A 71,746-nucleotide genomic window follows, 5' to 3' on the forward strand; every position below is an offset into this window, starting at 1 on the left:
AGTCCCTGTGGATGAAGGATGTCTGCTGTATGCGTTCTTACTATGGATGCAGTTTCTACACGTTTCCTTGGTTTCTGAGTGCCAGTTGTTACCCCACTCTTGTGTCCCTCCCAGAGGCAGTTCTTCTGGCCCTTCCAGGACAATGGTTCCAATAGTCGGGAGCTCACTTCGGCTTCTGGCTTTGTCTCTGCTTTGAGATGGCTGCAGTTTTCCAGATTTTTCCGCTTTGTGCCTTGTCTCCATTTTGAGATGGTTGGAGTTTTTCATTTTTTTCTGCTTTCAGCATTGTCTCAGCTTTGAGATTGGTGGAGTTTTCCAGTTTTGCCTCGACGGCTCTCTGCACCCGTTAAATGCCTTTCTCAGGTATCTGAGCCTCAACTGTCCTTTAAGGTTTTACAAGCTGCCCTTAAAGGCTTTGGATACTCAGCATGTGTGTTTGTTACCATTCCTGTGAGCTGGCACCAGCTTAATCTACTTAATCTTTGACTCTGTGGCCCAGGGTTAGTAGCATGCAAGCCTTGCTCCCTTGTATGTTAACAGTGATGGAGTTGACAGTTCTAGAGCCCAGGACCAAGGCAGATACTCTCGAGAACTGAGACTGCATTCAGTGACCTTGAGGATGGCTGAGCTGCTGCCAGCTTGGTGTCCCTTGTGGTTTCCTGTGGTTCCAGCCACCTCAGAATCTCATACAGTAGCTTTGAGTGTTACGCAGGACAATGCATTGAAGGTGCATTGTACTGAACCACTACACAGTAAATGCTGCAAAACCAACAGCCCTCACAACGTGATAAGACATGTATGCAGCACTCACTAATGTGAACATGATAAGACGTGTATGGAACACTCACCAATGTGAATCACAACATGATAAGACGGGCATGAAACAGTCACTAATGTGACATTGCCTCACTGTGGCAAGGAACCTGGCACTCTAGGAAGTAAAAGGATAAGGAAGGGGGGAAACAGAGAGGGAAGAAAACCTGTGCAATGAAACAATAATAAAGAAAACCATCAAAAAACCTATGAAACACTAAGCCAAGAGGCAAAGACAGGAGCAACTTGAAGGATCTGGTGGTAAAAAGGACCCTTCATTAGGACAGTGAGGACATGGCTGGAGAGGTGGCAAGCAGGTTACAGGCAGCCTGGATTCAGGTCCCAGCAGTCGCATGGTTCACAAACACCTGAAACTCCAGTTCCAGGGGACCCAACACCCCCTTCCGGTCTTCGCAGGTGCTTGCAGTCATGTGGCATACACTAACACAGACATGCATGCATTACATGGATGTACGCACACATGCACATTAAAAAAACTTAAAAGTACAGTAAGAAAATCTGCACCATCTTTCTCTCTTAGAAAAATCAGCTTTGGTTGGTTATCTGAGACATCTGAGGGAATGCCACAGGCTAGCGACCGGGAGAAGACCGACTTTTATCCCCTGTGTCCCTGTGATTTTAATCAATACCCATCAGGTCTCGATGCTTCTGCACTGTAATTGGCTGTTACAGTTCCAGGCTGTGTCTCAAGGCGATTGGACTGACAAGCTGGGAAAGTCTAGAGAAATAAATAAACACCAGAATGAAGCTGGATGTGGGGTGGAATTGATCACCCGGGAAAGAAACTGCTACCTCTGTCTCATGGCCCTTCCCAGGGGTGAGGCCCAGTCCAATTTAGTTTATGAGCAGAAAGTGACAGTCAGTGTGCTTTTAGAGTTGCTGGAAGTCCCTTCTGCCTTTTGGGCCTAAATATTCTGCCTCTGCAGAAACGAAGCCACTGCCTCCTAGCTTACTGCAGACAGAAACTTCAGGAAGCCCCTGCCCTGGTACTGCCAACCTAGATCAATAAACCGTTTGACCTTCAAGAATTCCATTATCTCTGTGTTGGAATGGCATTTAAGGGTGTGACTGGGTGATCAAAGCTGCTTAGAAGTGCAATAGAGCTGCTGAAGGGACTTTACTGGGCCATCAGACCTTAACTGAGAGACTTGAGAGACATCTACCCGGAGGCATTGGTAGCTGAGGGCTGGTGCTAGGCATGGACTCTGGAGGGTACACAGAGGCAGGTCCCTGGCAGGCCTGGAGCAGGGGAACTGAGTGCATCTTTAGCTTGTGTATGTAACTGGCTTGTCATTAGGGGGCTGTTGGCATGACTGATCATGTCTTGGGGTGGGGAGGATGTTCTTGGGTTTTGATGGACAGACGTTGATGGACAGACGTTGCTGTAGAATGTGTGCTCTGGGCTCAGTCAAGGTGCAAGTCCTCTGCAGCCCAGCAGGAGTGTGCTTGGTGTGTTGGAGGGACTGGCAGGAGCGGAGGGCAGTGGTGCAGTGAACAGAGTGAGGAGGTAGAGGCAGAAGTAGGCTAAGCGAGGCGAGAGCCCCACAGAGCCCTTGAGAGGGCTCTGGCCCTTGCTCAGTCAGATGGGAACTCTCTGCACAGTCTGAGTTTCATTGTGACCTGGATGGAGAATAAAGACGGCTGGAAACTCCAGAGCAGTGCTGACAGGAAGAAGGTCAAATTCCAAATGTGTTTTGAAGGAAGAGTCGAAGAGGTTTGCTGAAGAGTGGCACCTAGAAGACGGAAAAGGATGACTGTAGGCTTGCACCTGGGAACTCAGAGGGCAGTGTGACATTCTCTGAGATGAATCTGTGGGAGAAAAAGTGTGATCTGGGCAGTGCAGCCACAGAAAGGTCAGGGCAAGTGACACTCAAGTTCTGTGTTGGGTCCAGGATTGGAAGACCAACCCAGTTGGACACACTGGCTACAAAGGTAGCACTGGGAGTTGTATTTGTTACTTTTCCGGTTGCTGAGACAGCATAGCTGACAAGGCAGCTTGTTGCTCTGACTCACAGTCAGAGGTGAGTCAGTCTCCTCCAAGGCAGAGAGGACTTGGCAGTGGGAGCACGGTGAGGCAGGTCATGCGCCATTGACGCCCAAAAGCTGGGAGAGATAAATACTGGGCCAACTTTCTCCTTTTTTCCCTTTATGTTCATCCAGGAACCCACATCCAGAGTGAGTTTCCTTCCTTAGTCAAACCTCTGGAGGAAAACTTTATACACACATTTAAAAATATCTCCCTAGGCGGTCCAAAATCCAATCAACTTGATAATGAAAAGTAGACAGACCACTGACAACAAGGCTGGATGGAACCACTGGCAACAGGTAAAAGAGAAAGACCAGAGCCTGGGGCTCTGACATTTATAGACCCAAAAGAGGCAGATGAGGAACCGGCAGAGAGGGAGAGGACAGAGAGGGAGAGGGCTAACCTGGTCATGTCCAAGAAACCACCAGAAGAGGAGTGGGCAGTGTGTCAAGTACTTGGTGGCTCAGTCAGATGGCAACTCAAGGGCTGCCTGAAGGATGTGGGTCATCTGGCCTTGGCAGGAGACTGTGGAATCATGACTGAGAAGGTGGTGGCTGAACGGCCTGATTTCTGTGTTTAACAGAGAATCAGATGCCGAACTAGAACCGAATAGACTTGCAGGGTTTATACTTGCTTCTTACTAAAGACAAGGGAGAAACACGGTGTTTATGTGTTGATGGGAACAACCAGGAGAGAGAAACGATTTGCCTGTGTAAAGGGGGAGTTGTACGGGAGAAGCCATTGATTTTAAATGTGCAACCAGGACAAATTAGTACCAGAAACACAAACCAGGCATGATTTCATATATTTCATATATGAAATCCCAGTGTTCAGGAGGCTGAGGGAGAAGGACCCCAAGTTAGATGGTGTGTGAACTGTGTAGCAAGGTCCAAGCCAGCCAAAACTGTATCTAACAAGACTGTCTCACTAGGTAACAACACAAGTTATCTAACAATACGAGGGAGTGGAACTTAGGTGGGAGGAGGATTGTTTCTGGGATGGGGACAAAGTTTGGTAAAATATTCCCATTGCAGACATAAAGAGCGAGTGCTTACTCCAGAGATGCTGTAAAACAGTAGCAGCATGGTGATGCTTCAGCCCCAGGGCTGGGAATGAGGGGAGGTGGCTCCCTGAGACTTGCTGGTCACCCAGCCTGGCCCCCTGGTCAAGATCCAAGCCAGTGAGAGATTCCCTCTCACAATACAAGGTGGATGGCTCCTGAGGAGTGACATCCAAGGCTGACCTCTGAGCACATGCACCGACACACACACACACACACACACACACACACACACACGCACACACACACACACACACTCATGCAGACACACATGCGCGCATGCATGCACATACGCGCACACACACACACATGCACCAACACATACATGCACATGTGCACACACACATACACACACACACACACACACACACATGAAGACCATTTCTTGAGTAGTAACACTGTCAAGGCCCTGTGGCTGTGGTAGCTAACAGGGCAGCAATTGTTCAAGCCCTAGGAATTAAGGGAGCACTGCAGGGAGCACCACAGGGATCAGTGGGCACCTAAATCTAGGTGTGGCCTCAAAGGCAAGAGCTCCAAGTCTATATGCTCAAAGTCACCAAGGCTTGCTGTGACTGACAGAAAGTCCACAGGGAAGAGTCCAGTCAGCTTCTCTCAGAACTTGCTGTGGCTCAGAGAGACCACACTCACAGCCTGGCCAGCCTTTTCTGAGTCACCTCCTCAAGGTAACCAGGATGTGCCCTACAATTTACTGGGTCCTTCTGAGGGTCAGAGGTGAAGATAGAGCCTCTTCCTGGGAGGACCCTCTGCCCTGTGCCCATAATACTCAGGCCCCCCAAGCTCCCCTTCTCCCTACACCCCTCTCCCTCTCTCCCCTTCTCCCCCTCTCCCCCCCCCCCTCTCACACACACACATTCACCATTCAATCAGTATTCTAAGTCTATAGACTTTAGATTCTATGCTTTAAATCATACACTCTGGCTTTCAGAAATATACAATTGCTCACACAATAAAGGCTGATTTTTTCACTCCCTGCAGTAGGGTTTTGATTATGTGTATGCATCATACTTTTCACTTAGCCATTCAAACAAAGACTTCCTTTGAGTGAAAAACAAAACTCCTGTCACTGTGCTGATAAGTTACAGCCATGACTCAACCCGGTAAGGAGGCTTACCTCCCTCTCCTCCCCCTAGCCTTGCAGACCACCTTGTTAGAGCCTGAGGAACTGCGGCCACCACTTCAGTAATACTGCCAGCTGGCAGAGGGAGGCAATGCCTGGGAGGAGCACGAGGAACACAGGCCACCTCCCCTGCCAGCCCACAGTAGGCTGTTTCTTCCCTGCATACTCTGCCCATCCAGAGGATGGCAGGCACCCCACAGTCTTGCCAGGTTGTCCTGTCTCAAGCACTCACACTCATTCATGCACATGCTCACATGTTTGTGAGGCATTTTCCAGAAGGTTTTACTGAAGAGGGAATACCCACCCTGAATGGGGTGGGGCACTATTCAGTGGGCTGGGGTCCAGCTTAAATCTCTTTGACACCTGGTTGCAGATGCAATGTGACCAGCTGCCCTATGTGACCAGCTGCCTCATGTTCCTGCCACCTAGTCCCTGCCACGACAGACTGTAAGCCAAAACCAAAGGCCTGGTCCCCTAAGCTGCTTTTTGTCAGGTATTTCAGACAACAATGAGAAAAAGAATAAACAAAGCTGGAAGAAATAGACTCTCTTTCAAGGCTCAGATCACCAAGATGCAACCTCCATTCCTGGGGCTGCAGGAACACTCAGACTAGTATGGCCAGGACTTTGCTTAAGACATTTAATGGAGAACACATAGTTACCTCAGTGGAGCCCAGCTTCCCTGGGAACATAGGACGCTATGCTTTTTTCTTTTTGTTTAGCCTGGGAAGCATTTTACAGCCCTGCCCCTGATGGCATCATGGACACAGCCTGTCCTTAAGCCAGCTCTCAAACACCCCTAACTCTCAAAGTTCTCACCACCTTGAAAATCTCCATCTAACTGTACCTGACCACATAGTGCAAGCATGTGCACACACACACACACACACACACACACACACACACCTTTTACTTGTGCTGGTAAAATGGAAAGCTCTTGGCCATCTCAGTTTACTCAACTGTAAAGCAGGAAACTGAAGGACTGCCCAGTTCTTCAACCTTCAGAGTGGGCAGGTCCACAGAGCCATGTCAGATACTCTATGCTGAGCAGACAGGGACTCTGGGCCAGCCATGAGGACAGTAGTCAACCATTTGTCAGAAGGCCTTCCCTATACTAAGGCATCAAAGGCCCTTCTACTGGGTTCTCAACTCAGATTTGCCAAGTTTATCCATGAGCAGAAACAATGGCTTGCTACTGTGCTGTTAGGATTCCTGCGCTCCTAATACTTGCTTTGGATGTGATGTGCTAACTGCAGTAGTAGCATCCTCTATTACAAGCAAGATGCCTTTGTAAGGCTTCCAAGACAGATACAATGCAACCATTGACAGCCTCCAAAGTCCAGAGTGGTCCAAGACATCTCCAGCCACTGTGACCCACAGCCATGAAAACAGAGCTGAGATTCGGAGCCCATGGAGACAGCCTGGCCATCCTCCGTGAAGGACACCCTAGATACGAGTCTCTGTCTGTTCTAAGAACAGGTTAATAAGGAAAGCGAAGAAACCAGAGCCCATTCATTCCAGCAGTGCTGCTGTGTGACAAAGGCCCACAGGCACTGTGAGAGCTGAGGAACGGGAACCAAGTGGCCCGCGGCTCCCTGAGAGTGATTTAAGGAAGGGGTCTCTATGGCGAGGAAGCACCTTTTCTTGGAAAGAAGAGAGATATCTCAGTGATCAGAATGTAAGCACTGTGAAGCCTAACTAAGGACCTAAACACCAACTTCCCAGGCAACAGGCCACCAACTCCCCAGGCGACAGGCCACTGGCACTTTTCACGGTGGGGAGCTGCAGGATGAATCTTAGGGGCATGCCAAAGATGGATATGAGAAAAGACTGAAGGCAAGAGGACCAGGGGGCCTACGGGAAGAACAAAATGGGGAATGGAGGCATGACTCCATTGCTCATACAGTGGTTCAACCTGGAAAGCTGGGCATTCATTATTCTAGGTCTGTGAACACACTCACATCTAGTTCTCATTCAGAACAAGTCCTCCTTCCACCTACCAGTCCAATGGTTGTTCAGCTCCCCCCACCCCTGAATCAGTCCAATGGTTGCTCAGCTCTCCTCTGTCCCCCATCAGCTCCATGGTTGCTCAGCTCCTTGTGTATCTGCTAAGGCTTGAACGTTCCCGCCTGTTGAAATTCTTTCCTCTCAGGTATTAAGAGGTGAGCCCTTTGGGAGATAATTACATCCCAGGGTGTTATCCTCATCAGCAGCTCAGACCTGTCATGGATTAGCCCCAACCACGGTCAATGCGTGATTCCTAGGGTAGGTTTGATGTGTAGGCACCCCTCTCACCACAGGGTTTCCGCAGCCATCTTGGAACTCCACAGACCCTCACCGTCTGTGAGAAGGCTCTCAGTTTATTCTATAATGTCGTACCACCCGCCTTCATTATAAATTATCCAGTCCATGATATTCGCAGAAAATAGATCAGAGCTGACTGGCCTTCCTGGGATCTATCTGCTATGTCAGTACCAGAGCTCTCTCTAGATAGAAATCACATCATGCCAGTCTCGGGCTGGAGCAATCTGTGGCTTCTACCTGCCAGGCCTCTGCGTGCGTTTCTCTCCTGCTAGAGGGACACTTGTGTCCTTTCTTGCCCTGGTGACTCTAAGCTCCAGACTCAGATCCCACTCCCCATGAGGGAGGCCTCAGGCTTGATGACTCATGGGAATGTCAGACTCAACACGTCCAAAGCCAAGCCCTGAGTTCCCTGCCTCCTCCTCCACATTGTCCTGAAACTGCTGCTCCTGTGGCGAGTGGCACCAGGCCAGGAGTCAAGCAAGAGCCCTCTCTCTCTTCCCAGCCCTTCCACACCCTCACCTCCACTGCCCTGGCTAGCGTCCCAGTCACCATCGTGTCCAGCCTGGATGCCACAGCTGACTGTGTTCCTGGTCTCTGCTCTCAGCTGTTATCAATTCCCTGATTAAAGGGTTTTTTAAAATTTTTATTTTTATTCCTAAGTAGTTTGATTTCATTTATCTTCCCGAGACAGCCTGCTTTGAGGAGTGTCCTTAGTTGGAGAAACTTTGGCTGTGTTTGGGGGAGAAGTCACCAAGCTGAGAGGACATTGTTCAGAAATGAGCAGCCATGTTGGTCTAATGGTTAACCTGATGGTTTTCCCCATCTGTACAGGGGAAATCATTGTATTAAATATGTACGATTTTATCCCTCCACCGTCCAGCCTCCAGCTGCTGTTGCTGCACTGTGGGAACCTCTGCCGATGTCACTGCTCTCTCCAGGAAGCTCTCAGCCAGTGACAGGGACCAGGGTGGAGCTTCACCAGAGCCTAACACAGGCAGCTCCTTCTGGCGCTAAGTTAGATCTGGGCTTCACTAAAGACTGCCCCCTCCCCTTCCCTCTTCTCTTCTACCCTTCAATCCTCCCTCCTGGTTCCCCCTTCTCTACTGTCCCAAGCTTTTCCTTCCTCCTCCCTGTGATGGTTGCTCTTACTTGTCAGCTTCTCTGGATCTGGAAATAACCAGAGAACAAGGCTTGGGCATACCCATGGGGATTTTCTATTTTCTTGTGTATGTTCTACCAAAGACCCACCCCAAGTGTGGAAGCATCTTCCCATGTCAGCCAAAATATAAAGAGGTCCAAGGGAAAAGCTTTGGGCCTTAGCCTGCTTGCCTTGGTGTCTTGCTGGCAAGTTCATCCACTCTGTTGGTGTTATACGACTGCCTTTGTCTTGCACTGATAACAGAATCTTCACCCTTTTTCCATGGACTAAAGACCAATGCTCTCCAAGCATCTTCCCGGCCTGTAGTAGCATGTTGGTTACTACAGCCGTTATGTGGTATAGGGAACAGACAGTTGCTCATCCTTCATTGTAAAGATGGCTGCTGCTGGCCTTCCGGGCTTACCTTTCAACTCCTTCTAATGCTTGTTCCTTCTGTGGTTCAGCTCCTCCTGGAGACCCCTGACACAACCATGCTCACACGCAGCAACTTGTTCTCTGGATCCATGTCCCCAGTATACTTTTCTTTGCATTTCTAAAGTACTTCATTAGTGTCTGTAATCAAAACCGTGGGCGATAAGAACTTACATATTGAATACAGTGATTTCTCCTGTACAGATGGGGAAAATCAGTTTAACCTTATTAGGCCAACATGGCTGTCAAGTTCTGAACAATGTCAGTTCAGTTTCCTCAAACTGGACAACACAGCTAAAGTTTCCTCAACAGATCTGTGTTTCTAGATCTGCCTAGATGTTCACTTCCCAGGGGCTCCAGAATGACACAGCAGAACACAAAGCTGTATACACTATACCCTGTCACACAGGTATGCACACTACACCCACACAGATGGTACACTGTAAGCATGCTCTCTGCTTTAAAAATGGCATTTGTGAGGTAAAGTATGGTGGCTCATGCCTGCGAGCCTAGCACTTAGGAGGAGTCTGAGGCAGGAGGATTGCTATGAGTTTTAGGCCAATTTGGGTACTATGTGGTACCAGCCTGGGTACAGAATGAGACTGTCTCAAACACACACACACACTGAGAGAGAGAAAGAGATAGAGAGAGATAGAGAGAGAGAGCAATAATGGGGCCAGTAGCGGCTCAGTGGTTAAAGGCACTCACCACAGAGCTCAATTAAACCTGGGTTTAACCCCCAGGACCCACATGAGGGAAAGAGAAAACCGATTTTTCACAAACTGTCCTCTGACCTCCACACATGTAGCATGTGTACACGAGCACAGATACACATGCCACACATACACGTAACAAACAAACAAATAAATGCAATAAAAAATGAAGACAAACAGCAGCAACAACAAAGAGTGTCACCTGTGCATTTCAGGGACCTGTGTACCCCTGAACAACTCTAACTGCATGGCCGAAGCCTCGAAATCCCTGTGCTTGTGCTCTCTTGATATGCAGATCTTCAGGCTTTGGCAATAGCACGTAAAGTTTCTAGGAATAACTTTGTCCATACTAATTTTGAAATACTGTGGATAAATACATGGAAGAAATGTACTGGGCCAAAGGGTTTGTACACTTTCCTTTCTGATAAATGTTGCCACATCTTTCCCCTTAGGGTCTGGATTGACCTGTATTTCCTCCAGAAAATATGCACATCTTCTGTTTCCCACATCTTTACCAACTTGATTTGTTTTCCGTCTGAGGCTTATTGTATAGCACAGGCTGGCCTTGAACTTGCCATCTTACCACCTTTTCCTCCTGAGTTAGGATTACAAGAGTGTTCCACCATGACTCTTGGCCATTCTAAACTGAGAGAGGGTGGTTGTTTTTAAAATTAAAAGTGACCCATGCTTGTAATCCTAGCGTTTGGTAGGCTGAAGAGATTTGCCAAGTTGAGGCCGGCCTGGGTTACACATGGAGACCTCACCTGAAAAGAAACAAAATGGACTGATTAATTCAAAAAGTGGAAATCAAATCCTTTCACTTTCTTGCTTCTAATTCCTCCGTGGCTTCTCAAAGTGTCTGGTGACCATCATGCCACCCACACCGGTCCACTGTGCCCACATCTGTCTCTCCAGCCTTCTCATGCCTCCTCCACAGAGCTTATTCAGTTACTCACTAAGCTTACTAGGCCATCCTCAACTTTTGCTTGAGCTGCTCCTCCACAGGGAATGCCCCTGTCTGAGTCCTTTGGATCTTAGCTCCACTGCTACCCCACTGGTGAGGGCCCATCACCCTGCAAGTTCATACCTATTGCTTGCTGCCAAGGCAGGCTGTTGGCTGCCTTCAGACCACTCTTCTCAGTGTCCGTGTGCTTACCTTTCTACTCTGGCTTTTGGGCTCTACAGAGTCTGCTCATCTACACAGGCACTCACTCAAAGGGGATATGAGCAGAGAAGCCATTGACTGAATCTCCCAGACTTCCAATGGCATTAAGCTGACCCCTGTCCTCTCAAATGCCACTGCCTTTCCATAAATGCCTTCCTTGTACTTCTGAACCCAGAGGCCACCTCATCCCTAGGAGCAGCTAGAGTCCCCAGATGTTTTTATTCTCATATGTACTTTGGGATCCTCTGAGGGCGAAACGTGACTCACAGGTGTGTTACACTCGTCACAGCTGTGTCTACTGGAGCAGACGAAGCTCATCAAACATTTTCTGTTGTTGCTACGGGAACCTCAAGTTGCAACATGCTGTCTTGGAGAAAGGCAGAGCCTTTCTGTCTAAGCTTGTAAGAGTTCTCACTGAGAGATGTGAACTAAGAAAGTCCAAGGCTAGCTCTTCTGGGAGCAAAGCATGACAGTTCACTGGAAGACAGTTGGATTGTGGAGTTCTCCCATATCCATTTGTGAGTCCTCATCACTGCCTTAGAGTACGGCTTTGTTTAGAAATAATGTCCTTGTTTATTAAACTAGTTAAGGGCATGCAGGGCGGTGGGGGCCCTAATTCAACACAACCAATACCCTTATAAAAAGGAATGATTCTGTGTTCAGGGTTAGGAAAGGTCCACAAATAAGCCTGAGCACACACCAGATGATATCAGCAAGCCACTGGAAGCTAGCCTGACCCTGCTAACCCTTTTCTGGAACTCCCAGTCCCACACACAGTGAGGCACTGACCTGCCTGTTCAAGCCACTCAGTTTGTAACAGTTTGCTACAATATCTGTCCTTAGTGAACTAATAGCACACCAGGCCATCTTGGACAGCTAGAGTTGGCTGTCCATTTGTCTGTCTAAACAACCTCCACCACATTCATTTCCATGGTAGGCATGAGCTCTAGTTGACCTGGGCTGTGGTCTGGGCATGTCACCTCTGTGATTTAGAGGCGTGGTAAATGTCTAGGGGAGGTGGCCTATCAACTCCCTCCCCCATTGCCACTGTGTCTGTGTTCCCAAACTCTCTCTCCCAGTGCGATTACTTCCCGTCAAATACACACAGCAACACTTCTCGAATCCGTATCAAAGAGGTCTCCCCAGCACCTTCTGTGTCGGGGGTGGGGGGTGTAGGCTGCTGCTGGGACGCCTCGCAGTTGACTTGAGTGATTGTATTCCTCTCCGCATCTCTTCCCACTAACTTGTCTCTTCTGCTGGTATATTTGCAATTCTGTTTTAAGCCATCCCAAGGTGGCTTCATCTACCTGGAGATCTCTCCCAAGGCTGTCCTTGGGAGTCACTTGAAAGCATTTTAAATTGTCATGGTGGTAAGGAGAGGGGCATCAGTTACACAGGTACAGGTCAAGGATGTACAGGTAGGCCCTGAAAATTGAAAATTGTTCCACCCAAGTTCCAATAATATGTCTGCTAAGAAACAGACTGAGATGGTGTGGAGGCAGGAATGCCGACTCAGCAAAGGATGGCACTCGGCATAGGATGGCGCTTGGCTTACTTAGTTAGTTAGTTAGTTAGTTTGTGCTTTAAGGCCATGAACCTCAGACATTTGTGGCATGCTGCCCGTTCACTCTCACCACCACCTTGCACTAAAAAAGAAATTCTCCTTTCCCCTTTGGAGCCAGTGATGAGGTGCCATCATGCCTACTGCTCCTTCCAATCAGTGGCTGTGCCCACCGCCTTTCCCCTGCACGTACTGGGATGGGACAGCAGAGCCTGGATTCTAGGTAGGACAAGAGCCAGAGGCACTGTGCACGTAGGGCCAGGCACTCAGGATGGAAGAAAGTGTAAAGTGACAGGAACAGGCAGTGTGCAAGCAGACCTAAGCAACCCCTCCACACAGCTTCATGCTTCCACACAACCCCACCCTTCCACTCAGCCCCACCACCCTTCCACACACCCTTGCCCCTCCATACAGCCCCACCCCTCCATGCAGCCCCACCCCTCCATGCAGCCCCACCCCTCCATGTAGTCCCACCCCTCCATGTAGTCCCACCCCTCCATGTAGTCCCACCCCTCCATACAGTCCTACCCCTCCATGCAGCCCCACCCCTCCATACAGTCCCACCCCTCCATACAGCCCTACCCCTCCATGTAGTCCCACCCCTCCATACAGTCCCACCCCTCCATGCAGTCCCACCCCTCCATGCAGCCCCACCCCTCCATGCAGCCCCACCCCTCCATGCAGTCCCACCCCTCCATGCAGTCCCACCCCTCCATGCAGTCCCACCCCTCCATACAGTCCCACCCCTCCATACAGCCCCACCCCTCCATGTAGTCCCACCCCTCCATACAGCCCTACCCCTCCATGTAGTCCCACCCCTCCATACAGCCCCACCCCTCCATGCAGCCCCACCCCTCCATGTAGTCCCACCCCTCCATACAGTCCCACCCCTCCATGCAGCCCCACCCCTCCATGCAGCCCCACCCCTCCATACAGCCCTACCCCTCCATGTAGTCCCACCCCTCCATGCAGCCCCACCCCTCCGTACAGCCCCACCCCTCCATGTAGTCCCACCCTTCCATGCAGCCCCACCCCTCCATACAGCCCCACCCCTCCAATAGCCTCATCCCTCCTCAACACAGCCTCACCCATCTAGAGGGCAATGTCTCCCTTGGTGTCTCTGTCTGATAGACAAGGCAATCCTAAGTGCAAGATGTCGCCCAAATAGCTTTCTCCTGGGTCTTAGAGTTGGACAGGGCCAATGCCCTGCCATAGAAAGAAGGATTAGGTACCACTGGCTGAATCAAGCATGCTTGTGGGGGTGGGTAGCAGAGTGTCTGGCAGAGACAGCAAGGGCAGAAGTGGGATGAGTACAGTGCCTGTGTGGATTTTGGAGGAGTGGGGGAAGTTTCTTCACCCCCAAAACAATGGGAAGCCAACAAGGGCCCTGGCAGTAGGGCATGCTGTGGCTGGCTTTATATTTTAAGTTTATACTCTTTTCTTCCTTTAAAAGCTGCACCTCTGGACACAGCTACCTCCTATCACACTCACATCAGGAGCAGACAGTGCGCCAGGGAAAACACTCTATATTGGAACTAAACTAGTTCCTCCTTCTGTGGCCACCTGGAAGACACCAGGTTCTGTCTTCTTGTAGGGAAAGTAAGAGGCCTGTATTAATTACAGACATTTGAGGAACAAGCCAGGTCACCTCCTGTGACCTCACACCCAACCTACACAGGGTTCAGATCCTCAGAACCAGAAGGGCCACTGGCAGCGGATGCTGGAGGCCAGCAGGAAGCCAGGTGCAATGGACATGGGGCTCAGTGGCAGCTGACGCTGGAGGCCAGCAGGAAGCCAGGCGCAGTGGGCACGGGGACTCAGTTTGCTTTCTTTTTTACTCAGTTCAGGCTTCCAGTCCATGGAATGTCGCTGGCCACATTCAGGGTGGGTCTTCCTACCTCAGACCAATCTACAAACTCCCAGACAGACATATCCAGAGGTCTAGATATTCTAGATTCTGTCAAGTTGACAGTCAATATGAACCAACACAAGGATGTTTACTAATGTAACCAGAAGACAGGAGAGGAAGCAGAAAGGATCGGGAGTTGAAGATCAGATGGGCTAAGGAGAGGCCATAGCCAGTACTGACAGCAGTGCCCAATGGTAGGAGATTTTGATTGTCGAAGTATGAGCAACTGCCAATCATCACAGCATGGTGGGGGGTGTCACAACTTTTAATCCTAGCATGCAGTGTCCTTAATCATCATTCCACACCCAGAGCAATGCTGGTCTAATGGGCACTGGCTGCGGGAGCAGCTGAGCAAAGGGAACAGCAACAAGAAGCCTCAGCAGACTCCGAGCTCTTCTCTCAAGACAGCCCATTTCCTGGGTACCACCACCAGTGAGCATTAGGGCTCACAGCCCCGGCTTCTTGCCTTCCTCTTTCTCTCTTACCAGGCTTTTTTATTTGGTGTTTATTTGCTTGCTTGTTTGCTGGGAGTGTGGATCTGTTCTTGTGTAGAGAAAGATGGGGACAGACTAGAGGTTTTCTGGGCCTGGACTGAAATCCAGGCTTCACGGTTTACAGCCCCCCTGCATCCCAGTTCCCCGATCAAATGGTCACTGCTTCCTCTACCTGTCTTCTCAGCTGCGGTTCACATCCTTTGTTGTGACTTGAAAGAAAATGGCCCCCATAGGCCCACAGGAAGTGACACTACTAGGAGGTATGGCCTTGTTGGAGGAAGTGTGTCACTGGGGGCAGGAATCTGAGGTCTCACATGCTCAAGCCAGGCATAGTGGCTGTTTCCTTCTGCTATCTGTTGATCCAGCTGTAGAATGCTCAGCAGCCTATGTCTGCCTACATCACATGCATCCCACTGTGATGTTAGTGGGTGTGGTGATTTGTATATACTCAGCCCAGGGAGTGGCACTATTAGAAGGTGTGGCCCTGTTGGAGTAGGTGTGGCCTTGTTAGAGTAGGTGTGTCACTGTAGGTGTGGTTTTTGTTTTGTTCCTCCCCCACCCCCCACCCCCCAGACAGGGTTTCTCTGTATAGCCCTGGCTGTCCTGGAACTCACTTTGTAAAACAGGCTGGCCTCAAACTCAGAAATTCTCCCCCTGCCTCTGCCTCCTGAGTGCTGGGATTAAAGGCGTGCGCCACCATGTCCAGCTCAGGTGTGGGCTTTAAGACCCTCATCCTAGCTCCCTGGAGGCCATGAAGCTAGCTAGACTTCTCAGTTCCTCCTGCACCATGCCTGCCTGGATGCTGCCATGTTACCACCATCTTGATGATAATAGACTGAACCTCTGAACCTGTAAGCCAGCCCCAATTAAATGTTCTTATAAGAGTTGCCTTAGTCATGGTGTCTGTTCACAGCAATAAAACCATAATTGAGACAGTGGGCTAAACCTCCGAACTATAAGCCAGCCCCCAATTAAATTCTTTCCCTTATAAGAGCTGCTCTGCTATCTCTTGACAGCAATAGAAACCCTAAGTTACCCTATTATGTAGGGACGATCGGAGTGTCAGGTTCTCCAAAAGGAGAAACAAAGGTTCGGTGAAGGTCCTGTGTGTCTCTGGGACCCAACTAGAGAAGACAGAGCCCTTACTAGACTCCAAATCCCCACTCTTCCTTTGGAGTTAAGGGAAGTGAGACTCTGGTTTGGTTCTATGATGGAGCTGTGAAGGTCTCCAGACATCAGTCATTCATTTAAGAATCATCCTTGGAGGGCCACAGTGTGCTACCTGGATCTCCTGGAGCCCAGGGTCCTGGAGCTATGAAGAGCTGGGCAGATGTAAGCTGGGGATTAGACACTATCTCCCAATTCTTTCCCAGCAGGAGCCTATTTGCCTGATCTTGCAGCATTGGGCACATGCCCAGAGGTGACAATGCCCACTATCCCTCTTCCAGGCCTGCTTCCTAGGCCTCCTCTCAGTTCCCCCCACAGCCACCTGCTCAGGACTCATCCCCCTCTGACAGAGGGGGCACAGATCCCTAAGAACAGGGGAATTTGGTCTTGGCTGCACGAGAAGTCTTGAATTACATGAAAAGCAAGAAAGCCCAGTGCTAGGCTGAGTACCAGGCCATTAGATGAGCAGTTCTCTCTAAAGCTGGCCCACCTGGGGAGGATTCCTTGCCCTAGTGGCTGGGTATCCAACACAGGGACCAGTGGACGTGGATGGTACAGAGAGCAATGAAGAGTCAGCTGGTCATTGTGCCTACCCTTGACTTCCTTTCTTGCAGGCAGTAGTGTGTGGAGGGATTGTGTGTGGGGTCTCCTGGCTTTCATGGATCATCAGTTGATTCAATCCATGAGGGCAGAGAGAGCAGACATGCCAAGCAGGGCTAGGGTGGGGGCTTGGAAGCCCTGTGAGTATGTATGGTGAATGACCACACTGGATCAGCAATCAGTAGGCAGATCAAGTTTACTTAGGGTGATTCAAGGCTTATAAAGTTCTGGCAGACTGAGGGTAGGGACATCAAGGATGGGCAAAGGTCATTGGCTGGGGGCTTAGTGTCTGGAATAGCTCATTAGCATGGGGGAGCATTTCAAGAATCTCAGGTGCTGAGTGAACAGGTTTTATCAGGAGAAAGGAAATTAATCCTGTAACCCAATTGAGAGTACCTGGTATTCCTCATGTAGAGGCATATGTGAGGGCTTAGAATTCCCCAGGCAAGGTCAGAGAAGGGAGAAACCCTACTAATGAAGGGAGTCTCCCATAATGCACTGAGCCTAGAGACTATCAGTCCTGGCAGACTTTGACCTTAGTTAGCTGCTCTCCCACAGTGTGTTTGGGGTGGCCCATGACTCTCCCTCCTGCCCTCCCCCAGTCCTTTCCCACTGGGTGTTCTTGGTCAATGGTTGGCTCCTCTTAGCCTGTGTGCATAGCTATGTTTGAGTAGTTCCTTGTGGTATTCTGGTAAAGCAATTGGGGCCTCTTCATAAATATTGGTTACCTCCCTTCCTCTTCCCTCTTCTGTGGCCCATCCTTGTTTATTCGCATCTCCTCCAGAGGAAGTGAAACCCAGCTTGCCAACTTGTATGCAGCCTTGCCTGGGGGGCTGGGTAAGCAATGGAATACACAGAAACTTAGAAATGCAAATCGGTCTGTTGGCCACACCGTGGATCTAGCTTGGTGGGGGTTATCCCTTTGGGACTGGGCAGGTTGAGTTAGACAAAGGGAAGATGTATCCTGCGGCTCCATCTAACTTTTCAAGATGGGTCTTCATCAACGGGTGGGGACAGTGGCCATTTCTCTTTCTGAAGGCAAGAGAACATATAGCTGCCTTGGAAGGTCAGGAGGCCAATGAGCAGCCAATAGGAAAATAAAAGACTCCATGGTGTACTTTTGATCCCGAGGCGTAACATCAGAGTCGTCATACATCACTGGGGAGTCATGGTTCCCCCTTGAGGATCTTAGTCCCATTAATCAAGAATTAAAGAATGGACTCATAAGAAAGCTGGATGACGATTTTATTAGAGCTTAAAAGAAAAATTTCAAAGCAGGCAAACTGTCATCTGGGCAACTACCTGGAGGAAGGAGATGGAGGAAAGAAGACCTAACACCATGCTCTTAAGTTAGGCCACGAGGTCAGCCATGTGAACAAGCGTCCGTCCGCATGCTGGAGAGAGGAGCGCTCGATGTCCAAGGTGCAGGTACGCATGCTATCGTACAGGAATGGAAAGATGAAGGGAAATGGCACACTTCCCTGAGTAAGTCAGAGAACTGGGCAGAGTTATGAAGCTGCGTGTTGCAACCACAGGTGGGCAGGGAGGACTTCTGGCAAGGAAAAGTACTTCCTTTCAGTAAAGGGATAGTTATTCCTCCCATATCGTTAACACTGCTTAGGGTAAACTCATCTTTCTGAGGGGTGGTCTTTGGCCCAATTGGATTAACATTTTTTTTTCAAAAAGGTTTTGAGCAGCTTTGAACGTTGGTGCTCCTCCCAGGCCAGAGAAATGGCTTCCCCTAATGGCCTCTACAGAGCCCTGATCAAGACTCCTGTAACACTGGTGGGCCCTGAGGGAGTTAGCCCAGGGTGAGAGTTGGCATGGTGCTTGCTACATGGTAGAAATGCAGTCCATTGTGAAGGCTGAAATACCTAAGGCTACAATGCCACAGGGTGTCTAGAGGAGGCTCTCACAGAACCTGGGGTTACAGATGGCTACCTCTTCTCTGTGTCCTCACACAAGAAAAGGGGAAGGAAGGAGGAGGAGGGCTGGGGCGGGGGGGGGTACTGTGTACCTGTGCACCCCCAGCCCCCCCCCCTCCCCGAGACAGAGTTTCTCTGTGTAGCCCTGGCTGTCCTGGAACTCACTCTGTAGACCAGGCTGGACTCAAACTCAGAAATTCGTCTGCCTCTGCCTCCCAAGCGGTCTCTTTTTATAAGTGCTCTACTCCCATCACAGTGGTTCCTCCCTCAAGATTCTCCCCCCTCCCCCCTCCCCCCTCCCCCTCCCCCCAGCCCACTTGAAATACCAGAGATCACATGGGGATTGAGGCTCTGCCTTGAGCCCTTTTGCACTGCTGTAATAGCAATACCGCTGACTCAGTGATGTATTAAGAACAGGCATTTCTTTCTTACAGTGCTGGAGCAGTTGTTCCCAACCTGTGGGTTGTGACCCCTTAGTGGTGGTGGTGGGGTCAAATGGCCCTTTCACAGGGGTCGCATAGCATATATCCTGCATCTCAGATTATGAGTCATAACAGTAGCAAAGTTACAGTTACGAATTAGCAACAAAATGATTTTATGTGGTTCACTCACCACAGCACAAAAAACCTTATTAAAGGGCTGAAGCACTAGGAAAACATTGCTCTAGAGGATGGGAAGTCCAAGGTTGAGAACTGCACGCAGTCAGCCCGCACCACCCTAAGGCAGCCACTGCACCATCCTATGGCAGAAGGTAAAAGAGCTCAAATTCACAGCCTCAACACTTTTTACCATGGGCATTAACCCATTAATGACGGCTGAGTTCTGGGCCCCACTCAACAGCAAGTCTTTAATGCTGTTGCCTTGAAGATTGCTTCATACACACTTTTGGGGTGCATACTTAAACCAACCAAGCTTCAATGCATGAATCTGGGGGACTGAACATGTAATCCACCCCAGGCAAAAGGGTTAAGGGTGTAGGTGTGTCGAACCTGCGGCCAAGAAGGGCTGTGAATATGGCTCGACACAAAACTGTTTCCACTGTAAACATTAAGCCATTTCTGGGAGGTTTTTGGTGTTTTATTGTTTTTTGGTTTTTGTTTTTCTAGAGTATGAACGTTGTGACACCTTCAATGTAACACAGTGTCCAAAGGTGGGACATGCCTGGCCAAGTCTTAAAGGTGGTTACAATAAACTAGAGAGACAAGAAGATACCTTGCCGTCCTTACACCTCACAGTTTGATGTTCTCACCGCAGACATTCAGCCCCAATCACGAGAATGATGCTCTAGCCAAGCAAGGGGTTCTCCTGTCCTGACTCTGAGACCCTGTAATACAGTGCCTCCCCAACCATAAAATCATTTTTGTTGCTACTTCATAACTGTAATTTTTACTGTTATGACTCATAATGTAAATAGACATCTGTGTTTTCCAAGGTCTTAGGTGACCCCCGTGAAAGGACCCCCAAGGGGGTCGAAATCCATAGGTTGAGAACCAGTACACTAGAGGGAGGTGGTGCAGAAGAGAACTTGTAGTTTGACCTTGAAGATGAGTGGAGACAGGAGACCAGAGAGGAGCTGAGAGGAACAGTTAGTATGTGGACTGTGGTCCAGAGTGGGGGCAGTCTGTGGGGGCTGACGTCAATGATGGAGTCTGCAAACCACCACTCCCCTGCGTCCTGGAAGCATTTGTAAGCCCTGGGCTTGAGAGACATATTCACAGTCTCTGAATCCCAAAATGCCTTCCCTGAAGGCTGACTTTGTGTCAATCTTGGATTGGATGCTTGCTTGAACCCAAAGCTTTGCAAAGCCCCTCTAAACAATCTCATGTTGACACCAATTTTCAGGGGCTAGAAGGGAGCTTCGTACATAGAAGCAGGGTGCTGACGAAAGTTGAAAATCCCAGCCTTGCTGTCTGATGGGTCAAGTGAGAGGTGAACTCCCTCACCTCTCACTTGCTATGTAACCCACATGCTTACCTGATATCAACCACACAATGCAGTGGTTAGGTACCAAGGCCTGAGAATGCAGGCTTCTCAGATGCTTCTCGGAGTCTCCGTGCTCCTGCTTCCTTCCCGGAGAGATGAAGATGAAGACACTAATTCCTATCTCAGGAAGTGATAGTATGAATTAGCTGACTTAACTCCAGGACCCTGTTTGTGCTGATTCATGGTGCACACAGTTACTAACTACACAGAGACACACACGCTAGTCATACTTGACCACACTCGTGGCTATTGCCTGATGGCCATGTCATGAGGCAAGAGGACGCCCAGGGCAGGGCTGGCAGGCAATAGGGCTCAACTGCAAATGGGGCATCTGTAGCAGCTCCTGAGCTGTGCTTTCCTCTGTAAAGTGGTGGCTACACGGCAAACCTTGTAAATCTCTTCAGGCAGCATGTGACATGTCGTCAACGCACTTCAGTAAGGGAAAACTGGATGCCACAAGTTAGCCCAAGGTCATGTGACTACAAAGTGGCATTGCTGAGATTTAAATCAAAGCCATCTGCCCCCAGATATATCTGTGTCCACACTTCAAATTGCTCAAAATGTAACTTGTCTTTATTCAGAGTGTTTCTCCACTATGGGCTCTTAACGGGGATTAGATGACATTTGCCAAGCGAAGGGTTAAATTTGCCTTAAGCCTAATTTTCAGTGAATTTTTTTCTCTGTCCTCCTTTGATAGACTAGCAGACCTTTCAACTGGAGATTATGTAAACAACAACAACAACAACAAAACTCGGCTTGAGCTGACATCTAGAAGTAACAGAGGTCAGGACTTCATGTGTCTTAGTGTCTAGTAGGCTCAATGTTCAATAACCACACACCGTAGCAAACCAGAAAAACAACAAAAGGCACCAAAGTGCCAGTGGCTGCTGCTGGTTGCAGGTGGTGTTCATTACCACAGAAGAACCCAGAAGTGGGTGGGGAACTTGAGGCAGCCTGTAGAGTTGAGGCAGGAATCCCTCGAGGTCAAGCCCTGCCTCTCAAAACTAAAAGTTCAGAGTAGGGTTTACTCTTTCATGGAATTACTGTAGAGCAGCACACTGGGTTGTGCGCATAAGCACACATCTGGGGGGCTGCTGACCGATTCTACCCTAACTGCTGACCCTAGTTATGTTTCTCTAGGCAACCTCCATGGCCCATCTTCTAAACACGGGTCATGTTCAAAGTGCACTGCACGAGCTGCCAGTGTGAAAAGAGCTGGGATATTTGTTAAAATGCAGGTGTCCCCACTTTTACTTAACAGGGTAGTGGGCTCTACATTTCTTTCACATCCTCCACGTGGCACTAGGCCAGCCACTGGGGCTGTACCAATCTCTCAGGCAAGGAGGCACCTTCCTGGGCCCCCGCTGCTCCGGGTCTGTCTGAGCTTTGCCTCCAGCCCCTCTAAGGGGTTGCGGTGGCTACTGGGCTTTCTAACCCATGCTAGCCGGGGGTAACTGGACCTCTCCCTCCCCTGGGGCGCTTCACAGAAGCCACCCCTAAGCCCTGTCCCTAACCCGTCCATTTCCACAACCAGGCCCGGCTGGGCCAAGGGCTGCATCCATGCGGGTGGGGCCATCTGGCCACACACCCGGCAGTGACTCAGCTCTGGCGGGCGGCGCACTGCTCCATGCCGTGCGGGGACAAAGCCGTGCCATCACGCCGCACCTGCAGGCCGCCCAGCACCCCCACCCTCTCCTCGTGGGTAGGGGTGGAGGGGAGGGAGGCCCAGACTGTTGCCAGGCAGGCTGGGCCCGCGGCGGCTGCGGTTGGCTCCCGGTCGCTCGCCGCCCCCGCACCGCCTCCGCGCACTGAGTCACCCCGCCCCACCGGCCGCCGCCCCGTGGCTCCCACACCTCTGAGCCTGCGCATACTGCTGCATTTTCCCCTACCCCACCCCCGTCCCTGTCCTCGCCCCATCCGCCGCTCCCGTGCGTGCGCGCGTGCGCGCGCGAACTAGGCGCCAGGCACTGGGAAAGGACGTCCGCGCTACTTTGTTGCCATCGCAACGTCAGGTACGCCCAGGAGTCCCCTCGAAACGGTCTTGCACTGTCGCTAGCCTGTCACCATGGCATCCTCTGTGATGCTGTTTGCACGCTCCTATCTAGGTTTTGGCTCTGCCGCAGTGACATCACTGTTCAGCACTGCCACCACCACCTTGCTTTTGCTCAATAGACCTCAAAGGTTGAACCCCGCGACATTCTCCTGGCGGCGGCAGCACAATAAAATAAAATAAAATAAAATAAATAAATAAACAAACAAACAAATAAATAAATACCAGATACCAGTCTGCACCCAGTCCCACCGACCCAGCCCACTCAGCGGTGTGTGACCCTGGCCTTGAGTAAAGTTCCCTAGGTGGTGAGTGTTGCTTGGGCCAGAGTGTGAAATAACCAAAGGTGCACGCCCTTGGGGTGTGTTTAAATGCAAGCCTTGGTTCAGAGGCCTGAGGAGGGGTCTGCAGAACTGCATAGCTAATCCTGATATAGATACGGGGAAAGGGAATAGAGCTAGGAGAGGGGGACTGGGTGTGGGGGGGGGGGGCGTGGAGCATCATGCTTCAGTCTTGTTTTATCCTCCAAAACAAAATGGTTTCTCACCATGCAGCTCAATGGTACAGTGCTTGCAAACATGGCCAAAGGCCTGACTGACCACCTGAATCTTCACTTTTGGTGATCGTGTGACACTGGGCAATGGGATTTATTCTCTAAACGCCTGGGTTGCTCCGTCTGTAAAATGGAGTTGCTCCCTGGGCTATCTCAGGACTGTGTTGAGGAAGCATAAGACAATGCAGTAAGCCTCAGCTCCGTGGCTGACTTCCCTGGGGGGTGTCCTTGTTACTCGTCAAAATCATTGCCAGCTTGAGGCCCTGTCTGTGCGGTTTAACTTGGACTTCTCAGACCTGAATACCTGGTTTACGCGCTCACATGGCCTGAGGAAGAGCTACCCAACCAGGTATGTTCATGATGGATTCCTCCTTTGTCGGACTCTCCTAAGACCCCACCCAGAGACTACATTAGAAACGAGAGGCAGTGGGTTAAAGCTTATCACCTTCCTCAGGACTGTAGGGAGGCCACTTGCCCTCCCTGAGGCTCCCTGAACAACCCCTGCCACACAATCTCTGATGGATGGCTCAGTACACAAGATTTTTTTAAAGGTAAGCTTGTTAATAGAATCCATAGATATCACTCAAGGGACCCAATGCTGACATCTGGGGCTCCTGTCCCAGGCCTACCTCCACCCCAGCCAGGTTTCCAGAGCACATTTGGATCCTGCAGTCCTATGGTGGTACTTGCTCCACACGCCCTTCCATACCCTGCCTTGACAGTAGGCTTTGGTAGCAAAGACTGTGTACTCCTTCACCTTGAATTCTCATCACCAAGCAAAATGACTGACAGGCAGTTTAAGTGATGTGCATTCTGTCATTGTATCAGTTCGAGACCAGCAGGAGGCTGCAGAGTGGATACTTCTCTAGGCCTCGGTTTTCTCATGGTTTGGATTAAATGTGACCTCTTAGGATGCCCCTGGCCCTAGCAGTCCTTAAGCTGCAGTTACACTTCTTCTGGTCATGGTCTACTGTGTTTTTCCATCCCAGGTATGCTGGATAGCTTTATGTCAACTTTATTTTTTATTTTTTTATATTTTTGGTTTTTCGAGACAGGGTTTCTCTGTGTAGCCTTGGCTGTCCTGGAACTCACTCTATAGACCAGGCTTGCCTTGAACTCAGAAATCTGCCTGCCTCTGCCTCCCAAGTGCTGGGATAAAAGGCTTGCGCCACCACGCCCGGCCTTTTATGTCAATTTAAAACAAGCTAGACTCATCTGAAAGGAGGAAACCTTTATTGAAAAATGTCTCAGCCGGGTGTGGTGGCGCACTCCTTTAATCCCAGCACTTGGGAGGCAGAGGCAGGTGAATTTCTGAGTTTGAGGCCAGCCTGGTCTAGAGTAAGTTCCAGGATAGTCAAGGTTACACAGAGAAACCCTGTCTCAAAAAACAAACAAAACAAAACAAAAGAAAAAGAAAAAAGAAAGAAAGAAAAATGTCTCCATGAGATTTGTCTGTAGGACATTTTCTTAATTAGTGATTGATAGGGGTGGGGCATTCCCTGGGCTAAAGACACCAGACTGAGCAAGCCACATGAAGTATGCCAGTGAGCACCCTTCCATGGCCTCTGCATCAGCTCCAGCCTCCAGGTTCCTACCCTGTTTGACTTCCTGCCTTGACTTCTTTCCATGGTGAAAGTGATTTGTAAGCATATGCCAAATAAACCCTATCGTCCTAGTCTTAGTTTGGGTTTCATCACTGTGAAGAAACACTAGGACCTCAGCAACTCTTGCAAAGGACATTTAATTGGGGCTGGCTTACAGTTCAGAAGTTTAGTCCATTATCATCATGGCAGGAAGCATGGCAGCATGCAGGCATACATGGTGCTGGAGAAGGAGCTGAGAGTTCTACATCTTGATCCACAGGCAGCAGAAGGACACTGCGTACCACACTGGATGTAGCTTAAGTACAAGAGACCTCAAAGCCTGCCCCTCCAGTGACACCTTCCTCCAACAAGGTCACACCTACTCCAACAAGCCACACCTCCTAATAGTGCCACTCCCTATGGCCAAGCATTCAAACAGCTGAGTCTATGGGGCCCATTTCTTTCAAACCACACTCCCCAAGTTGCTTTTGGTCTTGGTGTCTCATCACAGCAATAGACACCTTAAGTAGGACACCAGCACACCTTCCTGTGTTTAACCTTGAGTGTGTTGTATAAGATGACTGAACATGCCCTGCTAGTTAAAAAGGCCCCAACTCCTTACAGTTCTCGATGGGTTTTTCTGATGAGGGACTGACTGGCTCTGTCGTTGTTAGAGGCACACAGAGCTGGTTGTGCTTGGCAGATGAGGTCAGTTTTGCCTTCCTCGCTTGGCAATCACTGCGATGTCTGTCACATTGCCTCCAAGTGCTCTAAGGGACAGGCACCCCCTGCCCCTTCCTCTTACCCACAGTCTGTCTTGGCAGACGGTATGTGTAGATTGCTTGTGTTAAGGGAGGGTGTCTCACCTGTACTAGACTCAATTGATCAGGGAACCACTAGACTGTCACCATCTGAAGGAACAGACAAGTGGTGCCAGTCCATGTCCCACAAATAACTTCTCCTGTTACTAGTAGGGATGAGAGAATGAGGGAAATGTGATCTCTAGGGGAATCTTTTCCCTTTCAGCCCAAGTGGCCATGGTGGGATTTTCTGTAACTTTAGCCCAACACTTGGCTATCTGCCACTACCAAGACACCACACGAGGTAGATTGGCAAAGATATTTACATACAAGGGGCTGTTGAGTCTTTCAAAGGAAATTTGTTCCACGTCCCTTGAATTCAGGCAGGCCCTTCGACTGGATGGGTCTCAGTGAGACAGAAAGATGCAGTTTCTGTTTTTGATCTTGGCAGAGGCAATGAGCAGTGCCAAGCACTGAGCTAATGAGCTCTGAGATCTGGCCAGTCTGGCCATCTCACTTGGAGCCATCCTGACCCTCACTGTCTGGCTGAACACTGCCCAAAGCCCTGGCTCACAGAGCTGAGAGCAGCAATGGCTTCTGGTTTAAGCCATGGCATCTTCAGGCGGTTTTCTAGGCAGAATGTGATGTTGATTCTTTCTTCCCTCTCCAAGTTTAGAACAACATCTCCTAAGATTGCTCAAGGTTCTTTATACAAGGGACTCTCTCAACATCTCACCCCCAAACAAGAATCTGAAGTCAGGACAAATGCCTGAAACCTGGAGACTTCATCCAGGCAGCCACCATTCATGAGGGTAAGAGAGAGAGAAGGCTACCTACCTCAAAGCTCTGTCTTGGGAATGGCTTTGGGTTCTGTCCCTTCCTGGCCGCTTTGATCTTGGGTAAATGTGTTAGCTTCAGTTCCCTTTCTATGAAATGGGCTAGTCGCACGCTCGCAGCACCTAACTTCAGAGACAGTTAAGGTGAAGGAAGTAAGAGAGTTAAAGTAATGTCAGGGCGCTGCTCCGCAGGGTGCCTGCGTGGAAGGGATTTGACAGACCGCAGCTATTTACTTCATAAGTTCACGTGTGAGTGTGGTGTGTTAGGGCAGTTTACGTGTGCTTTAGCACGCGAGTACGAGTGTGTGTGTGCGCGCGCGCGTATGTTAAGGCAGTGGATCTGTCTCAAGGGAGAGTAAAATTAACTAAAGCCTAGTAACCGCTGCTTGTCTCAGGAAGAAAATGAAATCCACACCTACTGGGTCCTCAGTCAGCTCCTCTAGGCTCAGAAAAAAAAAAAAATCGAGATTTCTGTGAGCTAAAGGGGAAAAAAAATTAAAAAGCACAGAAGAGCAGAAGAAAGAAAGATGTCGGGGAGCAGTTTCTCCCTGGGTTCTAAGAGGCTGTTGCTCCTTGGATGTGTGATCTGAGGGAGGTCAGATTAAAAAGGGTTAAAATTCATATATGGCTTTGTTGAAATCAAGCACAATAAAGGAGTGTCTTGGTTAGCACTTTTTTTTTTTTTTTGTGGAACAAGAAAAATCAAACACTAGCCTTCTACCATCTGCTGCAGACTGGGAGCTCGTTAGCGTCTTCCAGGAGGCTGATTGCAGCCGGCAGCACAGCGGCAGTAATGAAGGAGACCCACGCCCAGGGCCAGGCCTGTTCTGCAGCCCCGTCTTGAGGGACTTTTGTTGGCTGGTCTGATGCCCTCTTTTACATTCCAGAATCTCATGGTCTAACCAGACAGAAGCTCTGGCACAGAGAGAGTTACCCTTTTATAAAGGTCTGCTCCAGGCAGTGAGAACAACGGAGACACTGGCCCAGCGAGCCGAGAATAACACTTCAAACCCACATTTGCTGCTGAGCTTGGGCCTCCTGGGCCTGCTCTCTCTGCCCTAATCAAAAGCTCCGTACTGTGGAGCTTTGAAAAGCTGGGCTGTCAGATCTGAGGTGTAGGAAGAGCATAGCCACCCTGTGTTCCACCTTGCTTCCTAAAGGCAAGTAGGTCAATGCAAGGGTGTCCTGCAGTTCCCACCCTGCGGCTGCCTGAAGGGCTTAGTGCTTTCAGGTCAGAATATCACAGGGCCGTGGATAGGATGTGAAGCCCAGGCATGTGTCCCAAGGAGGTTTTAAGAAATTCTGATTTATTTTCACTGTTTAATTCTTCCTTTCTGGAGGAACCCATGAGGGTAGAACCCAAGTGACTGAGGTGTGTGTGTGCCTGTGTGTGCATGTGTGTGTGTGTGTGTGTGCATGGGTGTATGTGTAGATCAAACTTGGGTGTACCTTGTTAGGAGCTGTCTACTCATTTTGAAACAGAGTTTCTCACTGGGACCTGGACTCACCAACTTGGCTAGGTTGGTCAGCAAGTCCCAGGAATCCTCCTGCCTCCATCTTCTTCCCGGCACTGTAATTGAAATTACATATGCACAGTACCACTCCTTGAGTTTTACATAGGCAGTGGGGATCAAACTCAAGTCTGGGTTTGCATAGCAAGCCCTTTACTGACTGGGCCATCTCAGAACACCCTGAAACTTTTAGTTTTCTGGGTTCATCATTCACAGAACCTGATAACACCAGCTCTTAGGTAAGGGTGTGAGATTAGCACTAGTGAATCTAACACCCATTAGCTACACTTTGATGGCTCTGAGGTACCCAAAACCAACAAGCTTAAGTAGGCATTGCCAGAGAGTTCCCAGATGGGCCAGCCTAGACAGTAAGGGGCCAAGAGCTCACATGGAAGCACCAGCTCTCTCTCTCTTAGCTTGAACACTACATAGGGCTACATAGGGAGACCTTGTCTCTAAAGACAAAAAAAGAAAGACATCATAGTCCACTTGCATAAGGACAAGACTAGATTTATCCTGGACCAAAGGTTGCCCTGGTAACGAGCATAAAAGGGTTTCTCTTTAAGACAGGCCTGTCCCCCTCAGTTCCCCGCCTGTACAGCGACAGTGGAGCCAGCGTGCCGGACTGTGGAGACACGAAGCTGCTTGGCTTTTCTTGTGCTTGAGGCCTGTAACCCCTTACTCTGTGACACCACAATGTCACTGCTGGCCAGCCATTGTGTCTGCTGATTTATTTTATACTCACATTGCCCGATGTGGTGTGTGTAATTATCGTTACTCTCACCTCACAGACAGGGAGACAAAGCTTCCTGGAGGCTGATTTGCTTGATCTTCTGTGTAAGTGGCAGAGCCGAGGAACCACAGGCATTGAAGTGGAGGGTAAGTACGCAGACCCTGGTGAAAGCAAGCTTTGCCATACTTGGACAATTGGCTTGGCTTCTTGGAACCTCAGTTCCTCCATCTGTAAAATGCATCTTCAAGTTCTCAGCTGTTCCTAGACTTCTCCATCTTCTTCCTGGCCTGTTTTCTCCCACTAGGTCATGCTGGTCAGCTTTTAAAGCTACATGCGTGCCGATGGCCCAAGTGTCTGTCTTCAGTCTAGCTCCTCTGAATGATGGGGTTTTAGTCACGTGACCATCCCCATTTGACCAATTCTCTGCACCCACAGGTTAGCAAATAGTGCCATTGTTTTTCCTCCCCAAGTCTCTCCTGCCCAGTCTTTCCCACCTCAGTGCCTGCTGCTACCATTTGCCCAGACCAGCTCATCATAGCTTAAACCAGACTCTTGTTTTTATTCACTTTGTAATTAATCTCTCAGTATACAGCTTGTCTGCTCAGCCTCCAGGATGTATCCTCAGTGTAGTCCGCCTTCATGGTTCCCACAGCCTAGGCTGCTGTATCAGCTTGGGGTCCTTAGCCTGCATCACTAATGGGTCTTTTTGCCTGTGTCCTTGCTTCCTGGTTTATCCGTGATTCTCACCTCTGCTTAAAAGTCCTCCATGCTGGTCTGGGGAGACGGCTCAGGAGGCCTAGCACTTGCCACGGGAGTATGAGGATGTGAGCTCAGATCCCCAGAAGCCATATGAAGCTGAACACAGGAGCAGAGGCTGACATCCCAGTGCTCCAGTGAGGAGACAAGAAGTGGAGACTAACAGAACTAACCCCTGAAGCTCAAGGGCTAGCAGTGGTGAGCTATTAGAGGCCCTGCTTCCAACAAGGCCGAAGTGGGGGACCAACACCAGAGGATAACCTTTGCAGACACACCGTGTGCTTGCATTCACATACAACAACACAGACACATACCACACACACCCCAGACATACACACACACACATACACACATACCAGACATACACATACACCAGACATACACACACACCCCAGACATGCATATACACACATACACACACCACACACACATCAGACATACATAGATACACACATATACACATACTTCCCAGACATACATATACACACATACACAACACACACATATATACACATAAGACATATGTATACACACATACATACTCACCAGACATGCACGCGCGCGCGCGCACACACACACACACACCACACACGCACACACACAAACCTCTCCCATGCCTCCCACCACAGCCGAGTGCCTTCCCTCCGTAGCCTTCAGTCCTGCTCGGCCCATTTACTCTTTCAGGCTCACTCACCTGACCTTACCTCCTTGCCCCGTGACAGAAGCATCTTTATATATCTCACCCCTTCTGCATCTCCTGAGTGTAGAAGACACAGCAGAAGCAAAATCTTGCCATGTACCATTTGTTGGGTGATGGGCGTGGCCGCCCTGTGGATCTTTCTCTCTCAGACCCACCAGGCTTTTGCTCCCATTGGCATCTGTTCTGGCAAGCACTCTTCCACAGCTGTGTACAGCCACCCCTGCTCACTTTCAGGCGCGTCCTCCAGGAGACCTTTCTGACAGCTACAGCAGAGGCACCCCCACCCCCATGTTTCTCAGCTCTGGTCTTCATAGCACAGTTAACCCCTGAGACTCCCCTCTTCATTTATTCGGGTGCTTTGCTAATGTCTTCCATGGAATGTGTCAAGGAACAGAATATTATGTGTCTTGTCTTTGCTGTATTTCTTACCTAAAATAGGGCCTGGCTCAGAGTTGCTCAAAACTCAACTGGGAGCTGATTGACAGACACTCAAGACTGTCATGAGGATTGAACACATATTTGTGCATGTATTCAAGCAAAACTGGCAGTTTACACATACTTCTATGACATAGCAACAGTCCTCCTAGGAAAACACACAAGGGAGATGTGCACACATCTGAAAGATGCTGGCACAGGAATGCATGCGATGGCCTGGAGACAAGAGCCAAAGCCTGGAGTAGGCACATGTCCACCAGGAATTGCACAGAGACACACAAATGTGCTCTGCTCCATTCGTACACTATAAAGCCACTCAGCAACCAAGAGTTCCAGTGCTGATGTGCAGGATGCATGACTCTGATCAAAGGTAGCTGCTCAGAAAGAAAGGACACACTGTGTGAATCTATTCATATGAAATTCAGAATACAGCAAACTCGACTGTGTGTGTCCAGTGACCCCTTTCCAGAGCTATTCATGGGCATAGGGTGATGTGTACAGCTTTTTTTTTTTTTTTTTTTTTTTGATACAGGGAAGTGAGATACACTGGTTAAGAGGTGGGGGCTGGGGATTTGCATTGACAAACAGTGCTGGGGTCTACCTGAGGATGCTGTGAGTGGAAAGAAAGGCTTGGCCTTGGTAATTTTGGAAAGCTATGTGCAAGGCTGTGTTAGCCAACCAAGGCTTGTGGGGCAGCTGAGAAAACAACGCCTCTTCTGAGGCCACCAAGGGGGATCCCTCAGCTTCACACAGGAGCCAGAGCTCAAATGTAATGCATGTGGAGAGAGTGACTCCAGAAGTGGCCATTGCTGTGGCAAGTAGCTTCCTGCCCAGGCAGGGAGGGGAGGTGGTGGTGATTGGAAAGGGCGATACATCATTTAAACCATAAGCCCTGGTCCTCAGGGTTGCCCTGGCCAACTGTGTTCCTCTATCCAGTGACAAGAGATACTCTTTTCACTTCACCTAAAACCATGACAAGAACACACAAAACAGGGAGAGGCCTGTGGAATATCTATTTAATAATCCAAAGATCGATCATAGCTCCAGAGGTAACACACAGAAGAACAGCGGCCTTCTAGCCCTCTCCCAGAAACACCTCTGTAGCCATGCCCCTGATAGCCATCTGTCTCATTGCAACAGTGGCTTTGGCTGGTTGGAAAACACAAAGATGAAAACCAACTGCTCAGTGTGTAACCAGGACCTGGTGAGACCTGGTACACCAAATTCAGAAAAGGAAAAAAAGAAATGTGTAATGGAGGGCCATAGCAAGAGGCCATGTGTAAGGCTTCCTGAGACCGTGGACATGTTCTTGATCGTTTGATGTCAGTCATTACGTCATTTATGTGTGGTACTTACCAGGCCTGCTCTCCTCCGATGCTCCTCCTCAAACTGATGGGAAAACGGTTATCTGAAAAATTTGGAAGTGTGCTTTGTTCTTAGCATCTAGTAGTTTACAAAGGAGAGCCTGCAGAATTCAGAAGGGGCAGATGAATAGCACCAAGGAGCACACTTGGGTAGAGCAGTCTCTCTCTCTCTCTCTCTCTCTCTCTCTCTAAACAAATGAAGGCTTTCTCAAGCATTTCTTTAGTCCAAAGACAGCTACGTAAAGGAGATGAGAGAGGAAGAAAGTTGGAGGAAACGGAAACTTGGATTTCAGTTTGTGCAGACAGGCTAAGTGTGTGCACGCCTAGAGGCGACAGCATCATTGGAAGGATCGTCCCTGAGTGTCAAAGCGTTAACGTACAAGATGGATTTTCTGTGGGCATGACAAGTCCAACTTGAGAGACTGCAGCTCCACCTGGGCTGCTAAGAGACATCTCTCGGCAGCAACCTATCAGATTGCCTGGAAGTGAAAGTAAAATAGTAGAAGGTGAGAGATCAAAATCTTTTTTTTTAATTTCTCTTTTTTTTTCTTTTTGTGAGAGATCAAAATCTTAATAGATGGGGAAGCTGAGAGATAGTCAGCAGCCAAACAAGATGAAGTTTGGGAGGTCTTCGGTTCCTCAGATAATGCCACTGGGCTTCTCCAGTTTTACCTGCCAGATCTCCGTGGGAAACTGCCATCGCTAGTCCAAGTGCTAAAGGTGAGTCACGGTTTCCGGCTCTGTAAGCAGGTTTGATCCTCGGCCTCCAGAAACACTGGTGGGAATAAACGGCATTTGATGGATCCAAGAAGGCAGAGCCACGGATGCCTGGAGAGATGGAGAAGAAAGAGCGTCCCGGGGCTGCGGAGGAATGCTGGGTAGAATGAGAGGCTGTAGGAGCGCACTTCCGGCCACCCACCCCTCCTCAGCCTTCATCACTGGAATCACGGAGGGGGTGGGTGGGGCGGGAGGGCTGTCGGAGTACTGGTGCCTAGGGCCCCGGAAAGTTCTCTTGGAAGAATCTGCCACATGGGCTGGGCCTCACTCAGGAGCACTCTGAGGAGCTGTCATGGACAGGAATCAGTTGTCCGGAAGGACAAGATTTCTGTCAGTCCTCAAAGCTTTGCTTCCAGCACCGACCCTGGATCCTGTCTCCACCCTCGTATTGTCAGCCACCCGTTATGTCGTCCTTCACTGTTATTTTAATTTGTGTTGAATTCCTGCTGTTTTATGCCAAAAGAAATCTAACTGAAACACAAGCTATTCTGTGAGCATTCCTAGCCCTGGTTCAGTGTCCGTGATGGCTCAGGCATGCTCAGAAGAGCTTCACTTCGGTTAACTCGGTAAAGTCCTTATAATCATGCTGGACTTGGAAAATCCTTTTACCACTCAGAATGAAACATCAAAAGTGACCAGCCACTATGCACAACACCTGAAGGACGCAAGCCCCTGTATCTTTTATGGAAAGACAAGGAATTCCTTGTGCTCGACTATACTGTCTATACCGTTCATTTCAGTAAGTAAAGGGGAAGTGAGTAGCTCTAGGGGTTGAGAGGAGTGTGGGAGTACACGCCTACATCTCCAGCCCCTCAGCAGGGGAGGATGGCCGGAGCTCAGGTATTGCAGTCCAGACTGAAGAACATAGCGAGACCCTTTTCCAAAGCTAATTATCAACGAAGAGAGGGGCAATATGTCTGACAGGAATAGACTCACTGTATGGATGCAAAGGTCACCCTTCTTGGGCTGAGAATAGACCCAACCTCCTGAAGCCTGCATCAGGTGAAGGAAGACAGACACCAGGACACAATGGTCACTGCACCATCCACAAGCAGAAGAGATTCTGAATTCAGTAGGAACAGCTGTCCAGACAGAGCCCATGATGCTGACCTCAGGTTGGCTATTTCTAGTCACTGCAGAGGCAGGAAGCTGTGCATAGGGTTTCCTGTCAGGCCAATCCCCTCTCATAACTTAAAGCAGAGGAAAGTCCAGTTTAAGGCTTGCCGGTCCAGGCGGATGGAGACCAGACCCTGACAGGCCTCCTCTGCTGTAGCTAAAACAAGCATTAAGATGTTAGAAACATGGAAAGCTCTTGCAGAAACCAAGTAGTTGGCAGCCCTGGCCACCAGATTTCTTCCCTCACAGTGAAAGGGAGGGGAATTGTCTCTGTAGTTCTACAGTGATGCTGGTGGAAAATTCCAGAGATAGCAAGCCTTTCATGATCATGGAGAGTCCAGAGTCCACCATGGATTCCTACTTAAACCCTGTCCTATTTATTAAACAAAAATAGCCAAGCCTCTGATCTCTATGTACAGAAGAAATGCTGGTAGCTGCAGGGTCAGAGGTCTTGGTGTTACTGGGGACAGAGATGGCCCTAGTTCCTGGGGTCACAGCTGCCAGGGAGACATGGCCAGGAGCTCAGAGGTCCTTGGGAGTGCTAACGAGACTCCTGCTGTCTGCCAGGTGAAGAGCTTGTGGTCATATACTCACACTTCTGCTATGGAATGTGCACTGTATGCCTTGAGGTGCCAAGTGCTGCAGGTGGGCATGGCCCTCCCCTGGCAGAGTCTTGGCAGTTTCTCTTCTACCTATGACATTGTCTTCTTGATGCTTCTCTGTGTACGACTAGACTTGCAGTACACTTTATTCTTGCGCGCGCCGGACTGGCCAGCAGTAACGACGCTGCAACAGGATCCTTCTGCACACGTTTATTGGGAGAGCTTGATTGTAGAGGCGAAGAGACTTCGAGCCCAGAACTGGTGCTGCTTTTATAGGCCTAGGAGAGGCGTGTCTCATACCCGGATTGGTTATGCACTAAGCCTCATTTGCATGTTCCTCATCTGATTGGCTACTCTCTCTCAGTACCTCACAGAGCCTCATTATCATACCTCATTTGCATGTCTCACATCCGATTGGTTACTCTCTTAGTACCTTACAGAACCTCATTATCATGCATCATTTGCATGTCTCACATCTGATTGGTTATACTCTCAGTACCTTACAGAACCTCATTATCATGCCTGGGCCAGGCAGTGTCTTTGCAAAAAACTTTACTGCATATGTACACATTGGCTGTTTGTCCAATCTTATGCATGGTGGCCAGCAGTAGTCAGTGCCACTCAGCAACGGCACATGTGGCTTCCCACACTTTATATGAGAAGAAAGTTATTACGATAAGCTACTAGACATTGGTTTTGAAGGCATACACATGAAGGAAATAAAGCTGTGGAAAGAAGGACCAGTGAGATGGCTCAGTGGGTAAGAAGGGCTCCTGCCACTCAAGCCTGGTCAGTCCCAGAACCCGTGTGAGGGTAGACGGAGAGAACAGACCCCATGGTCTATCCTCTGACTGCCCCACACACACACACACACACACACACACACACACACACACACACACAAACAATAAATTTTAAATATTTTATATAGTTCATTTTATTTATTATTGGGTATGACCGTATGTGTGTGGGCACATATGTGGAGGTCAGAACAGAATAACTTCAGGGAGTTGATTCTCTCCTCCATTATATAGACCCCCAAAATGAACTCAGATTGTCAGGCATGGCAGCTGGTATCTTTACCTCCTGAGCCACCCAAAAAAGAAGTACCAGGTATGACAACAAGTGCTAATTTTCGACTTAACCGATTCTAGAGTCGTCGGAGGCCCCTGGGCTTGCTGGTGTTTCTGGCCTATCTTGATTGTTTTGATTGAGGTGTGAAGACCTGCCCACCTTGGGTGGCACCATTCCTTGGCTGGATCCTGGACTGTGTAAACTGGGGACAGAGGCCAAGCATCAGCAAGCTTACACTCTTGTCTGTGTTTCCAGATTGTGCAGTGATGTGACCGGCTGCCTCTAGCTCCTGCTGCTTTAACTCTCCCACCATCATGGACTCGGAGCTAAGGCAATCCCTTTCTCCCTTGTTTCTTTTGTCAGGTTATTTAATTATGGCAAGGACAGGAAAACTAAGCACTAGACAGTCACAGTGCTGTGCGAATAGTGGGCTTTGCACTAGAGACACTTTTTGGGCATGAAGCAGAAAACACTGGGCCTTTTAAAAAACAAACAACAACAAAAAAACTTCTGCTGTCAGCTAACCTGGCAATGTTCTGTTTTCTCAATTATTTAAGGAATGGTTTCCGTATTAGATTTGGGGATTGCAGACATGAGCAAGTCAGCATCTTGTACTCTAGGGCTGTACTTCCGGTTGAGAGGCAGATGTGTAACAGTTGTGAACAGTAGGAAGTTATAGATGCCATATTGGGGACAGGAGGTTGAAAGGACCACAGAGGGAGCATATCCTCCCTGTGCAGTTGGCTCCATTTTATCCCGGTCCATACCCAGAGGCTAAAGAACTAAGCAATAGCATTAAGGCAAGATGTCTTGATTGTGTGGCTGATGAAGGATGGAGTCTTTGGCTGTCGCTCGGCTTCGCATGATCCATCCCTCTGTAGGAACACCCGTAATTGTCTAGGTAGCTGCTCTCTGGCCCGCTGCTAATTTTGCTCTCACCACAAACCATCACATGGCCTCTTGTTTCTGTCTTCCACGCAACAGTTCTTTTTGAAATCCTGATCTCATTGTGTTTTAACTTGTTCTTTTCTCATAATTTTCTTCTCCTTCATAAAGGCCATGTCCTCTTCTAGTCTGCTAAAGCTGTAAAACTTTCCCCCTAGAATTCTTTTTTGATTCCTGAAACATTCTTAGAGGTACACTTTCCTACTCGGCTTCTGGATGCTACTTTGTTGTTTCCTTTTCTCTTCAGGGTCCTGGAAGCTTGCATGGCAGAGAAGAAAATCTGTTCTGACCTCATAGTTGCCATCAGGTACAGCAAGGTATGGCTTTCTCTCTATTCCCTGGATTGGATAGTGGCCAATCCCTTCCTGGGATACAGCTGAAGGCAGGGCTTAGTGGAGGTTGTAGTGATTACAAAGTTTGGATGCCTTTGTTGTGGGCTTGTAGGTTTGAGGAAGGTATCTGACACTCTAACCCTGTAGTCCTCAACCTTCCTAAGTCTGCGAGCCTTTAATACAGTTCTTCATGCTGCCACCGTAAAATCATTTTTGTTGCTACTTCATAACTGTGATTCTGCTACTGTTATGAATCGTAATGTAAATATCTGTGCTTTGTCATGGTCTTAGACAGCCCCTGTGAGAGGATTGTTAGACCCCCAAAAAGCCTGTGTGTAACCCACACGTTGAGAACAGCTAAGATTCTAAACAGATCTGTCTCTGTCTGTCTGTTTGTCTGTCTCTCACATACGCACCTCTGAATGTTCCTTGAGTTCCATCGACAATATCGACTTTGTTAGATAGATATTTCTCTAGCACAGACCACCCACAACCTGCTTAGGTCCTTCAGCTTCACCACCCTGACAGGTCTCCCCAGCTTCCGGCACTGTTGTTCAGGAGTTCCGGCTGCTCTTGCAGAGGACTTGGGTTCAATTCTCAGCACCATATGGCAGCTCACAACTCTGAAATGTCAGTTCCAGAGGATCTGACAACCTCTTCTGGTCTCTTCAGGCACTTGGCTCATACATGGTACATACATGTGCCTACAGGCAAGACACTTATACACATAAAATAGCCTTGGCTGTCCTGGAACTCACTCTGTAGACCAGGCTGGCCTCAAACTCAGAAATTTGCCTGCCTCAGCCTCCCAAGTGCTGGGATTAAAGGTGTGTACCACCATGCCTGGCACTAAATAGGTATTTAGTAAAGAGTTGGCAAAGAATATCTTAGGTCTTATATAGCCAGTGAATCTCAACCTTCCTAATGCTGCAACTCTTTAATATACTTGCTCATGGTGTGGTGACCACCTCATTGCTACTTCATAACTATAATTTTGCTACTGTTATGAATCACAATGGAAATATCTGATATGTGACAACCAAAGGGTGTCATGAGCAGATTCCATACCTCTGAATTACATCTTCCTTGGTTCATCCAGCTGGTTTTTACTGAATACAAACATGTGTTTGACTCTGAGACAAAGGTAGCAAAATCCCAGCCACCATCTCTTTCTCTTCCTCCTCCACCTCCTCCTCCACCTCCTCCTCCACCTCCTCCTCTTCCTCCTCCTCCTCCTCCTCCTGCTCCTCTTCCTCCTGCTCCTCCTGCTCCTCCTCCTCCTCCTCCTCCTGCTCCTCCTCCTCCTGCTCCTCCTGCTCCTCCTCCTGCTCCTCCTCCTCCTCCTCCTCCTCCTCCTCCTCACGAAGCTGACATTAATAGCCTAGTGGGTGTTTCAGGGCAGTAAGAGAAATACTTCAAGATTAAGTACCAGGAGCTGCTTCTCTGCCCTTCTCTCAGGGGCATGAACTAGACATTGTGGGAGAAAACAGAACGCTAGTTTGAGGTTTGATATTGAAAGTCTTGAATGATATGTTGAAGTATAGACTTTGATATGTATGGGCACTGGAGCTCTGCTTTTGGAAGTTCGTCTGAGTGGGTAAGTGATGTCAGGCACTGGGAGACCAGCAATGATGCACAGCGGTGCACAGAGATGCACAGTGGTGCAACATCACTGCACAGCAGTCCACAGCAATGCACAGGGATGCCCAGAGATGCCCAGCAATGCACAGAGATGCACAGGAATGCACAGAGATGCACAGAGATGCTCAGAGATGCCCAGCAGTGCAACATCAATGCACAACAGTGCACAGCGATGCACAGTTGTGCACAGGGATGCAGTGAGAGCTTGGCTTCATAGTGAGAACAGAAGAAACAGACAAATGGGGCCTGGGAAGGGTCTGATGATCAAGAAGGAACAGGGACACAGGAGATGTCACCATATTTCAGGTTCCTAGACATATAAGGTCACCATGCCTCCAAACAAGAAATCGAGAAGATGCTTACTGTGTTGGACATGAGCGAATATCTGACGCAGCCAGACATGGTGATGCAGTTTTAATGCCAGCACTTGGGAGGCAGAAGCAAGCAGTGAGTTCGAAGTCAGCTTGGTCTTGTAAGTACTTGTCTCAGAAGCAAACAAACCTGATATAAGCTACTTAAGTGTGGACCTGGGTACCAGAGGCTTTCCACGGAGATCTCTGGTCCCGCCAGGTGCGAGTGTTCCCGTGAAGGGAAGCCTGTGCAGGCAGGGAGGGGAAGTCGCTTCCACCGCTGCTTCTGCGGTTGGCTCCATCTCCGTCTCTGCCCTGCCTCTAGGTTACTCCGTTACAGCAGTGCGCTGCCCTGTACTGAGTCCGGTAGGGCTAGGTCAACCAGAGGCTGACTAGCCAGTGAGGAGTGCGGCAGAGCGTCAGGCGGCGTTTCGGAAGAGCAGACCTCTTCCCAAGTGTATGGCTCTTTGGACAGAAGGCTGGGACCCAGGGGTAGTTCTCGCACCCCTAATCCTCCCAGATAGGATTCTTATATACAGTTTTGGGGTGGGTAAGGGTCTGACAACAGGCACTTCTCATTGGTTTGTCTGAGAGCTTTGGGGAAACCTTATTTGCATGTGGAAGGAGGTGACTAATGGCTACATACATCTCTGCAGGGGGCTGTGGGAGGCTGTAGCAGTGACAGGAGCCAGGGGCCCAGGAGGCATGGTCAAACACCTTCTGTCCTATGCAGGTGGAAATCACCACCCACTGGGTCACAGGGGTTCCAAACCTTTGTTCGACCAGGGATCAGGCTGTCTGTGCACAGCCCACCACCTCACACACTCAATCAGAGTGGGGGTGAAGTTGAGGAGCAACTTTATTTCAAGGGAAACAGGAAACGGGGGATAAAGGAGGGGCCAGGAGAAGGGAGAGCCTTGTGGTAGTTTAAGTGAGAAATGCTCTCCCCTAGCCTCAGGTCCTCAGGGGACCTCAGGTCCTCACTGGGGAACGGGCAGCCTGGTGGGGGCAGTACGCTGCTGGGGGCACTGGGGATGGGGCAGTCTGGTGGGGGCAGCCTGGTGGGGGTCGGGTGGGCTGAGAGTTTACAGCTTCGCCTCCCATTGAGTATGTTGCACTTTTGGGTAAAGAAGTGAACACCCAGCTTCTTGTTCCTGCTACCATGCCTGCCGGCCACTTGGACTCTCCCTCTAGAACCAGAAGCCAAAATAAACTTTCTCCATTGAGTTATGTTTGCTCAAGATATTTGACTACAGCAACAGAAAACTAATCAATACAAACCCATCCCAAGGACACACCCTAATGACCTGCTTCCTGTAGGCTTCAACCCCCATGCTTCACCTCCTCCAAAAGAGTCCATCAAGTAATGGCTCCTTCAAGAGATTAATCCACTGATTAGATCAGAACTCTCAGCATCCAGTCAAACCCATGAGCTGGCAGCCAAGGCCCTGGTGGTGCCTGAGGTTCTGAAGGATGTGCCACACTCATTTTATTCAGCATACAAGGTCAAACTAGTACATGGAGTATTGAGACATCGAACCAAGAGGAATTAATAAAACCTTGGCAATGCCAGGGTGGGACCTATAGCTGTAGTGCTAGCTCATTGCTTTGTGTAAGCTATGGGATCAAATTGGCTGTCCAAAACATAACCAAAAGCACGTTGGGGGTGAAAAGGTTTATTTGGCTTACACTTCCACATTGCAGTCCATCCTTGAAGGAAGTCAGGACAGGAACTCAAACAGGGCAGGAACCTGGAGGCAGAAGCTAATGCAGAGGCTATTGAGGTGTGTTGACTACTGGTTTGCTCATCATGACTTGGTCATCTTATTCTCTTACAGAATCTAGGACCACTAGCCTAGGGATGACACCACCCACAATGGTCTGGGACCTCCTACTAATAAAAAAAAATGTCCTACAGCTGGATCTCATGAAGTCATTTTCTCAGTTGAGGTTCCCTCTTTTCAGATGACTCTAGCTTGTGTCAGACTGATATAAAACTAGCCAGGTCAGTGACTGTCTTCATCCAAGTGAAGACAGTGAAGCAGAAAGGCAAAATGTTGTCTTAGTTAGGGTTTCTATTGCTGTAAAGAAACACCATGACCAAGGCAATTCTTGTAAAGGAACACAATTGAGCTGGCTTACAGGTTCAGAGGTTTAGTCCATTATCATCATGGAGGGAAGCATGGTGACATGCAGGCAACATAGCGCTGGAAAGGAGCTAAGAGTTCTACATCTGGATCTACAAGCAACAAGAAGAAAACTAGAACTAAGTTTCTCAGACCGCAAAGCCTGACCCTGTAATATCCAAAATGAATTCAAGACCACCCAGTACCTTCCCCCTTCAAAAAGGACTTTCCAAACTAACTGTACTAGCAGGCCAAGTGCAGAGCCAGATAAGGAAGCTGGCTGACTAAACAATTGTAAAAACATAGTTTTAGCAGTCAAAATGACTGAGCCTACAAGCTGCCAAAACAATATTAGCTGTTCTCAGAGAAATAACCATAACAAGATTAGCAATTCTTCTACCCCCCCCCCCCCGCCCCACACTGAATTCTGACAAAGACCACAAACCACCCTGACCTTGTGAGAATTCCCCTGACTTTAATAACTGTGACGTTAATAACTGACCCATAAGTTCAAAATGTACTATTACTTTGCTGACCAAATCATAATAACCCACCATGGGGGCAAGCAAAGCGACTAGGCCAAAGGGTTACTTAGTCACTATACAAACCAACCAGTACCTAAAAGGGTTACTTGCTACACCAATGAAAACCCTGTTGCTCAAATCTATCCCTTACAAAGGTATAAAAACTGTGTACTTTCTTTGTTCTGGGTCTCTTCTCTGGCCTGCATGCTGAGAGGGGAGTCCCCAACATGTTGGAATAATAAAAATCCTCATGCATTTTGCAGCGATGGCAGTCTCTGTGGTCTTTGTGAGTGAGGGTCTTTTGACGAACTCCAACCACCCCTGGTGATGCATGTCCTCCAACAAAGCTCTATCTACTCCAACAAGGCCACACCTCCTAATAGTGCCACTTCCCATGGGACAATGTGGACCATCTTTATTCAAACCAACACTGGGTGCTTTGCCCAAAGCACCAAGATTATCCACTGTAGGGAAAAGAAAGCTGTTTAGAGAGCTGATGAGTCTTACTTTAAAACTACCATGAATTTGAAAGGAATGGGTACAATCTACATTAATATCTACAATAGGCAGACTCCCAGGAAAATGCTACTCTGGCTTTCCAATTACTGTGCACCTGATGAAAAGAAGTTACAGACGAGTGCCAATTAATTTCCATCTGAAGAGTCAACTTTTGCTTCCAGGGAGAGAGCATAGAAGGAAAGGACATGGGTAATTAAAATCTACAGATAGCGCAAACTCTGGATTTAATCAGAGATTTCAATTTCTCCTCCACTGTTTTTTTTGTTTTGTTTTGTTTTGTTTTTGTTTTTGTTTTTTAAACTAGAGGTACCAAGTAACATGGCCCCACCTGTCTGTGGGGTCTGGATCTCACAAGAAGTGAATTCTCTAGAAGGCAGGCATGAGGAATAAGAACGAGGAGCCCAGGACTAAAGACCTTTCTGCTTGAAAAGTGGTCTCTCTTGCCTGCACCTTGATGGTTTCATTTGGAGGCAGTGCAGAATCAGCACTGTGTGTGCGCTGCCAGGGGACTTTTTTTTTTTTAAAGCTAGCACTGTGTTCAGCATCAACAGCAACTCTTAGGTGGAGACCCCAGACTGGGATGGCTTTGCAGTGGCTGAAGGCAGAGGGATAGGGAGGACACTGCTCTCCTCAAGCACAGCATTTCTCATCCTCCTTGAGCCCGAAGCCCATCAGTGTGAGCCTCTAGTGAGGTGCAGACCTAACCAACATACAGTTGCTGCTATTTTATGTGCCCTGAAACCGACGCTTCCTGGTGACTTTGTTGAGGGTCTCTCACATTCCGTTGCCTGAATCAGTCCACTTCTCTGGGAGCTGTGTTCAGGGTTGGACAGACTTATGCGTGGCTGTGGAACATGCCAGTTTTGTCATTCCATGAATCTCCAGCTCTCCACTTTCTTTCCCTGCTAAAAACTATACTTTCCAACTCAAGGTGACAGTTCCTTCCTGTGTGACACTTCATTACCATGTCTTTGTGACAACATGCTGTACTTCTTATCGTTACTGCAGCTTATACCCCCATGACTTAATGTTCTCTGAAATGTGGGTCATGACCCATTAGTGAGCTTTGAAATCACTTTAATGGGTCATGACCTGAATTTTAAAGAATGAAACAGAAGAGCTGAGAACACCTTAGGATGTATTGCACAGGCATTCTAAATTATACAAAGGGTAAAAATATTTCCTGATTTGATTTATGGTCAAAAAGCCTGGAAGCCACTATCACATAGTAATGATATTTTCAGTGTTTATAGAACAGAAAACCTTGATCCACCTAGTTTAAGTGACAAATGATGTATTAACTTATATGACAAGATGGTTGGGGACAGGGCAGTTCTACCTAGCTTTGGTTTGTTGGCCACTTGGCAACATCAAGGACCCAAACTTCTGCCCTTTTTGCCCTTTTTCTTCTTTGCAAACTGGCTGCAAGAGTTCCCTACATCATGACATCAAGAGGCAGAAGAGAAAGGTGAGATTAACAGTTTGGGTTTCCTTTTTTAGCCAGCTCTGCGGACCTCAGCTCTATCCACTGCTCTTCAAAATGGATAACTGAAATAAAACGAACAATGTCTCTCTTCAGGCATAGCAAAAACAAAACAAAACAAAACAAAACAAAAAAAAAACCTAAAATTAGTAGATGAAGATAAAGGTGCCTCTCAGAAATGCTTGTCTGGTTTTATTGCTCAGGAAAAAAAAGGGAGAAAGGGAGAACTAGACCACCCAAAGCATGTGTGGGCCCTGCACAACCAGATGCGTGGACTGGCTCACACCCATTTCTCTTCACACTCTGCAATGCTTTCTTTGTAGCAAGTCTAGCCACACACCTCAATTTCCAGGGATTAAGTTAAACCAATCCCTTTGCTTCAAAGTATAAATACCCATGGAGTACAAAGATTAAATATCCAGTCCCTGATCCAGGCGGCTGCAGACAGAGCTCACGATGTGCTGCGGAATCTTTCCCGAGGGCTAGGATTTCTTTCTTTTCTAGGGCGCTATGAAATGTGAAGTGCTAGAGGGCCACCGTTGGACACGGGGATGCTATTTCAGTAATAAAACGCATATTCTTCACAATGCAGATGGCACTCTGAGTTCCACAGATGGGACTGGGGCTCTGGGGAGAGGCAAACAGAAACGGTGGGTGTGGCGAGGCATGACGTCATCCTAGCTAGGGCTTTCTCTAGAACGGTGGCAAGTTTACTGCTGAATCATCCCTGGGGCCAGTTATCGGCATGTCAGTTGGACAAAGGTCCCTGTAATTAAGCCCTGATTCACCACTTACCTCCGCACCATTCTGCTTATGTTGCCTTTGGAGGCCAGACAAGAAACATGAATACATAAAATTAACCTATCTGTGAGAGCTGCGCAGAAGCCAACGCTGTTGTGAAACCAGTGCTATTGCTAGTCTTCTCTCAATAGCACAAATGTAGGTATGTGGACTTGGGTGTTCATTTGCACACACACACACACACACACACACACACACACACACACACACATCCATCAGAGAATGCACATTCTGGACTTTGATCTGAAGTAAATGTTAATTCCTGAAATAATTTGGGATCTATATTTGCTTTGGCTACAAACCGGAGACTCTCTTGCATGCCCAGCAGAGGAAACGGCGTGGGAGAGCCATCTGAGTCCTCAAAGGTCAGCACTTTCATCCTTCTGGAGAGGCACAAACCTGCTGTCAGATGCAGGGCTGCACCCAGTCCCAGGAAGGCAACAGATATAGAGGTGTCTGGCTTCTTTCTCTGGTTAACTCATCACCCACTAACAGTCTGCAAGGGATCAGTGGCCTCAGCTAGTCCCAAGTAGGCCAGAGCGTCCTCTCCATCCAGATACAGGAAGGCCCTTGTCAACATGTTCACTGGCCAACTAAGATAGCCATTGTGGGAGGTATCCAGAAAGGATGAAGAAGTCACAAGAGCCGTGAAAGATGCTTCTCTCTCTCTCTCTCTCTTTTTTTTTTTTTTTTTTTTTTTTGGTTTTTCGAGACAGGGTTTCTCTGTGTAGCCCTGGCTGTCCTGGAACTCACTTTGTAGACCAGGCTGGCCTCGAACTCAGAAATCCACCTGCCTCTGCCTCCCGAGTGCTGGGATTAAAGGCGTGCGCCACCACGCCCGGCTGATGCTTCTCTTTAGTATCATGCTGGACTCAAGTCTCCATCGATGTTGAAGATATTTCCATTGCCTTTATAGGAGTTGGGGTGGGAGGTGAGATGAGCGGGTACGAGTGAGCAGAACAGAGCCATTTACCAATGTCTTGGGACACTTTGACAAGCAAGCCGTCATTACAGAGAACTGTCAAGGCTTAGCATTCCTTTCTACAGAACAACCAGTAATTGGTAAGAGCTAATGTATATGACGTGCTTGCTGTGTGCCCTGCACAGTTGAGAGCTTCCATGCATTTAGACCCCAGACCCAACAGGTCGGTGCTTCTTTACCATTTATAGATGAGGTAGTCAGCCTTGGGGATACTGTGATGGCTCAGTGAGTAAAGATAGTTGCTGTCAAGCTTGACAGTCTGAATTTGATGCCCTGGGACCTACATGGTGGAAAGAGAACTGACTTCCCCAAGCTGTCCTCTGACCTCTACACACACAGAGAGTCACAGACACATACATACAAACGACACACACACAGACACACACACAATAGACACACATACACTAAACAGATGCTTTGTTTTTGTCCTTTAAAGAAAGTAAACCTCAGGCAGAGGAGAGCCTTTCACTGTCTGCAACCACCCTGTTTACCTGCCTGTTTCTAAAGCTGGGTCCTTCCCATTCTGCCGCAGACCCTCTGGGCCCCTTTGTCTGCGTGGAACGGGTCTCTAGTCGCAGGTGGGCAAAGCGTCACAGACTGATGCACACAGGAGAGGTTGTGTAGAATCTGAATGTAATTTGTCAAATCGAGCATCAAACTTTTTATACAGAAGAAAATAGGGAAGTTGGGTGATACACCAGCAAGGTACAAAGAGGTTACTGGATTCTTACACAAAACAGAGGAATACAAACACAGAAGGTCTGACAGGAACCACCTGGGATAGAATTCATTGTTAACAACTGGGATCAAAAAGAGCTCCACCTAAGGTCCACTTAATCTTAGAAGCCAGGGTCAAGGGCTTCGTGCCCTTGCCATAGTTCCTATTTTAGTCTATTGTATAGTCCACCTTCCCCCTAGGCCATTGTAAATACATGTATATGGGTGTAACTCAGCTATCTATAGTTCTAAGTATCTACTCTGGTTCCTCCTTAGGTCTCAAACTTCCTTCTTCTTAGATGATGGTAAATTCCTGTGTAGGGCAGTGACTTAGCTTTTGTTCAAAGTGATAGTGTAATACCAGAGTCAATTCTGAATGTCACTGAATAGGCAACATTCTTACTGAATTCCAAGCCCATGGTCAGCTCAAGGACTTTCTAGGACATTGGAACACTGGCAAAGGCTTAGCTATGTCAGAATTCAATCTTAAAAGGCACTTATAATAAGATAATACTAAAAGAGAGCACGTGGATCCATACACCAGACTAACTCGGGACTAGGGTATGAGTATGAGAGTGTCAAAGTTCCAGGAGGTGAGTTTCCGTGAAACTCTTTGCCTCGTGAGTGGCTTTTAGGTTTCAGGCCTGTCAAGCTGATTCGACCGGAGTGCGTGGCACCATTCCTGAGGATTCAGCTCTAGCATTATACAGCTTGGATCTTCGGAGGCCCCTAAAGGCCCTTTGGGGCCCCTAGTGGCTCTTTGGAAGGTGGAGGCTAAGGAGGTGGGGTCTAGGGAAAGGCCCGTACATCCTGGTGTGCTATGGGGCCCTTAACTTTTCACTTCCTGTCTAGACATGATATGGGTACTCCCCCACCATGCATGGCAGATGTGTCTGAGGCTGCACTAGCAATAAACCTCTTCTCTGTAAGTGAACTGTCTCAGGTATGTCTTTCTAGTGATAAAGAACTGCCTAGCCCATGTCCCCAGTGAAGCTTTCCCTACCCATCCATCTGAATGCAGCCCCCAACGCTCTGAAATGCACCCTCCCCGACATTTTCTACATAGAAGATCTCAGAGTCTGTAGGTCTCTCTCACTTTTTGTTGTTGTTGTTGACTTTTAGTCTCTGCTATTCAGAGACTTAGCTGTATGAGGACAGGAACTTTATCTCTTTCATTTGCCCTGTTCATTCTAGGCATGCATGCATCCATAAATGAATGCAGTTGGTGACACGTGGACATGAACATGTCTCATGCAGAAGCCTGGTTCTCAGTCTTTGTCTACTCTCGCCATAACTAATCATCCTGCCATCAAATATTTATTAAATTACCAACCAGTGCCAGGCACTGAGGTAGGTACTGGAGAACTGAATGAGCAAGACATAGTCTCTACCCTGGAAACCCCACCTCTGATAGGAATGGTAGCTGGGAAGGATACCATGGACACATCTTAGCAGAGAGTTGTGTGTCATGTGACATAGCAACAGGGAGTGGAGCTGCCTCTGCCAGACCAGGAAGACCTCTGCAGCTGGAACTTGAGGTCAAAAGTAGACTCTGGATGGGAGGGAGGGAGGGAGGGACGGAGGGAGGGACGGAGGGAGGGAGAGAAGGAGAGAAGTAGGGAGGGAGGGATGGATGCGGATGTCGGTTTAGCAGGGAGGGTGCGGGATTCTGAACTAGGCTTTACCCACCTTACCCAGCTCAGTCATGCTTCCATCTTGGATCTCAGCAACTAGGAAGACCATTGCCCAACTGACATAGGCTAATGGAAGTGCTGTGGAGGGAACTGCTGTCTGAGGTGCTGTAGAGGGAGAGTGTGTCTATGTGGTGGGTCAGATACCCTTCAACTCTCTTAGTTAGGGTTTTCATTGCTGTGAAGAGACACCATGACCAAGGCAACTCTTCTAAAAGAAAACATTTGGTTTCAAATGGACTTAAAGTTTCAGAGGTTTAGTCCATTATCGTCATGGCAGGAAGCATGGTGGCATGCAGGCAGGCATGGTGCTAGAGACAGAGCAGAGAGTTCTACATCTTGATCTGAAGGCAGCAGAAGGAAACTGTGTCACACTGGGCATAACTTGAGCATATATGAGACCAGAAAGCCTGCCTCCACAGTGACACACTTCCTCCAACAAGGCCACACCTACTCCGGCAAGGGCACACTCCTAATAGTATCACTCTTATGAGTCTATGGGGCCATTTCTATTCAAACCACCACAAACTCTTAGAGTACCATAAGTGGAGTATCTGTCTCATGAAGGGGTATGTGTGTGTGTGTGTGTATGTGTATGTATGCTGTGTGTGTGCTATGTGCATGTGTGCTGTGTGTATGTGTGCTATGTGCATGTGTGTGCGCGTGCGCACTTAGAACTCATCAGTCCTTTGTTCTGTCCACTGCATTGCTCTGCCAGTTCTAGGCAAGGGTAGGAGTGAGAGCACCCATGGAGTCCAAAGCGGTTCTTGAGGAATGCTGTCTGTGCTTATAGTTGGACACATGAGCTTCCCTGACATCACAGGACCCACCCCTTGCTATGTGGCTCTCTCTCCTCTGGGTGTGAGTCTCATTTGTATTTCCAGAGCAGCCTATCAGAATGTGGACAGCCTCTTCCTTCATGTCCTCTCAGCTTCATGGTAAGTGTTTGCTCTTTCAGAGTGAAAGACAGGTCTAGGTTCAGCTTTCTATAGCCTGTACCAATTCAGAGTCCATGAGTAAGATGAGCTGACTACTAAGAATAGTTAGAACCCATGGTTCCCTGTCTCAGCAGCTGCATGGCTGAGGGCTAGGGAGGGATTCATCCACATGTGGATTGCCCATACTGCTCAGCAAGAAAACAACAAGTGGTGTTGAGCTAAACAGCATTCCTTTGCTGTAACAAGTACTGCAGAAGTCAATTTAGTCTTTATTTTAGTTCACGGTGTTGGAGGTTTCTGTTCTTGGTACATTGCCCCAATTATCTTTGGGTAATATATGAAGACAGTGAGTTTTGGTGGGAGCACATGGCAGAGAGAAGTAGACAGAGAGTGGCAGGTAGTTGCCAGGGTCCTAAAGACAAGCTCTCAATGACCCAACACCCTCTAACTAGATCCCACCTCTTAGTGGTTACACCATCTCTCAATAGCACCACAGTTGAAAGACCATGCCTTTAACATCTGGGATTTGGGGAGACGTTTTTCCAAACCATGGCAAATGATGAAAAGACATCCACAGTCCTTTATTCAATTAATTATATGTTTCAGAGCTATATGATCCATAGTAATGATCTTTAAACTCACTGCCAAAAACTGGTTTTAGCTGTGCTCCAACCGTGCATTTATTTCTCTGTAAGTACACTCATGGGCCAATCTACCAATTCGGTGGTAAAAACATCCCGTGGTCCCTTTTTTCCTAGTTCCTTGGTGTGGCATTCCCCAGTGGATACAAGGCATATCAGAATAGACTACATTTCTCAGAAACCTTTGCAGCTAGCTGTGTCCGTAAAAATCAGTTCTGCCCTGTGGAAATGCCTGAGAAGAGCACCAAGCCCAGCACTGGGATCTTTCTGTGAGATTTTCCACTTTTCACAAGTGTCCCTGTCTGAAGGTGTGCAGCTGTTTCCTGCTGCTGCTGCCCAGAATGCAGACATACTGTCTGGACCACAAGAGTCACCTTAGATAAGGAAGCAGAAACCACACGTTGGTGTCAGAGCATCAGAGAAGACAGCGTACCAGCTCTGGGCAGCTCACTACCAGGCTCCACTTAGGTGACATAAACTCTCGTTTAAGTCATTGTCATCTTGTATATTAATCTTTTGTTTTGTTTTTTTGAAACTGGGTTTCTTTGTGTAGCCTTGGCTATCATGGAACTCACTTTGTAGACCAGGCTGGCCTCAAACTCAGAAATCCACCTGCCTCTGCCTCCCGAGTTCTGGGATTAAAGGCGTGCGCCACCACTGCCCGGCTTGTATATTAATCTTATCCCAGTCTGGTCCTACCTGATAGACTTGTGTACATTTAATACATATAAAAGGGAAGACAGAAGCATATCTTACTAAAAGTTATGCTAGAAAAACTTCAGAAATTCTATTATATTTTGCACTTGACTCGACAGTCTCACAAACCTCTGAGATCTGAGGTTCCATCTTCCTTTGTCCACTTTAGAGTAATCTCTTCTTGTCACTACAGCCCTTGTTCTGTGAATCCTGTAAATCTAGTTACATTTGCGAAGTTATTTGACTCTTCTCCTCTAAATATACTTTGCTTTCTGAGGCAGGGACCCAAAAAATGTTCTTTGAATCACCTAGCACTGCCAGGACAGAATTCCTTTCAGGCTGAGCCTTGGCTAACTCTCCTGGCCTGGGTCCATCTATAGACGCTGGCCAAGGAGAGTTGGATGAGTTGGAAAGACACTGTGTGAGCTGGGCCCACAGATGTGCTGGGAACTGTGCAGATGCTGCTGTTAGGTGGGCCCACTCACCAACCTCTCACAGCAGGCTGACATGTGACTATGCCCTAACTGGTCACAAGGCCAGAGGGAAGAGAGAAGGCCAGGAGAAAAGCAGAGCTTCCCCCTCCAAAAGCTTTGCCCGGGCATGGCCTTTCTATAGGAAGGAACTGTCAGGGTGCCGTAGCCACCACTCCTCATTAGAGATGCTCAGAGTGTAACCATTACCAGAATTCTGAGGCTGAGGGTCCATCCACACCACCCTACCCACATTCTGCCTGTGCTCAGGAAAGCGAGATCTCCCCCTCCCCCCACCTAGTCCCTTCAGCATCAGGACAAATCCATACTCCCTCTCCACCCCCGTTAAGCATCGTGTCCTGCTGTATCACAGCTTCTAAATCCCTGACTCATGCCAGCCTCAGAGTTTAGAGAAGAGGTTATCCAAGTGCTGTGGGCTGCATGCTCTTCCGCACCCCCGGCCCTGCCACACACACTCAGCTATTTAATTATAGCACCTCTGCAGGGCAGAGGGGATAGGGAAGGAAGGGGCTAGGAAGAGAGAGAAGGTTCCTGAAACTAGAGGACCTTGAGGGACGTTTGGCACGATCTCATTGTGAAAGCAATGTATGATGTGGCCATTAACCCCTAGAGCAGGCAAGTGGTAAGTGGGGCAGGTCCTGGAGCCTGGCTAAGGATGCGCACGCAGCTAGGAGGCGAAGCATCGAGGCTGCGCCAAGCCCCCCTCAGTTTCATCTGTTCTCCTACACATCTAAGTAACCAGGCTATCATGTGATCCTCCGGTAACTATGGCAACGAGGTCTGTCTCGTGGAATGTGTGGTGAGAAATCTCACAGAAAGATCCCAGTACTGGGCTCGGTGCTGTGCCCAAGAGTAGCTCCCTTCCACTAGATCTGAACTCTGGGGCTGCAGGGGCACCGGGTGATAGCGGAGATGGTAACAATACGATTCTGAGCAGCTCTCTGCTGAGCTGGAGACATTGATTCTTCCTGTACTCCTGATACTTGCCTCCCCTATTTTGGACCAATCCCTGAAGACGAGAGACAAAAATAACCCTCTCCCAAGGAGACCATGCTAATGCACACTCCGTGCCTTTGGAGATGGGGCTCTATAGTGAGACACCCACTCCAGCATCTCAGACTGATGAGGGAAAGCACTCAGCGGTGCCAGGGGGTCAGCATTCTGCCTCTGCCAGGAGAAGCTGCAGAGAAGTAGGCTGCACAATGGGAGGCTGTGTTAGCATCGAGTAGACTCTCGAACCCGATGGCTCTGCAGCTCATAGGCACAGCCAGGCGGAAATGTTTGCAAATGAAGGGCATGGTTATAATATGGTGAAACACACGTCAGAGGATTCAGCGTGCAGCAGATGAGCGGCTCCTGAATAGCCATGCATGTAGCAGTCTGAGTGGCGCCGTTGCTGCCAGCCATGGGGAGACAAGCTGTGCAGGCTGCCCTTTCAGAAGGATGCTGCAGCGGATTCGACTGCTGCGTCTGACCTTGAATGAGTTAGTCTTTTCAGGTGTCAATTTCTCCATCATTGGAAGAGGCAGGGTAATCGTTGTGTAGCCTTCTTGGACTTTGGCTGCAATCATGTTTGATAACATGGAAAAGTACAAGGTACTAATAACACAAGAAAATACTTCAAAATGGGCATTGTTGTAAGTCTTTCCTCCTCTTCCTTCCCCTCCTTCCCCTCCTTTTTCCTCCCACTCTCATCCTTCCTGCCTCTCTTCTTCCATCCTCCCTCCCCACTCCTCCTCCCCTCTTCCTCCTTCCTCCCCCCTCCTTCCTCCATCCTCCCCTCATCCTCCCTCCTCTACTTTCCCTTTTCCTCCTGATTTTTGTTCATCTCAGAGGTATTTATTCTTAAAGGACTCAGCAGGCTGGATGAGTAAGGATGAGAGCTACAACAGTGTGAAGCCATTGTGGCTTCATATAGCCTGGAGTATGTGCAGAGAAATTTCCATTTTAATCCCAGCAATGCCCCATTAGGATTATAATGTCCACTTATTTCAGAGAAGACCCAAATCTGCCTAGTCAATGACAGACTCCGGATCTAGTCCCTGCTTCCCAAACCCAGGCTCCTGGGGGCAGCTCCGTCTGAAATACCCTCTGACTATTGGAAGTGACCTTGCTATTGCTAGGTGGCTTCCCAGGAGCTCACAGAACACCATGCTGCATTTGTGCATGTGTATGTGCATGTGCCTGCCTGCTTCTTTGTTTGAGGGTACCTATTGTGCCATGCTGACATGATCACCTTTTAGGGTCCATATGGGAAGACTTCTGGCAGAGACCAGAATGCTGCTGTTCATCATGGTTTCAACAGTGAGAACTGAGGCACTATGCTCCACTACTATGGATACACAAAGCTAGAACAGCAGGGTTGCATGGCCCTGCCATGGAGGCAGAGGAGCAGTGGGTTCTTCAGCTCACACTGTCTGATTGTCTGCCATGCTCAGGTTTGCTTTCCAGAGTCACATCAACTCTGAATACTCCCCGCATCAAAGTGACTTGCATACCCTTTGTGTTCTAGTTTATCCATCCAGTGGGATTCTTGCAGATGAAAGGGTAGACAGCATCTCTCTTCCCCTGGCACTGATGTCTGCCTGTACCTCACACCTTCAGAGAGGAGGATCCCCAGACAGTAGTGGCGTGGGAACGTCCCATGTCTGCTAGCAGAGTTCCTCTCCTCACTCACCCTTCATAGACAGCCTTCACTCCACTCCACTTAATAGACTCATACACTCCCTGGTACTGTCCTGGGAATGTCTACATTACAGCAAAGCACTCAAAGGCACAGCCACAGAACTGAATGCACTTAGCGGGTGGAGACAGGTCTAGTCAGTGCATTTGCAGATTTGGCTGAATTCTCAGAGCTTATATTCTGATGAGGATGACACTCTCAAGCAGGGGGTTGGGGGAAAGCGTCTCCCTCCTCACTGACTTTGTTGTAAGAGGAGGAATGGTGGTAAGGAAAGTGACTTTTTCAAGTTGAGCCGTTACAATGAGCTACCCACAAGAAAGATATGTCAGCTTTACAACTTATTCAATTTCACAACACAGGGGAAATAATTGTGTTCTTTTTTGCAACAAGGGAGCTAAGACTCAGCATTGACACAATTTATCAAGGTCAGTAAATTCACTATATAACTTTAATCCTGTTTTTATTTTATGTACAGGAGTGTCTTGTCTGCATGTATGTATATATACCATGTGCATGCAGTGCCCATGGTGGTCAGGAGAGGGCGGTAGATCTTCTGGAAATGGAATTACAGATGCGCGTGAATCACTGAGTTCTGGGATTTGAGTCCAGGTCCTCTGCAAGAGCAGCAAATGCTCCTAACACTTCTGCTTTGTGGGATTCGGTTGTTTGTTTATTTATTTTTGAGAAGTTATAGATCGTCAAAAAGGATAGGTAGAAAACTCTATGAATTAAAAGCAGGGAGCGGACAATGGTGGTGGTGTTTCAAGGACTTGAACCCAGTCCAGCATGTGCAGTCTTAAGGGAAGGACAGGGCCTGCTGACTTTGAAGGAACAGTTGCTAACACCATGTTAGAAACAAGTGGTCATTAGCCAAGGGGCCTCGCAGGGTGAATGTCTGTCCATCTGTCCATAAGCACAGAATGAAGGTCTATGGCAGTCAGCAGAGCAGGGAGGAGCAGTGGGCGGTATAAACAGGGTCTGGGGGGATTTCCATCCTTTATATGAAGAAGTCTGGACTACATAGCTTATGCTATTAAAGTGGAGTCATCTGGTCAGATTTAGGTGTCTTTAGTCGGTTGACAAAACCAAAGTGGACAGTACTGGCAACAGAGAGGTTTAGTGGGCTTAATAGTCACCAGGCAAGAGATAATATGACCCCCAAACTAAACAAAGGACCAAGTGATGGAGGCAGCTGTTTTGAGAACTTTGAGGGGCTCCCAGAAGCCAGGCTTGGGGCACAGAGCTGTAATCCCAGCACTGGGGAGGCAGACCCCAGTTAGAGGCCAGCCTGAAAGATATAATAAGGTTATCTATCACCTTAGAAACATAACCTGGGAGAGGTAAGATTTCAGGGATTCGTGGGTGATGAGATTGATTGACTGGCTGATTGATTATAGCTGCTAGGGAGCTGACTATGGCCATCAAGCATTATAGAAAATATAGAAGAAAAAGCCGATATGGGGCTCGGGGCTCTTGCTGTGTCTGTCAAGCGACACACACCTCCACCTCTACAACATTCTAACTACAGACACCAAGAAGTGAGGCCATGAGCCACGCCGGGAACAAAATTGTTCCTGGAGACTCAAGTCTCCAATGAGCTGCTGCTCGGCCTGAACATCGGTTGTTCAGGGTTTCCCTCAGTTCTGGGAACCACCTTGCAATTCGCCCTCCTCTTTCCATGAGTGACACAAGGCCAGTGAGCTAGTGGAGAAATGAAGAGTTCAACTTTGGAACTGGTGATTTCTGGGCCCGTGTGACACCCCTCTGACGACCATGGGCCCATGTGACATTCCTCTGACGACCAGCAGCTCCAGCAAGTACGAACCAGAGTGGAAAAAAAAAAGTCTGAGCTGAAGTCATCATCAGCCTGTGAACTGCAGTTGAATCACACAGACAGGGTGTGGGAGTGGGGATGGTACCCCAGGAAAGCAAGAACATGTGATTCCAGAAGCAATGGCTTAAACAGTCAGAACAGGGTGAGAACCTTTAATCAAAGCCAAGGTAATCGGTTAGGGGGTGAACAGTGAATAGTTGATGGTTGATGACCTTCAGGGCAGCGTCACCTTGACAGTAAGACAGAGCCAGGCTGTGGGGCTGTGGAGCACATGGGAAGCACAGTGGGGAAGACCTGGGAGCTTTCAATGAGAGATGGAAGAAGCCAGTAACAGTAAGCAGGGGTCCTCAAAAGATCTGTGTCAGGGATGCCAGCTAAGACTAGCCTCACTCCACAGGCCTGCACTAAAATTTGCTGTCCTTGAGTTTGGAAGCAGACAGGATTGTAGTGTGAAGATAATTCCAAATGCACCCTGTGTTAGCTTTTCTTCCTGTTTGTGACTAAACACCTGACGGTAGCAGGGGGAGGACACATCTTGATTCACAGTTTCAGGGAACACAGCTAATCATGTCAGGGAAGGTAGAGAGCCTACACCGGAAAGACCCTGGTGAAGGCTCCTCACATCCTGATGGGGACAGCAAGTAGAGAAGAATACTGTGATCAGGGCCAGGGCCAGGTGACCTACCACAAAGGCCTGACCCAGTCCCTCAATCTGCTGGCTGCCCCACAGCCTCCTGGTATACCACCAGTGGGGACCAGGATCCCAACACATGAGACCGGAGAACATTTAAACCGTAACAGCTCTCACCATTCTTTCTCGAAAAGTTTAGATTGTTAGAAATTGGCCTCTGGCAGACATATCTTTGTGGTGGTATAACTAAGAGGCTGAGGGGCTGAGGGGAATTTGGAAGCTTGAGACAGTGTACTGATTGCTAGAAAGCATGTCAGCTCTTCCACCTTTTCTTCTTCTTCTTCTTCTTCTTCTTCTTCTTCTTCTTCTTCTTCTTCTTCTTCTTCTTCTTCTTCTTCTTCTTCTTCTTCTTCTTCTTTTTCTCCTCCTCCTCTTCCTCCTCCTCCTCCTCCTCCTCCTCTCCCTCCTCCTCCTCCTCCTCTTCTCCTCCTCTTCTTCTCCTCCTCCTCTTCCTCCTCCTCCTCCTGCCTCTCATCCCAGGCCCTACCTTCCTGCTTCCCACTGCTCTCCTGGATGTTCTCCTGGGTAACATCATCTCTTGACTGGCAAGGCCTATGGGGCAAAGACATGTCCTACAAGAGAGTTTAAGGGCTATGTGATAGAGACCAAGGGCCAGGAGGGTCAGACCCAACACCTAAGCCACCTGCATGGCCACTTAACCTTACTAAGGTTGGTTTCCTCCTCTATAAAGTGGGGAAAAAGAGGCAATCTGCCCAACCACACACAGCAGTGCAAATAATGATAAAGGCCATAGACTCAGAGTCTGGCACATACTAAGTGCTGAGGGAGAAGAAAAGAGCAGCCATTATGCCAACATTTGGAACGCTCCTGCCTTCCAGACGGGAAGGCCTTAGACATACAGGAGCATGCCGCAGAGGACTCTCTTCATAATCTCTCCCTCCCCTGGGGATGCGCAGGATGGCTTCATAAGAACACCCAGCCATGGCTCTATTCTTTGGACAAAGCCCTGAGTGGCCAGTGGCAGTTAGAGGTCTCAGCTCTCCTGACTTGGAAATTGCTCAGGGGGAGAAACACTACCATTTAACAGCTATCAAGTATTGTTCTTGGGTGGGACACAAAGCGACAGCATCCTCCTCCAAAGGGAATTGTGTTTACTCTTGCATGAAACATTTCAAATCAGAGCACACATAATAAACCCCGGGAACAGTTGCGTTTTAAGAACAGAGTAAATACCTTTGATGGACTCAGAGCAGGGAAAACAAGCTGCATCATTTTAGAAATTGGTTTTCTACTGAATTTGAACATAGATGAAAACGAAGATGGTGCTGGGGGCAGGGAACACACCGAGCACCTTCTCTTGCACAGAACATGCTTTGCAGGGGAATTACTGGGCTCTGCTCCCTGAGCCTGGGAGAGGTGGTGATGGCCGCTACAACAAGGGAGCTCCATGGACTCAGCTCCCAGAATCCCCAGGCTAGCCAGGCCAGCGTCCTCCCGCATCTGCAGCCTGTCCCCAGCTGTCCCATGTGAGGTGCATCTGGGTGACTCTCCTGCTCTCACAGTAGGCACTGCCACACCCTGTTTCATTGTCTCTTCATGCCGAGTCACATTGCTTGCGGGCTGTTCTCAGTCTGCATCTGAAAGGCTAACCATGACCTTCCCTCCTCTTCCCTCTAACTGCACGGTCAGTTTTCTTTATCACTTTCAGATATGGAGAGGCCTGACTGTCAGAATAATCCAATCTTTAATCATTCATTTTTCCCTTTACATACAGACCTGAGTCCCCAGCAGCATGTACTCAACCACGACAAACAACCGGCTTGTCCCTGGCCTCCCTCCTCAGGTGGCCTCCTCCTCTTCCTGTGCAGGTTGTCAACTCTTCCTGACTATCATTCTGTTCTTCCCAGCACAACAGCTTTAACTGGGCAGAGAGCTATCCTGGGTGACCATATCTCCTAGACTAATTTGGTCTGGGTGTGGCCATGTGACAAAGTCGCTGCCAGGACAAGAAGGGAAGCCATAGGCTCAGCTTTGCGGTTATGCCCTGACCTAGAGTAGTGATGTGCCCTTCTTTCTGATAGAGACAAGGCGAGGACTGGAGCCTGGGAGTGAATGCCTCACGCTGAGGACCAGTCGTTTGCCTTAACTGTAGAAAGAAGATGAGCTGCTGAGGGGCCACAGGGCAGTCCTGAGATGGTTGAGTGTGGTGGGGCAAGCCTGTGGGATAGCTTAGCAGGTAAGTTCATCCGCTAACAGTCTTGCCAACTTGAGTTTGATACCTTGGACTTATGTGTAGAGGAGACAACCTCTACAAATTGTCCTTTGACCTCCACAGGCACATCATGGCAGGCTTGCACATACACACAAATGGCTTTCTTTTCTTTTCTTTTCTTTTCTTTTCTTTTCTTTTCTTTTCTTTTCTTTTCTTTTCTTTTCTTTTTCAAATAGACAAAATGAATGACTGGATGGAATGCAGCTGAACAGACTGTCTCAGCACACCTCCTGTTTTTCATGCCTGTAATTCCAGCACTTGAGAAAGAGAGACAGGGGTACCAGGAATTCCAGGCTAGACTCTGCTACATTAAGACCCTGTTTCGCAAAGCTCCGTAGCTTGAACTCTGTTCCTAGAGTTAGGCATGCACCTCATCTCCACTAATGACGACCCCAGGCATTCTGAAAGCACCTTGCCAGCCAGGCTGAGCCTTTCCACCGTGGACTCTCCAGAGCCCTAGTGACAGCCTATGGCCTGCCTTGCTCTGTGGTGCTGCAGCTGTCTGTACATGTGTCTTATCTGTTCTTTGTTACTTGAAGCAGTACAGGGCCCAAACTTTACTTGCTGTGTCATATTACACAGCAGTACATAGTATATTCAGTAAGCGAGCTAATGGGTGGTTCCTCATTGCATACATGCTAAGTTATAATAAAACGAGGGCTCTTCACAGGTGGCTAAATAACTACTCAAAGATGGCAAGAGATCAGGGCTGGGGAGGCAGCTTAGAGGGAAGCTCTGGCTTGTGAGATAAGAGATCACTTGGAGGCTGGAGGGTGAGGGGGTCAAGCTGATGGGTTACTGGGGTTTTCTCCTGTTCAAAATACATTTGCATCAGCAGTCCCCAGGGAAACCTGGTCAATATGCATGCTGTGGCCATGGAGCACGTGGGAAGCCAAAATAAACAAAAACTGGGTAAGAAACTCCACCCAGGAACCACTGAGATCTGCACAGTCAAGAACGATGGATGGAAATTAAATATTAACTGACAGTTTCTGATTATCGGTCCAAAAATAGGCAAAAGGAAATAACAAAAGCACTGTCTTAGTTAAAGATATTAGAAAAAGGATTAAGGGTTTTATTTGACTGGGAGCCTAGCATGAGTCGAGAATAAGATGCAATGGTTCAAAATTTCCAGTTCAGTTCTGAGATGGGCAAATCTACCTGCAAGCTATTTACAGGGGTGCCTGGTTAGTGCTGGGTGTTGTGTGGGAAGGGGGATCAAAGTGCAGCCCCCGTCTTAGGCAGCTTCTACACACATGGCCTAAGCTCTACCTGTGGCAAAAAGCACAGAGCATTTGGTGCTGTGAGAGCTAAATCATGCTGGGTGGTTGTGACACATGCCTTCAATCCCAGCATTGGGGGTAGGGGTAGGGGTAGGGGTAGGGGTAGGGGTAGGGGTAGGGGTAGGGGTAGGGGTAGGGGTAGAGGTAGGGGCAGAGGAAGGCAGATCTCTGAGGCCAGCCTGGTCTACAGAGCGGGCTCCAGGACAGCCAGTTTCTACACAGAGAAACTCTGTCTTGAAAATCAAATCAAATCAAAACAAACAAAAAACCCAAATAAACCAAAAGAAGTAAATCATAAGGAAGCCTGTCACGGCGCAGACTGGGAGTGGCTGGGTCTGACCTGAGGGACTGTGGAGAGGCTCGAGGCTGTGGAAGGTAAGTACAGTGGTGTGGACTCTGGAGTCCCAGTGCTGGCCTGACACTGCAGTTTACGTGAGAGGGAGCAACACAAGTTTTCTAGCCAAAGAAATGCAGAACAGTTGTGCTCTCTGGCCAGGGTGGAGTGATGCAGGCCCTTAGATGGTCTTGTTCAGTATCATGTTTTTAAGAGAAATTGGAACTAATGCTAAAGGATACAGCTAAGCTTTTGAGGGTGGTGGGGTACAGCAGAACCAGAATCTAGGATGATACCAAGAGGCCCAGAAGTGAAGTGAACCGAGAATGACAGACTCACTATCAATCACTGTTGCAGTGAAGACACAGAGAATGACAGACTCACTGTCAATCACTGCTGCAGTGAGGACAGAGAGAATGACAGACTCACTGTCAATCACTGTTGTAGTGAGACACAGAGAATGACAGACTCACTGTCAATCACTGTTGCAGTGAGGACAGAGAATGACAGACTCATTATCACTGTTGCAGTGAGGACAGAGAATGACAGACTCCCTGTCACTGTTGCAATGAGGACAGAGAGAATGACAGACTCACTGTCACTATTGCAGTGAGGACAGAGAATGACAGACTCCCTGTCACTGTTGCAGTGAGGACAGAGAGAATGGCAGACTCACTATCAATCACTGTTGCAGTGAAGACACAGAGAATGACAGACTCATTATCATTGTTGCAATGAGGACAGAGAATGACAGACTCACTGTCACTGTTGCAGTGAGGACAGAGAATGACAGACTCACTGTCACTATTGCAGTGAGGACAGAGAATGACAGACTCACTGTCACTGTTGCAGTGAGGACAGAGAATGACAGACTCACTGTCACTGTTGCAGTGAGGACAGAGAATGACAGACTCACTGTCACTATTGCAGTGAGGACAGAGAATGACAGACTCATTATCACTGTTGCAGTGAGGACACAGAGAATGACAGACTCACTGTCACTATTGCAGTGAGGACAGAGAATGACAGACTCATTATCAATCACTGTTGCAGTGAAGACACAGAGAATGACAGACTCATTATCAATCACTGTTGCAGTGAGGACACAGAGAATGACAGACTCACTGTCACTATTGCAGTGAGGACAGAGAATGACAGACTCATTATCAATCACTGTTGCAGTGAGGACAGAGAATGACAGACTCCCTGTCACTGTTGCAGTGAGGACAAAGAATGACAGACTCACTATCAATCACTGTTGCAGTGAGGACACAGAGAATGACAGACTCACTGTCAGTATTGCAGTGAGGACAGAGAATGACAGACTCATTATCAATCACTGTTGCAGTGAGGACAGTGACCTAGAGAGATTCAATGCAAGAACAGAAGAGTCAAGTAGAAGACAATAAGCAGAAGGTCAACACTGGGACAACAGGGGAGTTTGTGAACTAAAGGGAAGGAGACTGAGATAGGAGGATCATTGTTAGTTCAGGACCAGCCTGAGCTACAACAGTGAGTTTGAAGCAAGCTTGAGTTATACAGTGAGACTCTCTCTCTAAACAACAGTAGCAACAATAACAGGAAAGGAAGGAAGGGAGGGAGGGAGGGAGGGAGGGAGGAAGGAAGGAAGGAAGGAAGGAAGGAAGGAAGGAAGGAAGGAAGAAGACTTTGGGGTGACCTTGCATATTTGGAGGGCTCTGTTGCTACCTCCTAGTGATCTTCAGCAGGAATTGTCTTTAGTAGAAGACGGCACTGCTGAGTGACAGCAATTTGAATCTGTGAGGGGAGATGGGCCAGATGACTTGGGGCAGTGAATCAGTTGAATATAGTTCAGGAGTTGGAGTCACACGGACCTGGGTCATCTCCCCAGCTGTTACCAACTGTGTGGACAAGTTGCCTCACACAGACACACCAAAGAGGGCTGAGCTTCAAGGATCCCACGTAAAGTTAAAATCCCTTGGTCCTGAGAGTGTGGGTTCTGTGCATAGCAGGAAGGGATGAAGAGAGAAGAGGGTCATGCTGTTTGGAGTTGGCTCCTGTACTGTTGGCGATCAAGTATCAACAGCCAGCTTGCTTGTCACGCCCCACGACAGCAAGGAATGATGGAACAGAGCTGACATACACACAAAAGCGCTCTCCTGTGTGGGTAGGAGTGGGAAGTAGTCCCCCTCAGCTGATATCACTAATTTTTAAAGAAAGCCATATGAGCTCGAGAGTTGAGGAGGAGTGTGGGAGCTGAGTCAGCTGCACTCAGTTCACATTAGAAATGACAGTCTCAAAGTTTCCTAGAGACTTTAAAACTTGTACTTTGTCTCCAGAGAGCTCATCTAGAGCCACGAGGAAACATGTTTGGGAGATTCGGCCATACTCTCATTCCAGTGCGTTTTTGAAGCAAACTGTACATTTTGCTATTCTGAATAAAAAACAATCCCCAAGCAATAGTGCAAGCTGAGAGTCACACATGTGACAACAGGCTATTTCTTTCTTTTCTTTTTTTTTTTTTTTTGGTTTTTCAAGACAGGGTTTCTCTGTGTAGCCCTGGCTGTCCTGGAACTCACTCTGTAGACCAGGATGGCCTCGAACTTATTTCTTATATATAAAAAAATGAGACCAACCAAACAACAGCCAGTTATTATCCCAGGAGATACTCTTTCTCCTTTTCAAGTATAGAGTATTGCATGTAAACACCCAGAATTTCCATTAGAAAGGAAATAATCAGGTTTCTGAAAGGATATATATATATATATATATATATATATGTTATTTTATCTTTCTATTATTGTTTTGTATATATTGGTGTTTTGTCTGCATGCATGTCTATATGTCATGTGCATGCCTGGTGCCTGTGGAAGCCAGAAGAGAGTGTCCCTTGGAACTGGAGTTAATGAAGATTGTGAACCACCTTGTGTGTCCTGGGAGTTCAGCTGGGTCTTCAGGAAGAGCAGAGTTCGTAACTGCTAGGCTACCTCTCTAGCTCCCTGTTCTTTAAGCTTTATGCATTATTTTTTCAGTGCTGGGGAACAAACCCAGGCTTAGCACATGCTGAGCAAAGCACTTCACCGTGGAGCTCCAGCCTGCAAATGTCTGGTTCTCAGGTAGTGCACCAGTATAGCTTTCCTCTCTTGTGTCAGACTCAAAGTGACCCTCCAAAGCTCCAGGTAGAAAAATTTAAGTCAGCAGAATGATGGACGTCGCTTATGCCCTCCTGACCACACACCAAAGCAGGAAAGGGCAAACCTGACTGAGGGTTAGAACTGTGGAAGCCAGAGCAATGGCAGCGACCTTGGACCATAGCAAGAGGATAGCATGTAGCACACTGTTACTGTTGAAATGTTATATCCATCTTTAACCTTAGGCAATACTTGAAAATATTCTCTGACACACTTATCCATCCACTAATTATTATCATCAGTCAAATGGGGGTGTCATGGCTTATTTCATAGTAGGGTGGGTGTGAGGCTGAGAAGAGAAGCTAAGTGTGACAAGCCGTTGCTGGTGCTTGTGTTCTGCTCCCGTGGGTCTGTGGGGCAGCTCCTGGCCGTCTTCAGACCCTGGGTCTAATACACAGACAGAGCTTCAGCAAAAAAGCTGAGAGTGGGGTTTGGTGTGAAACGGCAGTGAGGGAGGAAATCTGCTTGGCTGATCCCCACTGCGACAAAAGCGCACCCTATTTCTTGGCACAGACCTCCCACTTGAACTAATTAAAGTTCCACACAGGTGGAAAAGAATCCTGCCTTGAGATCCGCCATGTGGACATAGAGATGGAACCGTTGGCTCCCCCACCCCACACCCCTTTCTTCTTTCTGTTAACAGAAAGCAGCGTTCTGTTTCCAAAAGCAAAGCGAGGGAAGGGAATGTATGTGGGTTTGCTTGAATGCTAGGAGAAGAGGGAGGAGTGGCTGACTCTAGAAGGGTAAGACAAACGCCCAGGAGACAACGGAAAAACGTTCTGGTGACAAGTGACGCGTGCAACGACAAGAAAGCAGACGGTGCTCATACAGAAGAGGCACACAGAAAAAAAAAAAAAAACAGATTTCTTTTCTAAATAGCTTTGCATCGACACCCACTCCCTCCCTTACCTTTGCGACCAGCTCTTCACCTACGACCCCATAGGCAGGTCGTGCAATATGCTAATGAGGCCACAGGGAGTAGGCGGGGCAGAAGCCGGTGCTCCTGGCCACCTAGCGGGAGAGCAGCCCACCACCAGCTTGAGGGATGCAGAGAGCCAGACTTTGTGTGGGTGGAGCCACCTGAGGCCTGAAACTACACTTTTGGTAAGAGAAAGACGATTCCCTGCTTGGATCACCCACTGCCTTGCCTCCTCTGGAATTCCCTGCAGGAATATTCTGGAGAGACTGTTAATTGTGCCCTGGAGTCTGTTCTTTCCCCCTCTCCATAGCGTTTTTTTACAGGATACCTCATAGTGACATTTTCTAGATTTCCTTTTCGTTGGGGTGGGGGAGGGGCAGCGGGCATGAGTGCTTCCTCTTAGGCGGACCCTCCTCCCTTATTCCTCTTTCCTGGCTTGGATCAAGATGCAGCTGCTATGGGTATCTGGACTCTGCCCATGAGGGCTACTCCTCAGAGATGCAGCAGTAAGGCATGAACTGGATTCCTAGTCATCACCAGGGCCCTGGAGTAGGGCCTGGCGTGCAGCCTATTACTCTATCAACCTAAGAAGAGTCGGTTGTCATATTGTTGCCAAGATGTTGGTTTTGCTTCATGCGGCTGAGCCTATAGTCCAAAATATAGACCTTAAGGGGCTAAACGGACCGCTCAGAGGTTAAGAACACTGTCTGCTCTTCAGAGAACTTCAGTTTGATCTCCAGTACCTGAACAACTGCTCACAACTGTAACTCCAGTCCAGGGAATCTAATTCCTTTTTCTGGCCTCCTCGGACACCAGACACACACGTGGTACATGTAGGCAAAACACCCATACACAGAACAAAAATCAGATAGAACTTTTGAAAATCGTCTTATGGTAAATAATTTCTATCTGGAGAGCAAATTTATCTTTGTCTACAACTAACTGACCTGGGAACAATGAAAAGGAATGAAGTTCTATGCTAGATTATCTCAAAAAATAATAATTTCAGAAAAAAACAATGCGATTAGATATGTATCTAGTGAGTAGAGATAAAAATGCCCCCACAGTCAGTCTCCAGCTTCATCTATAGAATCTGCTGTCTCTCTGGCCAATCTGAAGTTGGTGAACTTGACCAGCACGGTTTCAGAACACAGAAGCTGTGTGTGCACAGTGAGCAGGGACCACAGCTGTCCATGGTCTGCTTCAGATCTTGTGACCAGTTAAAGCTGGAAAATCACAGCCAAGGGAGTCCAGGAAACCAGCAAGCCGATGCAGAGTGCCGTGTATTATTTCCTAGCTGTGGGGAGGGGGAAAGGTTTGGAAAGGAATCGTGAGGAGTAGCTGTAGTGGCTGATCCACACCCCAGCATACATTCCTCCCTGGCTAGAGGACAGCACCACTCTGAAAAGATCCACTGTTAAAATTCACTCTCATAAATACAGAGGTCACAGCAACAGCTTGAATGCGTCTCAGAACCAGGCAGGGGGAGCCCCAAGGAGGGCTAACCTCTCTCACTCCAGTGCCAGTGGGATTTGGGGAAGGCTGGCCAAGCAGTTGTGAATTTGCCTAAACAGGATCAATTGAGTTTAGCTCACTCCATCAGATCAGGCAACACTGTTTGGAGGCTCTGGGACAGATGTTAGGACTAGGTAGGAACGGCCTGTTTTTCCTTCTTAAAGTTTCATTCATAAACATTGTTCTTTGTTGCTGTCTTAGCATGCATCCAGGCTGACCTTTAGTCACGTGTTCTTAGGTGGCCTCAAACTTCCGACCCTCCTGTTTCTATCTTCTGGATGCTAGAATGGACAGGAATATACCACCATGTCCAATTACAAACTGCATGCTTAAACTATGCATTTTGTAATTTTTTTTTCAGGAAAGAACTCCTCCAATCTAGTGTGTTACGTTCATTACTCAGTTCCTTTCAGACTCTTCGCTCTCATTTTCCCTAAGCTTTAAAAACATGCAGGTATTCATATAGATCAAAAAATATTTCCAGTTCCCTAACATGATTCCAGGGCCTGGAGACACAAACACATTGTGCACATCTTCTAGGCAGGATGCTCTTTCAAACACATTTGTTCCACCTTTTGTAATTTTGAGAACAAGGTATTTGATGGAGAAGCAGAAAGGGTTACTTGTTCATGTGGAAAAAAAATGGATGTCACATAGGAAAGAGCTTTCAAAAAATGCTACACTTAAAATAATGATTCTCAACTATGGCTACACTGAACCACCTGGAAAGCTTAAAGCAACAGCAGCCAACCACGCCTAGGCCTCAGTAAAGTGACTTAAGTGGTCTGCAGTAAGCTCAGGTATTTGTAGTTTTAATTATTCTCCAGGTGACTCTAGCACGCAGAGCTGAAAATCCACATACCTTGGCATTAGGAAAATATCTGCGGGGGATAGGGTAGGCACACTGGGGATTTAACCCAGGTCCTTGGCATATGCCCTAACTGAGCTATATCCCAGCTCCTAGGTTTTTGGAAGCTTACCTCTACAGAAATCATGTCTGTGTTTGTCACATAAGGTAAGTGCAGCCAAGCTTTAACAAGATGTTCAAGCTGTAGTTCGTATACTCACGGAATCTTAGGCAGCAAGATGCTGTAGCCCAGTGTCGCTAAACTGTATTTTTAAATAGAATCAAATATTTTTGCAGTGCAGAGTCCTGAAGCCACCCCTCTCCCATCCTTGAGTACTCTAAATTGAATACAAAAGGCAGTACGTGACCCAGAATCTGTCCTCTTAGCACCTGGGCAGCCTGTCTGATCACACCGTTAGAGAGGGGTACACTACCCAGCACCTCTCTCTCTCATGCCCCGGCTGCTTTCCTCTTCCACTGGTCATGTGACTGACTAGGACAGAACTGACATTTAAGGTCCCCATCCCTCTTATACCAAATTCACTTTTGCTTTCTGACCATGGAATCACCTACAGCTTTTACAGTCTCCAGTCTAACCTCACTGAAACGGGTTTCTTCATCCAGGAGTCTCCATGTGACCTCAGAATGAGCTCTAGGGCAGCCAAGGGTCCTGCTAGTGCCCAAACATTGTCCTTGCTTTTCTGACTGTTACCACGCCACCTTCCCCGGACAATCTGCATGTCTGTCTATAAGAAATGGGTGAGAGTTAGGTCTGGATAGCATACCTGACTGTTTTCATCTCTCCCTCAAATATGAAATCAGTTAAGAACTTTATCAAATGTACTTTGAGTAGGCAGAACAATCTAGCAAAGGCCCAAAGGGGACAGTACAGTGTTCTATATGTTATCATGACCTATAGCTGCTGGGCAGGCCTGTGGTCCCCGCTTGAACTGCTCCACTATGGTATCAAGTTCTGATTTACCTCCACTGTTGCTCAGACAGTTGTTGGGGATTGCTTTTGGACGGTCTCTGCTTCTCTGTGGCCCTCCAGACCAGAGCTCTAGTGTGCTAGCAGGAGCCTGGTTTCAGGGATACACTTTGTACGTCCACTTCTGTTGGTAACCGTGGAAACGTCTCCTGTTTCCCACTCTGCTCACCCTTCTTCCCCACTGTTCTCCCATGCAAACGAGGGGACTCTTCAGTTGCTTCTCCAGGCTTCTCCAGGCACACCAAGGCTGTGCCTGGCATGGACTGTTTGGTTTAAAGTCTTCCTGGAAAGGTTCTCAATGGCTAACCAGCACATTCTTCCAGGCCTCCCTCAGTGAACTTTGAACTTTGATCCTTGCGAACAACCCATCACCTTGCTCTACCATTTGTCAGGAGGCAAGCAAGAACCTGGGAAACCTTTACAAAATTAATGACAATTGATTTTTTGACCTCTGACATTTTGTGCTGACACCCAGGCTTTCTGCCCGTGACCAGGAAGTCTGACATGGCAGTACACAGTGCTACTGGTTCTCAGAAAGCCCTTGATCCCTGCTTCAGTCTTACTGTCCCCCAAGGCCCTTGCCCTTCTAGAGGTTCCTGTTGTCCTTAGCTGTGGTAGGAAACGCCTCTTCTCCGATATGGCAGGGAGGCGGCTCTTCCATTCTTCTGCCTACAGCGGCCCTGGCTCCAGCTTCAGGGCTGGGTCAGAGGCACACTCAGGACCATGCTCTGGCCCTCTCTTGCCCTCCGGAAGCGAGTCCTGAGCAGACACTAGCTTTTGTGCTGCCTTTCTGTTCTCCAGACAACCTCTTCAGTTCTTTCAGCACGGCATTCTCACAGAGGCTTGTACATGACGGTCTGCCTTCCTACACTGTTTCTTCTACGTCCCACTAAGGTAGCTTCTACCCCCATGCCTCTGTCTGACAGGCACAGTGAGACTTCTTCCCTTAGTCAACCTCATCAGACCTTCTGGGACCCACACCCTCTTCTACTCTGTGTCTTCCTCTGCCTCAGTTCTAAATGCTGGCCTCTTCTTCACTTACAACCTTTTTCTATATTTCAGCAATACCATAGCTGAACTGATGCTAGTAGGTATTGACGACTTTGAATTTATGGCTCCACCCAAACTCTCCCCTGGAGTCAAGTATGTCTCTAGGTGTTGTACTTCAAGTACATGTTGTGTGATGCTGCCACTTGGCTGACTGATGTCCCATCAGGATTCTTGTTCGCACCCCTTCCTGGCCAAGACATCTCCCATCTTCTGTTATTTTTGCAGAGTGTCACCGCCCACACATTGATCTGAGGCAATGTTACCTCCTTTTCGCTCACAGAAGACCTGCTCTCAACAGGTCCAGTAGATCCTAAGGATGACTTCCCACCATCTTTTGGTTTGCTCATCGTCATTAGATAGCTCCCAATCTACTTCTCATGCCCCGTGCCTTCCAGTTGACCCTCCACATCACAGGCAGAGCATTCCTCTCCAATCAGAAGTCAGACCATCTCACTCCCCTGCGTAGGGTGGTTCTATTAGACACTTAAAGTCCAAACTCCTGGCTACTCCATGCTAGCCCTTGTTCTCTTTATTCTGGATCTGGAGGCATGCGAAGCCCAGGTTATCCCAAGGAAGGGATCTGATGAGTCACCTACTTTAGAGCTGACCACACCTGGCTGACAGCACCCTCTGGTCAACATAGTAGACTCTGAGCTGCATGGGGGGCCAGAGATGGGTACCTAGGAGATCAGTTCTGACAGTGGTCCAGAAAGGGATGCAGACAAGAATTTCTGGCCACTCCTAGCCAGCAACTTAGCACAGCAGGCTCCCTAGTGTGGCAGGCTCCCTAGTATGCAAGCTCCTCCCACCAACATGCAGAAAGCAGCCCACAGAACTGTGTTGTTGTCTGGCCTTTCCTGCTCAGTCCTCCTTCACAGGTGAGGGCAGCACCTGGCCTTTCCTGCTCCCTCTGCCTCCATCTTTCTTAGGGTTGCCCCTTACACTTCAGTTTTACTATCAGCTTCCCAGGGGCAACATTAGGAGCTGGACTTTTTTCTTCCTGGGCATAAAACCAGGATCTCAGAAATGCCAGGCAAGCCTGTGTATGCTGCTGGGCTCCAGCCTGAGCAACAAAGACTACTGGCACTGTAAATCATGGCCTGTAAAAATACATAAAAAGCCATCTGCTTAGTCCTCACACCACTTCCAGACATGCTCTTCCACTGGAGGACTGAACACACAAAATAACAAATACTAAAAACTAAAACCAAACCACCTGTGTGCCCCAGGGCCTCGGATTTACCACCTGCACTGCAGAACTGTCTGTGGGATGGTCAGTCACTGACCTGCATAGTAAATTCTGTGACATCTTAAAACTACAGGCGTGCACAGTTATACTCAGGGTCCATAAATCACTTAGCAACTGGTCACCAACAACGTCTGGGCACCACTGGCAGCTTCATTAACTCCGTAGAAAGAACTGTGTTCACAGAATGCTGCTTCTGTGACCTGAGGAGTGGCACTCGTGCCTATTCATCTGAAATCAGAACATGTCACTGAACACATACCAGAACTGTTGTCACCTTCGTCCCATGCAGTGGCCCACAGAGGCCACGGAGTACTGTTTTGTTGATCCCCTTCTACAAGAAGTGCTTTCACAAGATCTCAATTAAGCCTCATAACAATGCCAAAGGTAATCTTCACTGTAAAGACCACATGACTTCCCCCAAGATCACCTGTGTACTCTCCAGAAACTCAGACCTCTGCCAGGGCCAGAAAACTAGGTTTCTTAATTCCAAATGACAAAAATGTTCATTCCCTCCTCAAATGTCCAGAACCTAAAACAAGCCTGTCATCACCATGACCCAGTAAGAACGCCTGCACTACAGTAAGGCACTGACTCCCGTTACCTTCCTTTAGGAAAAAGATCTTTATCTGCCAGCATTTGTATGAAGACTGGAGAACACTTTAGAAAAGTAGACAGCATTGCTTACGCTGCTGGTAACCGACTGAGAGAAAGGGATGGCAGGGAGGGCGCACAGTGCAAGTAGGCTGCTCCTTCCCAGGCTTGGTGTCCCTGCAGTCACTTAAATCCCAGAATGCACTTCTGTGCTCAGTACTAACTGAAACAAATATCTATGAGTGTCTTAGACTCCTGCAGTGCTGGGCTGTACGGCTGCTGTTACTGCACACAAGGGAGAACACTCAAAACTCAGGTAGGTTGTTGTTTTGAAACAGGGTTTCAAAACAAGGAGAACCTTGTAGCCCTGGTTATCCTGGAGCTGTCTCTGTAGACCAGGCTGTCCTGGAACTCAGAGACGCACCTGCCTCTGCCACCTGAGTGCTGGATGTTTCTTAATGCTTTATTTTGATGTGCACCGGTGTCTCACCTGCACGTGAGTCTGTGTGAGGGCACTGAATCCCTTGGAACTGGTGTTACAGACAGTTGTGAACTGCGATACGGGAGCTGGGAAGTGAACCCGGCTCTTCCGGAAGAATAGCTTGAGCTCCTAACCACTGAGCCATCTTTCCAGCTACCAAAACTCAGTAGTTAACATCTCCCAGGTAGGGTTAATCAGGAGTCCTTGGCCTCTTCAGTTGTGTCACCAAGTCTTTATGGACAGAATGACTGAGGCAGTTCCCATCACTTGAAATGGGCAAGGCGGGGGCATTTCATGGTCATTAATTATTAGTGCTGGAAATCAGCTCTGAACACAGAAAGCTTGGACACTACTTTCAACCTTGAAAGGGCAAACATTTACCACTAAGGTTTTTCCTTATTTTAGACAAATTAATGAAGAATGAGTTGAGAACATTAACGAGAGACAAGCCTCTATACTTAGACCTAGGGTCAGCTTCCTCTGTTGATGCACTATTTTCTAGACCATCTGCTCCCTGGAGTCTGATGGGACTCACACTAATCTCAAAAGGTACACTGACGCTCTTAGGTCTTCAGTTAGACTTTCAGTAATCAAAAATACTAGCAAGCCCCACTTTTATGTAACCATGTGAGCCAGTGTCCCTTATGTAAATGGAGCTAGAGAGCTGTGACATCAGGCAGCAGGGCCTCCCTCACACAGGGAGCCTCTGCAGTATCAGTGGGCTATGGCATTTCCTTCAAGTGGCAGGGTCTATTATTAGAGCCTTTCATAACAGAGCTCAGTTAAACAGCGTTCTCCTGAGCTGCTGAGCTCTGCTGTTACAGCTTTTCAGGTACCTCCAGCACAGAGGCCCAAGCTTAGCCAGCAGAAGCTGCTGTGAGCAGGATGGCCACGGTTCCTAAGTCTTCCCTTCAGAAGCTGTGAGCTTGGGGGGAGAAAATTAGTGACACTTTTCATCTGAAAATCAAAACTGAAACTAATCAACCTCCCCCCCCCCCCCAAACCACCCAAACTCAAGAAGCATGCGGACAAGGCTGCCCCAGAAGGCTCTGAACCTTCTCAGCAGCAGGAGCAGCAGCTGCCAGTAGCCTAGGCTAAATAACTTGTCTGTGGTCAGACCAGGCTACAAAATGAGATGGATTCTCGAACCTATCCACAGCAGAACGAAACAAAGGAGAACCAGTGCCAACAGCCGGAGAGGGTATTTCACTACCTGTCATGAAGCATATTATATTACTTCCATAATTAAAAATTATTCCTAACCACACCAGTTAACAAACAGATACTAACAGGAAAAAAAAAAAAAAAAAACCCCAAACTGCTTAAGAGCCAAACTGGAATCTCCCTCAGATATGAATTTAAAACACAAAACCTGACATTTTCAACACTCATACCTAGCCCACCAGACAACCTGGGCCAGCAATGTATTTTCACAGCCAACGTTCCCAGAGAGCTACGCTTTAGACGGCTGACACGCCCATCCTAAAACCACTTACTATGTGTAGCTTCAGTTAAATGCTCACAAGGACTCAACAGAGGCACTGCCCTCATTTCAGGGGTCATGAGTGTGACTCGGGCAGTGTGAAGGTGAGCTTCCCACTCAGGGTCAGACTCGGGACAGCAGTAATGGGCATGAGAGCGGGCACAGCTGGGAGACCCTGTG

The 71,746-nt window shown here is 48.4% G+C and overlaps 2 long non-coding RNA genes across 12 annotated transcripts; one reads left to right on the forward strand and one right to left on the reverse strand.

Moving 5' to 3' along the window:
* Window positions 1–346: 346 nt before the first annotated feature.
* On the reverse strand, window positions 347–15,210 carry Gm41300. 3 transcript variants are annotated; one of them, XR_875158.3, is made up of 4 exons: window positions 14,946–15,210; window positions 8,924–9,072; window positions 2,455–2,567; window positions 347–1,552 (listed from the first exon to the last, which is right to left on the reverse strand). It is a non-coding gene; the product is annotated as a predicted gene, 41300 (long non-coding RNA). The 3 variants fall into 3 exon arrangements; XR_875156.2 differs by lacking the exon at window positions 347–1,552 and having other exon boundaries at window positions 1,937–2,567; XR_875157.2 differs by lacking the exons at window positions 347–1,552; window positions 8,924–9,072 and having other exon boundaries at window positions 1,937–2,567.
* A 6,226-nt stretch (window positions 15,211–21,436) lies between these two features.
* Gm34590 lies at window positions 21,437–47,146 on the forward strand. Of its 9 annotated transcripts, none has more exons than XR_875167.3 (8): window positions 21,437–22,460; window positions 23,053–23,602; window positions 26,106–26,246; window positions 28,573–28,660; window positions 32,329–32,489; window positions 36,531–36,600; window positions 38,563–38,728; window positions 46,953–47,146. It is a non-coding gene; the product is annotated as a predicted gene, 34590 (long non-coding RNA). The 9 variants fall into 9 exon arrangements; XR_875166.3 differs by lacking the exon at window positions 46,953–47,146 and adding an exon at window positions 40,445–40,523; XR_001781637.2 differs by lacking the exon at window positions 46,953–47,146 and adding an exon at window positions 38,932–39,832.
* Window positions 47,147–71,746: the final 24,600 nt, after the last annotated feature.

This window comes from Mus musculus, chromosome 15, assembly GCF_000001635.26.
Source record: "Mus musculus strain C57BL/6J chromosome 15, GRCm38.p6 C57BL/6J".
NCBI lineage: Eukaryota > Metazoa > Chordata > Mammalia > Rodentia > Muridae > Mus > Mus musculus.